This window comes from Rattus norvegicus, chromosome 19 (assembly GCF_036323735.1).
Source record: "Rattus norvegicus strain BN/NHsdMcwi chromosome 19, GRCr8, whole genome shotgun sequence".
Taxonomy (NCBI): Eukaryota; Metazoa; Chordata; class Mammalia; order Rodentia; family Muridae; genus Rattus; species Rattus norvegicus.
In genome coordinates this window covers 14,156,628-14,227,703 of record NC_086037.1, presented here as the reverse complement: position 1 = coordinate 14,227,703, position 71,076 = coordinate 14,156,628, and the positions used below count along the sequence as shown (strand labels likewise).

Below are 71,076 nucleotides of genomic sequence, written 5' to 3'. Positions count from 1 at the left end.
AGGCCTTTCTTGACCCTGCCTGGGAGCTGCATCTCTATGTCTTAACAATTCCTTCTTTTTTCTTTTGTTTTAAAGTAACACTTTCCATAACATAGCCAAATGTCCTTGTAGGGGTTTAATCATGTAAAAATAAAGCAACATAATACATAATGTACATAAGATTATGGCAAAACTAGCTCCTCCCAAGCTATGGAAAATCCTTTGAAGCCAAGCCTTGGGATCTAATCCTGTCAATTGATCAGCCAATAATTTAGCTATTTCCATAGGTGTAGTATCTTCTAGCTGTTTACCAAAAGACATTCGCACATCATATTTCAAGGCATTACTTACTTTTGTAGCACTTTCATTACCTTCTATATAGGCTTGAATTCACTTCCAATCATGTTCTGTATCATTATCCATATATTTATTGACACAAAAGTAGTGGAATTTCAATCATATCTTAAATCCTCATATTTTTCAATAGATAACATCATTCGACCCAGCCATTCTACTGTTTGTTTTGAAGCATCTACTTGATGTGGAAGTCTAGTATCAATTTTAGTTTGCTCTATCCATAACTCATGTGAATCTTTAAGCCAGTCTTCAACAAAACGCTTTGTCTCAATAAGTGTTTTTAATGCTATGCTGGAAATCGCTGCCAAAGTAGCAACAGAAATAAGGCTTAAAATAGTCGCTACAATGACTCCAAGAATTCTTTTACTTCTCTTCAGCAGATTATTAAAAAAAAAAAAATAATCACATGATTAAGAGGCTCTTGAGACCAATGACGTCCCAAATTAACAGGCATCCATAGATATATTTTTGTTGCATATATTAATAGAATTTTGTTTCATGTTAAACTGAACAGATGAATTAATACATGAATACAAATGACAGTTAATATAAGGAAATCCATTATTAAAATTAAATCTACCTATTAAAAACAAATATGGCATAGGAATACAAGTAGTAACCTTTTCTTTCTTAAACATCATAAAATTATACTGAGAGGCAGATTGAGCAGTCCCAGAAAAGCTTCCATTAGCAATCACAACTTCTTTTAATGCAGCGGCAGTCTTCCACAAATGAACTTGAAACGCAGTAGGATCTTCCACAGAGGCCAGTCGGTTATCACCAATGCCTCCATCTCCACATTCCATCAGCAAGCATCCATTTAGGCGTTCATTCTCCTCTCAGTTCATCCTGGTAACATTTGACAAATCACAAGTGGTAACATTCCATTCTGAACATGTATTAATAATTGGCCATAAGGACCCCAATTTATTCATTTATCTTGAATAATTTTTCGAAATATGCCAGGGCAGTATTTCCAATTGCATGGGAGATATTTTAAGCCTACATAAGTAAACCAAGCACAAATAGGATATACTGGCTCGCTAACAAATGTAATGTTATTCCAATTTTGGTTATAGACCAAGCTGTCAATCCTGGAGCCTGTAACAATTATTCCTGGTAATCGCCAATTTTAATAACCCATTTGTAGGCCTGGTCTCTTTCCTAAACACAAAGGCATCTTTAATCCAGCATAAGGAAAATTATACAAAGCTCCATCACGTCTATTCAAAAGGTCAAATTATTCCAAAGAGATGATAAAATGCTTGGGGTGGTGTATAAAACCACATCTGTTTCCCCGCCAAGTAGCAGGTTCAAATAAAGGTGGACAAGGAATATAAGCCTGATAACTCGCATTGGCCGCAACAGAAGAAACCGTGAGTAAAGCACACACTGCTAAGAATACGTGCTCAGCAGTAAAGGACTTTCCTGTAGGAGACAACATAGTTTTCCTTTCAGTACTTAATTGCCTCACCTAGGTAATGGGGTTGTCACTGCATCGATCCTTCTCCGTTGTCGTAGGTCGACACTAAGAGAAACCAGGGCCTCAGTAATGGAGGACACCTCCTTCATCTCCGGAGAACATCCATCAGGAGAAAATGTAGCTGGTTTAACTGGATTCCTCTGAGGGTAGGGAGCGGTTCTTATCATTCTGTGCTTGGATCTGTCTCCCGGGTAACCAGAATAGTCTCCCATCCTGTAAGGAGACAAAACCCTCTCCCCTACATACAGTAATGTCCCTTCCTGTCATTCAGCATCTCGGGCAATTTTTATCCATATTGTCTGTTCCATGCCTTCAGAGAGAAGTCCAATAAAGAGTCTATCTGCTCAGCATATAACTTCACCTTGTGGTAAATTAAGAAGATTAATAAAAAATAATGCTTATGCCAATATTACTCTGGGACTGGTATGCCAACTCCATTCAGGCTGTGTAAGGTCATCTCTTTTCCTCCTTTTTAATTTTATAATTTGTCATTTCAGGGTATGGTGAACTCTTTCAACAAAAGCTTGTCCTTGTGCATGGCGTTCTATGCCAGTAATATGTACAGTATGATATCATTGACAAAATGGTTTTTTTTTTTTTTTGCTCTGATTGGTATTTTATTTCTCCTTTACAAGTTCCACATAATAGACAAAGGCTTTTTGATAACATTGTTATCTTTGCTGGAAATGATCATATAATCATTTTAAAAAGCACAAATGTGCACATACAGGACTGAGGTTTCTACAGCCTGTAAACACCTCTGTGGGTTTAACAAGGAAAAAAAGCAATATACTGACAATTCAACTGTAACTCTTAGAAAAACACCGGTTTCCTTACCAAGCACGAGTGTCCTGTACAGGGACCTATCATCCCAGATGGCAATGAGTTCAAGCCTAGGGCAGCCAGGAGCAGTTCCCCACACCAGCTCAGAAGACCCTCCCCACCCAGCACTTCTTCCAAGTGCTCCTTAACCTCATCACAGGTGACAGCAGTCGCCCCAAGAGAGGACAGAGCAGCAGACACAGTGGTGGTGGTTCCCGAGTGTTGTTTGCGGCATTTCACATCCAGTGTCTCAGGAATGTGTCCATGCAAGCATGCGTACCATTCTTTAGACTGTTCCCCTCATTTCTCGAGTGAGGGGACCAGGCCTTCCTAATTCACTTTAGGTGCCTGGGATAACAAAGTATTTCACCAGAAGGGGTGTAAGCAGTACTATCTGATAAGAATACGAAGAAGGAAAAAGCAGATATCTTAAAGAAAATGTGTGTTCTACTCACACTAAAATATCAGACCAATGCACAATATACTGCAAAACTGTAACACAATACGGCCAAACACAATGTTCAAATATTGAACTGTTCAAGCATGTGAAGATCATCTTCTGAAAGACAAACTGGGTTCTTATTTTGTAGCTACCTTTGTGTAACTTGAACTACTGTCCCTCAACAAGGTCTGACACTCTTGGTACTTGTTAGGAAGTTTGATGAGACAATGTAAGCTCAACAGTCAACTCCCGGGATCTCCCAGCGCTCATTTTCAGCATTCGTCCGAGGACTGGGCATCATCTTCATCCCTCACTTCTCGGTATCTCCCTGAAGACTCCCCTTCTGGATTGTAGCTCTGGATTGTAATATTCAGTCTCTCGGATAGTTTCTGTGCTGCGAGCTTTGCCCGCATCTCCTCATAAATCTGCTTCTGCACTTTCTGCAGAGCCAGCTACTCTTCTACGGAGAGCAGCTGTGCAGGCAGGTGGTGGAGCAGAAGAAGGCTAGCTGCTGTGACATCATCAAGATGCTGCCTACCCCTGTGTCGCTGCTCTTCTGAGGAAGCAGGAGACTGAGCCCTCTGACAATGACTTGGTGAGTCACTCTGTTGTGTGGGTAACACATTGGTCTTAAACTTATGAGGAGGGGGCACTGGGTTTCTAGCTCGCATTTCTAGCACTGTCATGTAATGAGGCTTCTTAGGAGTCTCACTCTGCAGTTCTGGAAAGTTCTCAGTGCTGGTGTTTTCTTCTGAGGGTTCAGTCTGGTCTGCAGTTGTGATCTTTTGCAATTTAGTGATAAACAGACTGTTGACGCTGCTGGAAATCTCTTCCGCTTGACTTGAATGCTGGGGGAGATGTTCATTAACTTCAGATGGGGGAGCCTGGGCTGTGATGCGGACAGATGGGCTGGTACTCACTGTGCAGCTAGTCTCCAAAGTCTCTTCATTGCCTTTGTGAGTGAGCTGTGTAGGTTCCTGTGTTTCTGAGGTTGTTTTAGATGATTCAATGTCTACTGACAAACATTCAGGAACTAATGATGAAGTATCAAGCATCAGGTCAGAATTCTGGGCCTTGTCTATGTCGGTATCAACTCTTGTGGATGCTTTATGCCTTAGCTTACAGTCAACACTGACGGGATGAAGTAGTTCCGTTCTCCCTCTGACCTCTTCACTTTCTGAAATGGCAGCTTTCAGTTTGGCAGTGGTGTCTGAGATCTTTTTACCTTTGTCGGGCAATTTGCAAATGAATTTTTCTTTGCCCAAAAGTCTCTCCTGGCGCCTCAACCTCTCCCACAGCTCCGCCAAACTCTGCCGCCCCACGTCCTCAGGAACTGGGGGCTCAAAGCCACGGGGCAGGGAGCACATTGTGCATGGGCTGAGGCTGGCCCTGCAGGCAGGGTTCCCCAGCAGGGCCCATGGAGGTCGCAGGCTCCATGGAGGCAGCAACTCTGGAGCACCTGCAGGAGTCGCCATTTTCCCGGAAGAGCCGACAAAATTGTTTAAATTGATAAGGAATATATGTTGGTCCATAATCAGTTTTAATTTTAGAAGGCGGTCCCATAACAGCAGAAGTTTCCAATAGATGCTGTATAACATGAGTAGTGCGTACTCCTGGCAATGGTGTAGCCCATACAAATATTGAAAAATTATCTATGCTTACATGTATATATGAAAGGCGACCAAACTCAGAAATATGGGTTCCATCCATCTGCCACGATGTATTAGGTTGCATTCTTCTGGGATTAATTTCAGATGCAATACATTTTATAAGTGAAGGCTTACAAATAAGACAATTAGCAGTAATTTGTTTGGCTTCAGAATAGGGAACCTTATATTTAATATGCAAATATCCTGTATTGGCATGATTATGACTGTTTTCTTCTGGGGTAGCAAATGCCACTAATTGATCTACCATATGATTGCCATGTGTTAAAGATGCTGGCAATCTTGAATGTGATCTAATATGTGTAAAAAATATTCTGGAGTTTCAGAATAACAATAGTCCTTTAATATGTGAGATAACATTTAATATAGGCTTAGATGTAGAAACAACAGCAGTTGCAATATTCTGTACTACTCCTACAACATAAGCTGACTCGGCTATAATATTTTTACATCATGAGTAAAATCCGGCAATACATTACTTACTGCTAATACTTCATTTTGTTGTACTGACCCAAAAGAAGATTCTTGTCCCCAAAATTAATCTTTGGTCCAATAAGCCATCTGTCTTAGATCTTTGGTCTTGGAGCCATCTGTAAACACAGTAAGGGCAGATGGTAATGGGTCAACAGAAATTAGTGTATTTATCACATTTTTTTTTGTTTTCTTAAGCAATCCCAGAATTTACTATGGGGAAAATGAAATTCAGTATTTCTAGTGTAAGAAATCATGGCTAATTGAAAAACTTCAGACGTCTGCATTAAATATTCCACTTTATTTTTGCTTAATGAGAAAACAAAAGCAGCACAATCATATCCCCACAGTGTAACAGGTCTTTGTATGCCTTGCTGAATAATTAAAGAAATTTGTTCCTCATATGTTGTTAATGTTTTGTTAAAGTTAAATTTAATATATATCCATTCTAAAGGCAGCTCATCTTGAGCTAAAGTGCCTATAGGATATTCAAGAGTATTTCAATATATAATTTAATAACTCTATCTGGATCAATACGTGCCAAAAATGCATCTTTCCATTTTCAGAGAAGATATACTTACATGCCTTCATATAAGCATTAATATCCCCAGTCTCCTTTATAGGTAATTATGCTCTCCTATACTCTTTATTAGCATTTTCAAAAGCAAGCATTTTCAGCAGTTGTCCTCTAGCTTCCACTCCTACCACTGTTCTTTCCATTGTTAATTTTAGTATACATAAAAACTTAATATATGGTTCATAGAAAGTTACTGCCTTTTTCAACCAACCACTATCATCCTTTATAATAAGTTGGTTGGGCCACACCTTGAACCGATGATAGACATTGTCCCAGGATAGACATTCTTTATCAGCAGGTCTCAGGGTAGAACTGGATATGTGACCCTGTGCTATAGCACTGTCCAGAGTGGTAAATGCAGCTTCTGAAGAGGAATGCAGGCCTGTCTGGAGAGCCTGATGCCCTGGCAAAAGAGACTCCTTCTCTCCAGAGGAGCATTGCAGTCAAATGACATCTCAGTGATGAAAACTATCAGTCCCCAAAGGCATGCCACTGAGCAGAGATAGCCTCAGTCATGCACCTCGGGCCATCCCCAGTTCCTCATGTCAATAACTCAACCTTTCATGAACTAGATGGCAATGCTTGAGGCAGGATGATCAGTAGTTTACTGGCCAATCTGGTCTCTATGACACACTCTCCCTGAAATCGGAGCCAGTAGGAAATTCAGTATGAAAGCTCTTTGTAGCCAAGCTCAACAACCCGGTTCAGAGCCTGGGACCCCACACGGTAGGATAAAGTGACTCCCATGCTTTTTCCTCTACCTTCAATATTCATGCTTTGGAATGCACACCCCTACAATGAGATCAATACACATGGAATAAAAATTAAACATAAAAATTAATGAAGACAATGCAGACAAGGTTTAAAGGATCCTGGGAGTCCTCACTCTGCACTTCCCTTTCCTTTGCCTTGGGAACAGCACCTGCACCAGAGACTGGAGACTTCCTCCAAGAGAGAGAGGAGAGATGCACTGTTCATTCAGCTGGAGAGCTGTGCAAATACCAGAGCCACCCACCTTTTCCTGACAGTGGGAGCTGGGCCCAAGTGTGGGCTGCTCCTACTAGAGGCACCACAAGAAGAGGACCACCTTCCTCAAACCTTCCTGGAAGTCAGAGCACTGGCTATGGACTTCCCTCAATCCTCAGAGGACTCTCTTTCAGCGATGGCTCAGAGCCTCTTAGGACAGAGAGGGACCAGAGCTTCCCCCCAAAGCAAGATCCCTGTCTTATCTGACAGGTATGAGGGCTTAGGAATGGGACAGAAGATGTGACAAGGTTACATGTAGCACAGGGGCTAGGTTAATAAAGAAATCAAAGAGGAAAGAAACCTGGACGATTCCTCATCTGTTCTTTATTGCTCTATTCATAGGGATGAGGTGGCAGTGTGGGGTAGAGGACTTGGACACAGCACAGCCTTCTCTGCTCATTGTTAGCTTTGTAGGCTGCCTGGTCACTGTGTCAGCATATTTTCAACTGTGCCATTCTACTACCAAGACTGACACAACTGGTGACCATGTAGCAATAGTACTGTACTGACTTAGGGACATTTGGAATCACACAATGATCATGTGTCACAGATGGGTTTCTTTTTTTAGAAAAGGATTAAAACAAAAACTATTTATTTTGTCCATATGAGTGAGTACACTGTCCCTGTTTTCAGACACAACAGTAGAGGGTAGAAGATGAGATTAGAAATGGTTATAAGACACAGGGTTGTTGCTGGGAATTGAACTCAGATCCCCTGGAAGAGCAGTGAGTGGTCTTAACCACTGAGCCATCCCTCCAGCCCCAGTATATTGTATTTTCAATATTGTTTGTTTTTATTTCTTTTCTCACCTATGACTGTATGGCGTTTCTGTGAGTACAGGTACTCATGTGCTTGTGTAAAGGTCAGGGACAACCTGAGCACAAGTCCTCACCTTCTACCTCTCATCCATGGCTGTGTATGCTAGGCTAGCCCTTCCCCCTAACCCTAGAGACTGTCCACTTTAGGCTCCTATCTCCCTGTGGGAAGTGCTGGATGACAGACACTACTGCATCCAGGTTTATGTGGCTTCTAGGGACCTAAACTGTTGTTGGGCTTGTTCAGCATGAAAATAAACATCATTTCACAGCCCTGGCTGGGCCAGGCAGCGCACGGGTCTTTGCTGCTCTTGCAGAAGACTTGAGTTCAGTCTCCAGCACCAGGGTCAGGTGGCTCACAACCACCTGAGACTCCAGGTCCAGGGACTTACAAGCTCTTCTGGATAAAGCTACATGGCAAAAGCAGGGCTGGGAGCTGAAGGCTTCTGGTGTTGGCTTCTCCCTGCAGTAGGGGGCAAATCATGGGCATGTGAGGTAACATGGAACCCTGTAATTCTACAAAGTCCAGAGGCTCCTGATTTCCCTCATGGTGCCCCAGAGCCTGCCCATCACACATGGAGGCTTCAGTAACATGGCCTTGTCCTGACCTGTGTGCACTCTGCATCCTCACTCTCTACCCCCTGCTTTTCGGCGTTGGAAGTCTCAGGAGTAGGAGGTGCCTACCATAGGCCTCTTCTCTCAGCATTTCAGCATTTTACATTTTATGTAGTTTGTGGTGTTCCTGTGCCATGATATGCACATGGAGAGCAGAGGACACAATGTGGACTCAGTTCTCTGCTTTCACCCATGATCAAACTGAGGCCATGAGGCTGGGTGGCAGAGCATCTACCTGCTGATCTGTACCCACTTGACCTTCACCAAGCATCCTTTGCTGTACACAGATATATCAGCCTGTGACCCTCATCATCCAGACTCTTATGAAGCAAACCCCAGAGGTGTGGAGCTCTCACAGTTAGCCAGGGCTAAAGGGGAAGGCAGCAAGCCCTTCAGGAACTCTAGAAAAATGTCTATACTGGGACTAAACTCGTGCTGCCATGTAGGGCTACATTTTTCCTTTAAAACAGAAGGATGTGTGATGGTGGTGGCACAGGCCTTTGATCCTAACACTTGGGAGGCAGAGGCAGACAGATCTCTGTGAATTCTAGGCCAGCTCCCTCTACAGAGCTAGTTCCAGGTCAGCTACACAAAAGAAACCCTGTTTCCAAGAGTAAAACAAAGAAAGATAAAGAAAGAAAGAAGGGAAGAAAGAAAGAAAGAATTTATATTTTGTATACAATGAGATGCCTGCCTGTCTATGCCTGAACCATCATGGTAACTATAACTCTTGTCACATCTTCATTAATTCAAATACTGAAGGCCAAATGGTTAAATCTTAATGACAATACAATGAGGTGGGGGTGCTGAAGAGATGGTTGGTTTAGTGGCTAAGAGCAGAAGACCAGGGTTCAGTTCCCAGTGCCCACATGGTGGCTCCTATTAGCCTGTAATTGCAGTTCAATGGAACGTTCTGGACTTCATGGGCACCAGACATACCACATGGTGCACAAGCATGTATTAGGTGAAACACTCAGGCCCATAAAAATAAGTAAATAAAATATATGGTTAACAGACACTGTGATTCAGGAAATTCTTAGTGACTTTGGTTATCATTTCTCTCTCCTGGAGACCTGTCCTAATCATGGCTCAGCCTCCCTGGCTTCTAGGACATTTCCTAGCTCTGTGGAGCATGAAGTACTCAACACCATAAGCCAAGCATTGCAAATTCACTGCTACACCTTCTCCATGGCTGTGTCTAAAGGGAGAGACTTGGAATCCCACAGATGCAAGGCCAAACCTGTTGGGCTATGTGAGCCCAGCCACCCAATAGTCAGATCTACTCCTGTCCTTGGCTATGGCATGAGGATCTTAAGACAAATTAATCTGAAGGATCTCAACAGCTATGCTGTTACACCTCTCATTGCTCTGCCCAACCTACAAGCTCCTTTACTGGCTCAAATTCACACCCGAACTCCTCTCCTGCCTCAGCCACCATCAGCTCTTCTACTCCTCTCCAGCTGTGCTCTGAATAATCCACACTAAGGTGGACCATAACCTCTTGTGGACTTCCAGACGTATACTTGTGATTACTCTTCATTTGCTGTTTTGTATGGGTAGGCGGGTTCCTCTAGTCTCATGCAGAAGAACACTGCTCACACATTTTGGATCTTACAACACCCTCTTGATTGAGAATCCTGACTAATGATTGACTGAGCCTTCCATGCCTGAAGTCACCCTCTGTCTCCCAGTCCAAGATGAGAATCCCCACCCTAATCCCATTGTGTCCAGTTTCATCTCAGAAGCTAGGCTCTGCACTACCCAATATCATTTGTATCTTTGTCTCTAATTTTCTGTTAAATCGTTCCTCTCTTCTTTAAAACAAGTTCATTTTGTTGTTTATTTTTTGAGACAGGGTTTCTCTGTTTGGCCCTGGCTATTCTGACATACTCTCTGTAGATCAGACTTGTCAGGAAACCATATATCTGCCTGCCTCGGCCTCTTAAGCACTGGGATTACTGGATTGTGCCAGCATGTTTAATTAAAAATTAATTAGTGGCAGTGCATGTTGGCACATGCCTTTAATTCCATCCGTTGGGATGGTAGAGGCATTGTGAGTTCCAGGACAGCCAGGGCTATAAATTAACACCTTGTCTCAAAGAAAACAAGCCAAAAATGAAACAAAAATGTTGCAATATGGTCTTCAGTATGTAACTGAGTCTGTTCTTGAACTCTGAATCCTCCCACTTTCACTCAGGTGCTAATCAGCAGGCTTCTGTCTTGACTTTCACTGCGCACTCAGGGCTGCCAGGACTGTTACCTCTCCCAGTCTAACTCCTGACTCTCTCATCAGCATCATCACAAAACTCCTGCTAAGAATTAAGGAAACCTGAATTCTAAGGAACAGTCGGAGCTCCAGTATTTCCAAAGCTCACTCTAATACGGATGGATCCTATGTTACAGTAAAATGGTCACAGCTGGAGGTCTTAATTCCAGGACTTGGGACAGAGGGGTTGGAGGATCTTGAATTCAAGGTTATTTTTCTGTTACATTGTTGCTCAAAGCGAGTTGGGCTGCTACAAGATAACCTGTCTCAAAACTATACCAAACACACCTAAAATGAAACAGAGGAGTTTGAGTGGGCACAGATGGGAAAGCTCCGCACTTTATGGCTAAGCCACCTGCTGCCAGCACCAAAGTCCATGCACAGCCCCGATTCTGAGCTGCCTCTGGGACCCTGCTCAGGAGAATGCACCAAAGTAGCTCAGATCCAGGGCTTTTGGTCTAAGAGGAATTCAGGCAGTCACTCTTTGGATGCCAGTTCTCCAGCTCAACTGCCTGTCAGCCCAGGATCTGGTCTTAGTCATGGCTTGGCACCCCTAAATTCCTCCCAGCTGTGCTCTGAACTCACCCTGTGCCCCGTTCTGATGAATCTGCCATTCTCCATGGGAGTAGCCTCAAGAAGTCCCTCACATCTGAAGCACCACTCTGAGTGCACTAAATACTGCAGGGGAGGGGTGTGGCCAGCAGAGCACCCAACCCTTTCAGCTGTAGAACATTTAGAGTTCTAGAGTGAGCACTGCTGTGCATTGTGGAACTTAAGCAGTATCCCAGCCTTGGCCTGGGAAGAGCCGCTGACACCCACACTTTCTGGAGTGACATTGTCTCCTGAGGATAGAGTCAGATCAGGAGCAGCAACTGATGTTCACCAGAGACAAACTTTCTTCACCACCTGCCCATGCTGGCCCTAGGATCTGGGCTTTTTGGCTGACATGAGTGCTGAGCCCCCCAGGTAGATGGGTTTTCAGGGGTCAGGTGGTTATTGTCACCAAAGGTATCCACAAGGATAAGTCATACTGTACTAATTCCCATATTAGATCCCTTCTCACGGGTCACAGAGGCTGTGCTGGGTCCTAATTGTGGACCCAGGTTCCTGCGCACTTTTGAGGAGACTGGTCAGGGAGCAGGCTTCATGACATTTTGTTTGAATTATTTTGGGGGATTTTATTTTTACTGTTGGGGACAAACCTAGGGCTGCCATGTGCTGGGAAAAGACTTTGCCACAGCTGTAGATCATCCCTAATTATAAACTCCTAAATTCTCCCAATCCTGGAATTTTCTAGGTCCCTCACATGATGTAACCTTTGGGGGATTCCTCACATAGAATCATGGGGTGGATTGCATCCCAAAGAGAGACAGTGGGAAATGTTCCCCAGTGTCTGCCTGTGGCTGTGGTGATGAGAGTGCTGACCAGTGGATGGCAGGGCCCATGTGAAACCCTTTTGGTTTCCACTTGAGTGGAATTTTCACCATGCTTTTTTTTTTTTCTTGAAACACAGGTTGCCCTGGAACTTACAGTCTTCCATCACTCTGACTCAGTTTCCCATGACTGGGCTCACGGGCTTAAATTACTATGCCCATCTTTGTTTTTTTTTGTTTTTTTTTTTTTTTGTATTTATAAATCTTCTAAAAGCCAGAAGGATCTAGAATTTAAAATTTTGCGGTCCAAGGCATTTCCAACAGGGGATTCTTGACCTAGGAGTATCCAGACCAGTTTTTATTGTGTGGGTACTTCATTCCCAGAACAGCTTATGTTTGACAAAGAGTTCCAAGGTGTGATGTCAGTGGGCATCAGGCGGTGTACCAAAGAGCAGCACCAACTCAGGTTGTAATTTAGGCTGGAGAAACTTACTAGGACCCTGGTAATCCTAGCACCCTGGGGCCTCACATGTCCTTAATCAGATCTGGCTATGAATCAACTGCTCTTGAGGGTGGATTGGAATTCTAGTCACTGTGAGGCAAGAGCATTAGGATCCTACAGCCACTCTAGGCTCCATAGGAAGACCCTGTTTCAATAGTAAAAGGGGTCACCTGCGAGTTCTTACTGTCTTCCCTGAGGCCTTCCTACTGGAGTTAGAATAGCTGTCTCACCAAGTTGAAGTAGAGGGCAGAATGTTGGTGCCTTCTATAATGAGGACTAGTGACAGATAGTCTATGGAAATTCTAGAAAGATCTACAGGTATTTATGTCCTGTGCATGGGAATTGCTGGCTTCCCTGTGTCCTTTGCCTTTACTTTGCAGTCCATGGGGCACCTGGGAATGTCCCAAAACCAGGCTGCACACAGGGCTTGTCCCATGATTCTCACTTGCACCCAGTGCCTGCCTGATTGTCATAAGTCTGACAGAGCCACTGTATGCTCTCCTGACACCTGCAGAGAGCAGTATATGGGACCCTACAATCCCCACACTGCCCATCAGTGTCTACAATGTCCCTATATGGCACTGAGATGGTCTAAGCTCCTTCCCGCCTATATGCTGCATCAGAATCTGACCATTCCTAATTTCCTCCTCTCACACCCACACTAGAAGCCCTGTACCCACACTAGCACCAGCTGGCCTGTTGCCTACTGACATCTCATGGACTCTGTCCCAATCCCCTGCCCAGCCCTGACCTGCCCTGCCCCAGTCCCCTGCCCAGCCCTGCCCTGCCCTCACTCAGCTGACATTGTGGAAATCTCAAGACAGTCACTGGACAATGGCTGACACACTTGTCTGAAGACTGGAAATGTTTCTCGATCTTGGAGAGGAAAGAAGGACCCTCCAACTACACTGAACTCTAAGGAAGTTTATTCAGGTGAGGGATGACAGGGACTGTTTTGTCTCATGTCACACATGACAGTAGAAAATATCCTAGGTATTGGATGCCGCTGTTAGCATTAACAGAACAAAACACATAGTGTTGAGTAGGATAATAAATTATGAGTAGGATTAGAAAACCCCAAGCCTCTTCCAGGTCCTAAGAGGGCAAAAACTACCACCAAACATAGCATTAATGGGATAGGTTGGTTAAATCTAGTTACTAGATTCTAGTGTGATACCTATGACCCTTTTTGTGTCATGCTCAGCTTACAATGACTAGAGGACCTAAGCCTGAGAGTCACCAATGCCTCTCCCTTGCTTCTCCAGCTGCTGAGCATTGAAAAGCCCTAATGGGACAGCATCTGTTTGCAGACATACTGGATTATTCTTCTTCACTTTATCTCTCTGAGTCACCTCCACTCACAGTAAGTATGTTTAATTCCATAAATTGGAAATGAGGCACGTGGAACATATACTTTCTCAATACAATCACAGATTTCCATGTAAAAGGTGAAACTGAACTGTCCCACCTAAGTCCTGGGCTTGCACAGACCTGCTCTGGAAAAGAAACATGTGGTCACAGCTGCAGTCTGCATTCACTATGGATGGTCTTGAGGTCCTCCCTAAGCTGCATAGATTGAGATAATTATCTTGCTTTCTATCAAAAGAATTCATTATGCCAAGTTGGCCTGTAGAAGGATGCTAGTCTCTTCTGTATTTCAAGAGATGTGCTTAATGTATATAATCATCGATAGTAAGTGAAAGATCAGTTTGGAATTGAAACCGAGTGATGCTGGAGGGTGATCCTGAATGCACAATGAGCAGTGGAGGCACCAGAGCCCGGTGTGGATGCCTAGCAGCCTACCACATTGAGCAGGCACCGCTCAACCACCTGTACATACACATCTCCTGAGATCTCTCTCCTTAATTGAAGGTGATCGTGTCCATCTAGTATAGCACATGCCCTGGACGGACAAAAGCTACCTACAGGAGCTGTGGTGATGAATCACAGGTTAGAGCATCTGCTGCTCTCTCAGAAGAACCACATGGTCCCTAACAATCATCTACAATGGGGAATGCTATTCCCTCTTTTGATCATGAGGGAAATGCACTCAGGAGTGGCCCAGATACATTTGAAAAAAAAAAAGATCCATTGAGTTAAATGATAAAAATAAATATAATCAGCAACAATAAAAAACACAGCATATGAATGATCAAGTGAAACAGCACCTATAAAAACCTATTTCCCAAAATGACGTTGATGGTCATTATCTTTGTGGTTTAATACAAATGCTGTATTGTAAGAAAAACTGAGGCACATGGTTCTCCATTAGGATTATTCTATATTCCTTTGTGAAAGTTGTCATTTTTCTGCAGCTCTACAGGCATGAGTGTGTGTTACTCAATATCTGGTGCACACAGTCAATAAGGAATGTGTGTTGTAGACTGATATAGACTAGGATGAGCAGAAGACATGACAGCATGGATGCAGTATGGCAGTGATTACATCATAAAGTGTGTGTCCATAAAAAAAGTCACATTATCCACACAAAAGACACTATCACACTGTGTACCCCTTGGTGGCTTTGAATTCACTGGACCATGTAAAGTTCTATATATATAGCTGTCAGTTCTAAGTCTACAGGAGGGGAAAGGACCCTTGAATAAGATGGTCTTAAGAGTCAAGAGTTACAAATCAATTTTTATTCATAAGGAATACATTTAACAAAAAACAGGCATAAAATGAACAACTAAAATGGTATAAAAATGAAAAACAGTAACAAGAATATATAACTATGAAATAACAAAAAGAAAACTTCAATGAAAATCATAACCAAAAACATTTCTTAACAGCATTTTCTTAATGAACATTTAGAAACACAGTTGTAGTGCTGTTTCTCCTCTAGGACGTGAGATGTCAAGGTAGTCCCCTCAGTTGTCTCTCAAATGGTGTTGTCGGTATGAGAAAGGAGAAAGACCTCAAGGAGATAGGCTGGCATACGGATACATAAATTTAGGGTCTCTATACATTGAGGAAATTATCTGAGAAGAAGAATATTCCCCCAAAAAGTCTTTGACTGTGAGGATTGTCGTCACAGGGAACTCTTGAGAGAGAAACTCATTCCTCAGGGGGCTGTCTTCCTGGGATCCATGCTATGCCATGTCTCCTGCAGTTCCTGAGACCTGGGAGGAGAAGGCAGCTATTAAGACACTGATTTGGTGGGGACATGCATACCAGCTGTCAAGTTGCTGCCTTCTGTCCCCTCAGCTGCATTGGACAGACAGCACTGATCTTTTCACTGAAATCATTGCTGATATCTCTGCAGGCTGAGGAACATCACCAGCAACCCTCACAGCACTGTGGGAGAACAAGCTGCTCCTCAGACTCTACCAGTGCAAACCAAGAATGGGGAAATGGGGAGAGACCTAATTGGGGTGCAGGAAGAAAGGAGATGGCCACATGATACCCAGATCAAAGGCAATGACCAGGACTCATTTGCCATTTGCACTTGGTTCTTATCCCTACAAGGTGCTTCCAACCATCACATGACCCCTGTATGACCTTTGTCACACGACCAAGAACTCGTTCAAAACTCTTCATAGCATCCAATCTGTGATAGGGAGATGCAGTCATGTGATATGTTATTCCTCTGTCACCATTTCTGGACTGCAGTTACAAAAAGGGCAGAGAAGTATAATTGCCAACAATTCAGTTTCTGAAGAGTGGTTAACATCCCAGAATACTTGTGCATAGACAGAGCAATGAATAACTCTATCACATGAGGTGGGTGACTGACTGGGTGTGGGGAGATTAGAAAGGTGATAGGGGAAGCAAAGATGTATCCAATAGGCAAATGGTATCAGACATTGTTAATCTGACTCAGCTGCTTGTTCCTACCACATTTTGCTGGGTCTGGAGGTTGCTGGTCTTCTCCTGTTCGTCTTCATCATTCGGGTTCAACTCAAACAAATATCGCTGTACCTCCTTGCTCTCCTGCTTCAATGTGACCAACTTCTTCTTCATACATGCCTGGTCCATCAGGAGCCGGCTGTGCAGGTTGCTGGAAACACACTCTGCATAGTAAGATCCTGAAGCCTCTTCCTCCCATTCCAACTGCCAAATCCCACAAACTCCACCAGGACCCAGATTCCCATAAAGACTTCATAGAATACATCTCCATACATGTAAGGCTGCTGCACAAACAGCAAACGGCCAATCCAGGGAAGAATAAATTGTTTCTGTGACCCAAGCACGAATAAGAGTCCATGTCTGTCCAAAAGAACAAGGGATCTACAACTACCCATGAGAGCCCAATGCATCGGGACAGCATCAATTAGTAGGCAGTAAACAACCACAAGAGGACAGTAGAACCAAGGGAGGTCATGCTAACCATGTGGTCCACACATTGAGCTTTGTTAAACCTGGTATGACCCCAGAGGCCCAGGTTGGCCAAATAACACTCTGATGCCTGAATCTGTGTAGTTCTATCCAGAGCCTTCTAAAGATGCATAGACACTGTGCTGAGAAGTCACAGTCTCTTATGGAACTGAAACTGAGTCCAAAAGACCCACGGCACAGTGATATTTAAACAGCAGAAGACAAGGGCCCAGAGCTGCAGACCCCCCGGTCCAGAACAAAGAGAGGCAGACATGGCCATTCCACAAGTGATGGGCCCTTCTGACCAGTACTTACCGATAGAAGTTAATCTCCTTCTTGAGCTCCTGAAATTTCTCACGATGTTCAATATTCTTTGTGTCTAAGTTGTGCAGTAATGACATGACCTCTTTCTCCTTTATCTTCAAGTTTTCATAAAATGGATTTGGCCTGAAGTAGGGGCTGGCCCCAGGAAGATAGAACCCAATGAACATCGAGGTTTAGGATTATATGAACTCAGGCTGTGTCCTGTACTACCCCAGCCCTGGAAGGACACTTTCTGAATTCTACATATTTGAATCTTCTTCAGCTTCAGAAACTTGGAATTGTGTGCCCAGGACAACAGAAGCTAAGCACCCAGATAAAGGGTTCCCTGGCTCACTTTTTTCAATCAGGAGGGCTGGATCTGCATTCAAACCTGTTATGCGGTCAAGAGCCTAGGCCACAGAGCTTACCCAACCACACACACACACACATACATCCAGAAACCTCTGATTTCATTTTTCCTGTTTTGACAAGTGGAATGCTACAAGCCGAATAACTAATATTCTAGAGGCAGACAGTAATCATAATTCTGGAGATGAGACCAGATATTGCCACAAACTTATAATCTGCTCAAGGCATACAAATGTATAGACAAATGTGACCACACAGGCAAAGAACTGTACTGTTGAAAGTGGGGCTTCCAAAATAACGCACTTACACCTCCATGAAACTATTATAAAGGTAAATCCTGAGGTCAAAAAACAGACCCCTAAATTCCAAGTGTGCAGGGACATAGAAACATATAAAAGTTGTACATAGGCATGCAGACCTGTGCACACACAGACACACAAACTGGGACACACCCACAAGAAAAGAAAATTAAACAGACTCAGAGAATGAGAAAGAGAGACAAATATGGAAAGAGCACAATGAGAATCATTAGAAATGTATGCACCATTACTGTCTCAGTGTTTAAGGCACACAGACAAGAAGGAACAGGCCAGAGCCTCAGGCCTTCTAGTTAAGCATGGAGATGAACAATGTGGGACCTGTTACCTAAGGGTGCTGCCATGAGATGATAGCGTTCAGTCACCTTCCTAGCAAGTACAAACACTCTCCACAAACTCACAGCACCTAGAACCTTGCAAAGCTACCACCTGTCAAGGGCTATCAAATTGTACACTGGGAACTCATGCTCCAGTGACTTTATCCCTGAAATCTTCACTCAGATCACAAGTTCAGATTTTCAACAGGCGGAATCAGAGAGTCCATTTTCAATCTCACTCCTCAGTAAGGGTCAGGTTCTGAATCTCCTCTCTATGGGAGATGAGGTTTAGAACAAGGTCTTTGTTTGGAGCAATGCATACCTCTTACTCATGGATCCCCCTGTCACATAAAGGAGGCGATCTGTCAGCTCATTTCTCTCCTTGGTAGTTAGCTCCAGTTCTCTATTCAGCCTCTCCTCTTCCTCGTTGGCCTGCACCTTGTTTAGGACATTTTCAGGGGATGACGTCTGTCTGCGGGCCTCTGTAGGTAGAAGAACACAAGTGAACCCGCATGGGGCGAATGCATAGAGCATACACAGACCACAGTGAGGTCCAAACAGGAGAACATGCTTGGAAGCCAGTGTCACTGCAAGGAGTTTGGTCTATGTGTAAGAGGCATCCTAAGTGGATCACAGTTCCCCCACTACTATATAGAGACCAAGAGATGTAAGCAGCCAGGTGTTCCCCATGCCTGTCCACACAGGCTTACAAGTACCAGAGAGATGCCTTCTCCAGGATTATTATCAGGTAAGCAGGCTACAACCTGGTTTCAGGACCCTCACCCCTCTGGTTTCAGAAGTCAGATCATCAATTCAGCATCCACAATGACTTGATTGATCAGGGATACTCAGATATCCTACACTGTTACTCTAGTCCAATAACTTTGCATTAAAAAGTCATGTAGGGGGAGGACATGGTCAACAGACTTATTAATTCCCCCTACTGAAATGACAAATGCCCCAGAAGTGCCAATAGGTTACAGGCTCTTTCTCTACCTGCTCCATATAGTTTGGCTACTGTAGAAAAATATCTGCCACACAGAACCTCTATTATATGAAGGTAAGATTGGCCCCGTCACCCGGAGGTATTCAGAGGAGTTCTAAGAATATAAGGTCATGCCAGGAGCACAGTTCTCTCCCTCTTACGACTGTCAGATATTCACTGAATTTAAAGAAGCAATGAAAGTGAAGTACATTGATGCCCTGTTTAATTCAGAAAAGTTATACCCTCCATGCCTCCTGATGGTGTTATTATATCAATTTAACATACCAAATGCACTGTAAAAGTAAAGACTAGAAGTTCACCCAATAATAGCATAGGCATTGCCATATCCTCCATGTGGTTATGGAGAAACTAATGATGTGAAAACCTTGACTTTCAGGAATTGTGATAATCATGGAATTCAATATCTGTGGAGATGTTCCAGTGGTTGTGGCCCATTACTAAGAAGGCCAGCAGAAGACCCCCACACACACCCCTGACAGGAAGCTCAACATACACTGCCCAGAACTTACTCCACATTCCCCATGTCCTGTGTCCATCATTACCTTTAGGTTTCGTTTGCTTCACTCTAGACTCTTCTCTATCAACATCAACTCTCCCAAAGTGCCTACAAAGACGGGCAAACATGTCTGTGGATATATCCTTTGGACACTAAGAGAAAAAGTAGGGAATTGGTTGTCACAACAATACTGGTGACATCACAGGGATTCCAAGAAGTCTCTAGGAGACAATAGAATGTCCACGAAGGGACGGCTGATGTCATGGATAAGAGACTTTGCCTTCTTGCTAATGTTCTCCCTGTACTGAGCAAAAGCTGATGTGCCCTTTTCAGGGGACTTCCCTGTGGCATAGCCACTGAGCACCACATGATTCCAAAGCCAAATTTGGCTCTAGGCTTGATTGGAAAAACCTAAGTCATTGCTATGTATCTAAATGAGTGCTTCCTCCCCAATCCCTGCACAGAAATGTTTCATCCTACCTCAAATTCTCCTCAGTCAGCAATATTACCCATTAATGATTACTGAGAAATCACACCAGTTCCTATAAGTAGTCAAAGAGGTCTCCTGTCTCATCATGTGCAGGTGCATGAAATCAAACCCAGAAATAGCCTGTAGGGTAGGTTGTAATGTGGGTGTGTGTTATAGGTACAACCTGAAGCCTTGTGCTTAACATTTGACAGTTGCCACCAGATTCTTCAGGAGAAAGAATTGCATTCATTATGGTCCTGGCAACAATGTGGTGATCTGTTAGGAGAGGAAACTGAAATATTGGATCCACCAGTGAATGCACCCTCAGGCTGAGTGTGGGGCTCTCCTCTTTGCACTTAAGTTACCAAAGTAGGATTGCTTACAGGCCTCTCTAAGCTATAACGTGTGATTTCATCTGAAAAATAAAAAGGTCAGCAGATGTGTGGGGGGGGATGCAGCCAAAGGAGTAGGACAAGCCTAGAGACATAACTCAGTGGACAGAGTAAGAAACAAGCATCTTCACTCCTGTTTCATGGATCACCCCACAAAACACAAAAGCATCTATCGTACTAAAAAAAAAAACCAGTTATTTTATTGAATGCATACACTAATACTGTTTACAGTATTAGTAGCAAAGCTCAGATTTTGGGGGCAGATCCATGACTTGAACTATCTTCCGGAAAACATATAAAGCAATAAATAAATAAATAAATAAATAAGAAAAAAACAGAAAAATAAAAAAACACAAAAAGCACAAGCCTCTCATGTGAAGTTACAGAAGAGTGATCCAGTGGTCGCTTCTGACCAGGCCATTTTAGCTATGACAGTGCATAGTGACCCTTAATTTGATGGGTCTTATATAAAGCTTTGTGCAATATTGTCATTTTAACAAACCTCATCCAGAGCATACATAACGACACAGGATATGATTGCCATGTCCTTGCTGTGTATCAAGTTATTTTTCTGTGTCCTTGATTGTCAGGCATATTACAGCAACAATCTGAGATGGCTGGTAGACTTGGAAGAAAGTGGATATGAAAGATCCCCGTTTGATATCAGTACAGCCATTTCTTAAGAATGAGAATCCTTTAAGCTGGCCCTCACTTAGCCCCGTGACATTAGACAATAGACCAGAAAGTACAGAAAGCACATTCCCACCCACTCTCTAGGAAGCTGCCCGACCATAAGAACAGAGGGTATAGAACATATTTACTGCAGGGCAATTACAAGACAGGAAACATCTCTGGGAAGCTGACTGACCACTATAGAAGTAAGATGTCCTTGGTACTGAATGCAGCTGTGCTATAGGCTGACATCGCTATAACCTTGTCCTGGGAACTCCAGAAGAGAAACACCTGCCAAGACAGATATCCTTGATCCTTGTCCTGGGAACCCCAGGATAAGAAAACATATATCAAGTCAGACGTCCTTCCTACAGAAATAGCTACATTGATGTGGTTAAGGCCTTATCCCAGGAATTCCAGTATGAGAAACATCTGCCTAGTTATCCTTGGCACCGAAATAGCTGAGCTAATGAAACTGTGTGATCGTAAATGACTGTTTAAGCTGTACATTTCTGTTGTTCGAGGCTCCTCACATCCCTCCTGCGTGTGGACCGTGTCGAGCCCCAGTGCATTGGTATCCCAAAGTAAACCTCTTGTTTTTACATCAAGACTGAGTCCTGTGTGTTCATGGGGTGGTGATTGTCCTCAGGACTGGAGCGAGAGTCTCCTCTGTCTGAGGGTCTTTCAGATAAAGCTATAGTTGTGGGTTACACACCTCAATTCTCATTGGCTAATGCTGTCCTCACAGTCCTTGGAGGCCCCTTTGTAAGACTACCTGTTGGAAAGTGGAAGCAGCTTTATTTGAGCTCAAAGTGAACCTGAAGAGCAACGTAGAGAACAAGATGGGGTAATTGAGAACCTGTCTAAAACCAGCACAGAAACCCACCCTTCATTCAAAGCATCATCTACCAATTCTTGAATATTTACCATTCTCTGCCAACCAGTCTTTCATTCAGGAAAGGTAGAAAAGAACTGGAAATGATCTTTGTATTCTAAGGACCTCGATCTGTCTTTCCTTAGGTCCACGTTAAGAACAAATGAAATGGGAATCACCATCTGAACAACTAATTATCACCTACTCAGCATTTGTAGCCTAATACTGTGCCTATGGCAATCTCAAGCTTCCCTGAGTGTTGCTGCCCCAGCAAGAAGAATGAAGAACTGAGGTCAAACCCCAGTGAACCTTTCAAGGGGTTAGAAGAAAGCCATCAGAGATACTGCACTTCTTTGTCCTTAGATTAAATCAAGATGATACAACGTGAATCTATTGGGCTATTCAACCATACATCTTCCTCACAACCCCACCTATCTGAGTTCATTGCTTGGCAGAATTCATGCCCCACCATCCTAGATATTTCTTGATTCATTGCTGCCAAGGGCCAGGTTTCCTGAGTTTTGTTTTTTATAGAATTGGGTGTAGGCAATCATAGTTGCCCTCTGTAAGAAATGACAAATATCTATAATAACTGACCACACTGGACTTGTGTATACAAGTACAGTAGTGGAAAATTCAGCATAACTGAGGAGTGGGAAATCACCACTGTGTCCTGGCCTTTCTCTGCCCATATCACAGCTCACAGGCAGCTGGGGCAAACCTTGAGTTCCTCTGTAGAAACAGAGTGATGTTGAATGGACACTGAGCAGGCAGAGCAACACAGCTGAGGCAACTCAATTCCAGCAACAAATGCATTATTTGTTTCCCATCTTAACAGCTCCCTTTGAGGACTTGTCCCCACACCTAGCTTAAACACAGCAATTTTCATACATGCCCGCCTGCTATTTCATATTGTTGCTGTAATACGCCTCCACATCATAGATTCCAAAAAAGAAAGAAAATAAACCTGACACTGAGAAGGGTGATGCGTGTCAACATCTAGTGTGTTGGGGGCCCAGGTACGGTCACAAATAACCAGGACACAGGGGATGCAGAGCAAAGGCAGATGCAACTGCATGCAGCTGCAAGCTTATTAACCCTTATATAGGCATGAATATGCATTACCTCACTTTCCCTTTTGGCAAGATATAATAAGATCGTTATTCCCATGATACCAGGAACGACTGAGGCAAGACTAGGCAAAGAAGTGAGACTAAGCAAAGGCTTCTCCTTAAAATATCTGTATAGCAAATCACCCCTCTTCCTAGTATCACAATATACTTGTCATAACCCAGAGAGCATGAGAGCCGCTTCCACAAAAAACGGACACAGTACAGCATAGAGTAAGGTAAAGTGAGAAAAACATTTCCTTCTCAAGGGCAGCATTGCAGCCCCTGCTTGCATCTCTCAGCCGTCTTTCCTTGATCCTGTCTGGGAAGTGTCTCTCAGTGACTCCTCAATTTCACTCTTTGTCCTTTTGTTTTAAAAGTAACACTTTCTATAACATAGCTAAATGTCCTTGAAGGGGTTTAATCATGCAAAAAGAAAGCAATATAATATATAATGTATGCAACCTTTAATGAGTGTATCTATTTTCTTAGGGGTATTTTTCAGATACCTTCCCAGATCTGGATTTAAATTTGGTAATTGTTATCTGGAATATATATTGGTTATATATTCCAGTTTTCTGGCGTAAAGTCCTCGGGAGTAAGAACTAATGATTTTGGAATTTGCTCGGTGTCTATTGTTATGGCCCTCATTTCATTTCTGATTTTTAAGTCATGTATTGTCTCTCTTGTGCATTGTTAGTTTGAGGAAGGGGTTGTCTCTCTTGTGGATCTTCTCAAAAAAAAAAGAGGAAGAAAAGAAAAAGACAGCTCTTGCTTTCCTTGACTTTGTATTTTTCTCTTTGTTTCTAAAGGCTTGATTTCAACCCTGAGTTTATTGCCCTTCATCAGATCCTACCAGACTGTCTATGGGATGAGGCTTTGCCTCCTCTTGGTAACAGCAGCATGGAATAAATGAAGCTTCTGCTGATCTCTGTTGTGGTGTTGCACATCACAATCTCACCGAAAACCATGCATAGCCTGGTTTTAGGCTCTATTAAAGCAGCCAACTAATTCAGTGTTCCCTGCAAGGTGCCATGGAACAGTAGTAACATAATTCTGCATGCACATCGACAGGTTTCTCCACGGTCTTCTGGGTCATCTGATAATAATTTATAGTGAGTTCATGGATGAACACACACACAAACATACACACACACTTTAATGACATGGTGCATATTCTTTGCACACCAAAAATAAAGTGAGCGTTACTGAAAATGCACCAATAATGGAATCGATGGAGGGAGCTGTGGGGAAGCTGGGGCTTAGAGTTACTTAAAAGACCAGATGCAGATTCGCAGATTCTCCTTCTATTGGAGGAGAAACTTGATAGACAATGTGGTTCTTTATTTTCTTTCTCTAGAGCACACAGGACTAGGGTGGCAGCTAGGGCTTTGAGCATGTTTGGCAAGTACTGTAGCACTGAATTAAATCCTAGGGCTGGAACCCTATTAATCGTCTACAACAATTACAGGGCAGGCTAGATGACGACACTCAGCTGACAATGTGGACATCTCAAGACAGTTACTGGACAATGGCTGACACACTTGTCTGAAGACTGGAAATGTTTCTCGATCTTGGAGAGGAAAGAAGGACCCTCCAACTACACTGTCCTCTAAGGAAGTTTATTCAGGTGAGGGATGACAGGGACTGTTTTGTCTCACGTCACACATGTCAGTAGAAAATATCCTAGGTATTGGATGCCGCTGTTAGCATTAACAGAACAAAGCCCATAGTGTTGGGAAGATTAATAAATTATGAGTAGGATTAGAAAACCCCAAGCCTCTTCCAGGTTCTAGGAGAGCAAAAAAAAAAAAAAAATACCACGAAATACGGCATTAATGTGATAGTTTGGTTAAATCTAGTTACTAGTTTCTATTGTGATACCTATTGTCAGTGCCTGCGCCGACAGTGTGTGAATATCGGGTGTAGGTTTGTGGGGTTGAAAGAAAACACGTACACGGGTCACCCCTTTTTAGCGAGTGCCACCAAGGCTTTACTGAGATCTCCTTATATACCAGAGGCAAAAGCCGTGGAAAAACAACAAGGCAGGTGAAAATCCCCAACCAGGAAATTAGGACAAGTCTGTGAGGTGAAAGTTCCAGCCCAATCAGGGGCATAAACAGCTTCTTAAAAACAAGAAGCAAGAAAGCTCAGTGGGGAGGAAGGGTGCCATGGAAAATCCCAGCCCCAAATCAGGGGCTAAAAGCAGCTGTCAAAGGTGTAAACAATTTCTTGCTATAGCAGGCTGAAAGGCTCAGCGAGGGGGGAGGGAAACACCAAGGTAGAGCCCAACAGGAGCCTTCACTGGTGGCTCTAATGTTTCACTTTCCTCTGCCAACTGGCCTCCACACTGTTTCTAGGACCATAATGATTGCAAGTCTTCCTCCTAAGGAATTTTGTGGCAACCATTGAATGCTAAGCACAAGGCTTCATGGGTGTTCCCCTAACACACACCCATGTTGCAATCTTCCATGCAGGCTATTTCTTGATGTGATTTCAAGCACCTGTACATAATAAGACAGGAGAACATTTTGACTGCATATTCAAACTCGTATTATTTCTCAGGAATTTTTAATGGCTAATATTGGTGAAGAAGGATAATTTGAGTTAGGATGAGACATTTTTTGGGCAGGATTTGGAAGGAAACATTCATTTAGATGCATAGGAATTACTAAGGTTTTTATAATCAACCCTTGAGGAAAATTTGGCTTCGGAAGCAGGAGGTGCTCAGTGGCTCTGCCCCGGGAAAGTCTCCTGGTATGGCCACCTCAGCTTATGCTCAGTACAGGGAGAACATTAGCAGGGAGGCAAAGTCTGCTCCCCACGACATCAGCTGTCCCTTCTTGGACATTCTATTGTCTCCTAGAGAGTTCTTGGCGTCCTGTGCTATGTCACCAATGTTGTAGTGACAACCAGTGCCCTAGATTGTCTCAGTCCGAGTCTGGCAGATACATCCTAAGACATATTTTCCAGTCTTAGAAGTGTTTTGGGAGGGGGGATGTCGATTGTGGAGAGACTAGGGTGAAGGAGTCTGACCTTTCATCTCAAAGAAATGATGGACATAGAAAGTGGTTCTGGGGAATGTGGAGTAAGTTCTGGGCAGTGTCTTTTGAGCATCTGTGGAGGCGGGGGGGAGGGATGGTTGGGGTCCTGCAAGCTTAAGCTGACCTTTCTAGCAATTGGCCATAACAACTGGAGCATCTGCAAAGGAATTGAATTTCCATGAATATCACAATTCCTGAAAGTCATGGATTTCAGAACATTAATTTTCCCATCCCCAAAGAAAGGATATGGTAAGGCCAATGCTACTATTCTGTGAACTTCTGGCCTTTACTTTTAAAGTGGATTGGTGGCTTGCTTTTTGTTTGTTTATTTATTTATTTAGTTGGTAATATTATTTATTGCCAAAGTCAAACATCTGGGTTACATCCTGGGACCCACATGACAGAAGGAGAGAAATGGCTCCTGAAAGTTGTTTGGTCATGTGCTGCACACACACACACACACACACACACAGACACACACACACACACACACACTCACACACACACACTCACACACACAGACACTCACACTCATCACACACAAACTTTTACGCAATAGTAATTTTTCTTAGAGTCTGATATAATTGGTTCTAATACAAAGACAGCCTGAGTGTAGTTACTATATAATTAAATTGTACTCATGCTCTCAGGCAAAGAGTTTAAAGTTTATAGGTACCTAATAAACTCGCATTGGGACATATAAAGAACATTTAAATGTTCAGCAGAAATACAAAGAACAACTAATTTAATTTGTTAAAAGTGAAAGCTTATACAATTCTGAAGGTTTTTATGCTGGTTTTATTATACATGTAATTATGAAAAGAAAACATACATACTTGATCAATGAAATGAGGAAGATTGATTTAATGAACAGAAAAATGGATGGTACTTCAAAATTTCCATGATTACATATTAACTATTTAATTCCCTCCACAATAGCAAGAAACGGACATTATTATTTATGCGACATTACAGATACATAAACCGAGAAAATATTGTTTGGCCTGATTTTCTGAGTTTTTTAAAGGTTTAGTTAATTGACAGAGCTGTGCTTTAAAATTAGGGTCCATATTCTTCTGTTTTAAATGTGTGACACTTTTCTCTTTTTTTCTCCATCTTTATTAAATGGGTATTTCTTATTTACATTTCAATTGTTATTACCTTTCTGGGTTTCCAGGCAAACATCCCCCTAAAACCTCCCCCTCCCCTTCTCTATTGGTGTTCCCTCCCCATCCTCCTCCCATTACCGTCCTCCCCCCAACAATCCCTTTCACTGGGGGTTCACTCTTGGCAAGACCAAGGGCTTCCCTTTTATTTCTAGTGGGTGCTGCTCTCCCTGCTCCGTGGGAAGTGGATGGGGGGAAGGCCCGGGCCTGAGGTGAGTTGGAACTGGGGTAGAAAGGCATAGGGCCTCCTAGGTGAGAATGCCAAACCACCACTGCTGCTGCAGCCACCATGGAGAAGCCCTTGTTCCTGCTGCAGGGAGGAGAGTCTGGTGGCCACAAGATGGCTGAAGGGGAGCTGAGAGTGGACAGTTTCATCACCCGCCTGCTGGAGGTATGAGGATATCGTCCGGGAAAAATTGTGCAGATGACTGGAGCAGAAGTCCGAGGGCTGTGTATCACGTCTCGTGAAATCTTTCTTAGCCAGCCAACAGCTGTGAACACAGGTTTCTTTTGGAGAGCAGGCCTGTGCAGGCCCAGAACCTAGGTGGGACAGTTCAAGCTACCCTTTTTCCATGGCCAATCTCAGATCATATTCAGAAAGTATTTCTTGGGCTAAAGAGATGGCTTAGTGGTTAAGAGCACTGACAGCTCTTCCAGAGGTCCTGAGTTCAAATCCCAGCAACCACATGGTGGCTCACAACCATCTGTAATGAGATCTGATGCCCTCTTCTGGTGTGTCTGAAGACAGTCACGGTGTACTTGTATATAATAAATGAATAAATAAATCTTTAAAAAAAAAAGAGTATTTCTTCCAGGTTTTGGATTTCCAATTTATGGAATTGAACTAACTTAGTGATGGTGGAAGTGACACAGAGAGTTAAAGTACAGAAGGAATAATCCAGAATGTCCACCAACAGTTGCTGTCACACCAGGGCTTTTAAAAGCTCAGTTGCTAGAGAAGCAATGTAGTCTTTGGTTATTCTCAAGCTTAGGTCTTCTAGTCATTATAAGCTGACCATGACACAAAAAGAGTCATCTATATCAAAATAGAGAATAGTAACTAGATTCACACCACACTATCACATTACTACTGTATTTGAGGTTCTCTTTTAATATCTAAGAACCCGGAAGAGGCCTGGGTCTTGCTACACATACTTATAATTTATGTCCCCACTGTCAGCTGAGATTCTTCATGCAGCCTGGGGTCAAGGAGGTCATCCCAAAAAGCACAAAACACCCATCTCAGATAAACATGTATGGTTTATTGAATCCAAAACATCCAAGAATTTCAGGACACAATTAAATGTTGAAACCTAAGGATAATAGATAGAGAAGAGAATTAAGATTTCTAGTTCATAGATCCAGTAAACATCTTCAACAAATCATAGCAGCAAACTTCCATAAGGTAAAGAAAGAAAAGGCCATAAAGGTACAACAAGCCTACAGAACATCAAACTAATTGTACCAGAAAAATTCCTCCATTCACGTAATAATTAAAACGCTAAAAGCACAGATCAAGAAAGAACATTAAAAGGGGTAAGGTATAAATATCTAGTAACAAATAAATTCAGACGTATCTGAATTACACCAGACTTCTCAACAGAGATTCTAAAAGTCAGAAAATCTTGGGCAGATGTAATGCAGACACAGGCCCCTATATCCAGCATAATCCTCCATCACCATAAAATGAAGAACCAGGATATTTCATGAGAAAACCAAATTTAAACAATTCTTTTCTGTAAGAAAGCACAACAGAGGCTAATAGGAGGAAAACTCCAAGACAATGAACTAAACTATAACCAAGAAAAACCAAGACATTAATCTTCTCTCAATAATTTATAAAAAGATAAGCACACAAACATAATTTCACCTATAACCAGAAAAAGAAGAGAAAGCAGCAATCGTTGGATTTAATATCTGACCAGATCTTCTTTCCCTAATCCCAAAGCTCCCAGGGGCCAAACTGCCAGCCAAAGTGTATGCAAGGATGCTCTATGGTTCAAGGTGAGGCCTATTGCCCCACCAAATGCAGATCCTAGAGGTGTGAGGTGGGGATGGATATGTGTGGGTGCAGGAGCACTGTCACATAGGCAAAGCTGAGCAGAAATGGGATGTAAGGTTTGATGAGGGGAGTGTGGAAAGCAGGACAACCGTTGAAACGTAAATAAATAAAATAACCGATTAATAAAAAATAGCGAAAAATAAAATTTCAAGTAAAAAGGTAAATGAAAATTAAACCAAACCAAACAAACAAACAAACAAAAACCCCTGTAGTGTATTGGCCTAATGCTGCTTGTATTTTAATGCTAATTTGTTGAACTCAACACTGGTTAACCCTGAAAAACTGACCCTGCTCCCAGTTAACTGTGATTATAAAGAAGCCAACAGCCAACAGCTGCACAGCAGAGAGATGGGGGAGGGGAGCTTTGAGGGCTTTGCTAGAGAGGATCATGAGGAGGGAAGAAGGAGGAAGAAGCTGCCAGAGAATAAAGGAAGAACATGTGTGATGGAGAGGAGAGAGGAAGAGGACAGCAGCCATGGTTAACGGAGAGGAGCGCCTGGTCCTGAGGGCTGTCCAAGGGGAACAAAGAGCAGCCAAGATGCTACACAGTCAGTAAGAGCAGCTCTCAGGCGAGCAGAGATCAGCAGAGACCCCAGACCAACAAGCTACGCAAGCATAACTCCATCCAAACTCCCTCTCAATATCCCGTGTCCTCCGTGGGCCTGGCCTCAGCGTGTGTCCTGTGTCAGCACATGTGTCTGTCTCAGCTGACATCACTCTGTCCATCAGCACGAGTCCAAGGAAACAGTGAGAAACTACACAGCCCACCAGAAGGGTTTTTGCTGTGGTTCTATGAAGTCCCAACAAATGCAGCTCAACTACAGAATGCAAGGCAGACCAATGCATGTGTGTTCTTAGTGCAGAACCCTTCATCACGTGTCCTTTCACATGTGTGCTTTAGCAGAACATCCTTTTACCTGCGTCTGCCTCAGTGAAACGTTCCTTCACACATCTGCCTTAGCCTTTCACCTGTGTCCACTTCAGAGAACCAATCCTTCAGGTGTAGAATTTCTCTAGATTAGCAAACCGCATACAGAACATTCAGAACAAAACAAGGTGTGTGGTCAGCATGTCCTTGAGCCAAGTCCCTTCTCCTCGTCAGTGACAGCAGGCGTGTTACAGCAACAATATGAAATGGCTGGCAGGCATGGAACAAAATGGCAAAGGTATTCTGGGGGATGTCACACCGTACCAGCCAGCAGCTCAACTGAATTTTTAAGTTTTGATGGTACAAGTGAATATACTTGACCTTCAAACGCTGATAGAGCCCATCATAATATGAACTATATAATCTGGGCCAAGACCGCCTCTAGGGCAAAGGCCCTCAGCCTGGGGGTCGTGACCCACACAGGGTCTCCTATCAAATAGTTTACACTACAATAAAGATTCATTACAGTAGCAAATTTACAGTTGTGAAGTAGCGACAAAATAATTTGTAGTTGGGGGTCACCACAGCTTGAGGAACTGTTCTAAAGGGTTGAGGCCATAGGAAGGTTGAGAAACACTGCTCTAGGAATTTATGTTTTCTTTCTCTTTCATATTTTTCAGACAGAATCTCAAACTGTAGCTGAGATTGGCTTGGCTTGGAACACGTGTGTAGTTCATGCTGGCATCAGACTTATGGCAATTCTCCTGCTTCAGCCTCCTACTCAGGAGCCTACCAGGGTGAGATCACAACCACGTAATGGGATTGCTGTTCTTGGTTGTCAACTTGAGTGTACCTGGAATTAACTAATGCCAAATGGCTTGACGCCCTGTGAGGGGGATCTCTCTCTCTCTCTCTCTCTCTCTCTCTCTCTCTCTCTCTCCCCTCTCTCTCTCTCCTTCCTTCTTTCTGTTTTCCTCTCTTCAACCCCCTCCTCTTGGTCCTCCTCCTCTTCTTTGGTTTTTTTGAGACAGGGTTTCCCTGTGTAGCTCTGGCTGTCCTAGAATTCATATTGTAGACCAGGCTGGCCTTGAACTCAGAGATCCACCTGCCTCTACCTCCTGGATGCTGAGGCTAAAGGCATTAGCACCATTGGATTTTTTTTTCTTAATTAAATTTTCTGAAGCAAGAAGACCTACTTGTAATCCAAATCTTGGAGATCAGAAGATAAATCTTTAATTCAGATCTTTTGAGATGGAAAGGCCCACCTCTAATCTGGACCACACCTTCTTTTTTCTTTTTATTTTTTTTTCATCTTTATTAACTTGAGTATTTCTTATTTACATTTCGATTGTTATTCCCCTTCCCGATTTCCAGGCCAAAATCCCTCAACCCTTTCCCCTCCCCTTCTATTTGGGTGATCCCCTCCTCATCCTTCCCCGATAAGCGCCCTCCCCCCAACAATCATGATCACTGGGGGTTCAGTCTTGGCAGGACCAAGGGTTTCCCTTTCCGCTGGTGTTCTTACTAGGCTATTCATTGCTACGTATGCAGTTGGAGTCCACCGTCAGTCCATGTATAGTCTTTGGGTAGTGGCTTAGTCCCTGGAAGCTCTGGTTGGTTGGAATTCTTGTTCATATGGGGTCTCAACCCCCTTCAAGCTCTTCCAGTCCTTTCTCTGATTACATCAACGGGGGCCCAGTTCTCAGTTCAGTGGTTTAATGATGGCATTCGGCTACGTATTTGCTGTATTCTGGCTGTGTCTCTCAGGAGAGATCTACATCCAGTTCCTGTCGGCTTGCACTTCTTTGCTTCATCCATCTTATCTAATATCTGTATAGGTATGGACCACATGTGGGGCAGGCTCTGAATCGGTGTTCCTTCTGCCTCTGTTCTAAACTTTGCCTCCCTATTCCCTGCCAAGGGTATTCTTGTTCCCCTTTTAAAGAAGGAGTGAAGCATCTGCATTTTGGTCATCCTTCTTGATTTTCATGTGTTCTGTGCATCTAGGGTAATTCGAGCATTTGGGCTAATATCCACTTATCAATGAGTACATACCATGTGTGTTTTCCTGTGATTGGGTTACCTCACACAGGATGATATTTTCTAGTTCCATCCATTTGCCTATGAATTTCATAAAGTCATTGTTTTTGATAGCTGATTAATATACATTGTGTAGACGTACCACATTTTCTGTATCCATTCCTCTCTTTAAGGGCATCTGGGTTCTTTCCAGCTTCTGGCTATTATAAATAAGGCTGCTATGAACATAGTGGAGCATGTGTCTTTGTTATATGTTGGGGCATCTTTTGGGTATATGCCCAAGAGAGGTATAGCTGGATCCTCAGGTAGTTCAATGTCCAATTTTCTGAGGAATCTCCAGACTGATTTCCAGAATGGTTGTACCAGTCTGCAATCCCACCAACAATGGAGGAGTGTTCCTCTTTCTCTACATCCTCTCCAGCATTTGCTGTCACCTGAGTTTTTGATCTTAGCCATTCTGACTGGTGTGAGGTGAAATCTAAGGGTTGTTTTGATTTGCATTTCCCTTGTGACTAAAGATGTTGAGCATTTCTTTTGGTGTTTCTCAGCCATTCGGCATTCCTCAGCTGTGAATTCTTTGTTTACCTCTGAGCCCCATTTTTTAAATAGGGTTATTTGTCTCCCTGCGGTCTAACTTCTTGAGTTCGGTGTATATTTTGGATATAAGCCCTCTATCTGTTGTAGGATTGATAAAGATCTTTACCCAATCCATTGGTTGTTGTTTAGACCACACCTTCTGCTGGCAGCTCATATCAAGAACATGGAAGAAGGAAGTTTGCTTTATTAATTTGCCTACTTCTTCAGGATTCCTGCATGTACTGAAGAGCAGCTGAAATATCCAGCCTTATGGACAAAACCGTTGGGGTCCAGGAGTTGCCCCATAAACCACACAAACTCTGACCTCACTTAGAGAGGGATGGTTTTTTGAATGCCCACCCTAAGACTGATCATCAGAGACGTAGCTGAGAATTTGTCAGGCTAGGACCCTGGACATTTTTCTATGTCAGTTTATAAAGCCTAAAACTGTGAGCTCATAGGCAGGTGCTGGAAGGGCTGTCTGTTTGTCAGCCCTGACTCAAGCCATTTTAGACAACAAAGGTTCATACTGACTTTTTATCTGTTTAAAGATTTATTTATTTATATATAAGTACACTGTAGCTGTCTGCAGACACACCAGAAGAGGGCATCAGGTCTCATTACAGATGGTTGTGAGCCACCACGTGGTTGCTGGGATTTGAACTCAGGACCTCTGGAAGAGCAGTCAGTGCTCTTAACCATGGAGCCATCTCTGCAGCCCTCATATTGACCTTTAATTTTTTGGTCGTACATGAAGCTTATAATTATGAAATTTAAGATTAAGAAACCTGACAACATAAAGTATTTCCTTCCAGTATTTCGGGAATGGGTGGGTGGGGGAGCACCCTCGAGGAGGCTGGGGAAGGGGGTGGAATGCAGGGTTATTGTAGGGGAAACTGGAAAGGGGTTAACATTTGAAATATAAATAAACAAAATAACCGATAAAAAAAAAACATACACAAGTTATGTGATCATTCCTGACCCTGCTGTGTTAAATTATTTTCAGACAACAATGATATGTGACATATTACAGCAAGAATATGAAGTATCTAGCCGGCATGGAACAAAATGGCTACAGCTATGCTAGGGGGATTGGCTTCAACAGGGGTAACTACTGCGTTTTAGACCTTCCATTCCTTGTTGAATTAGCTGTACCACAGCCTATAAGCCATTCTAATAAATTTTCTTTCTCTATATACAGAATCATTCTAGGAGGGATGATTGGTTATGCATTGTTAAATGCAATGCTGATCACGAAACCCCATCACTTCCACAGCAATATGCAAGTGTATGTAAGTTACTGAACAATTGAACAGAAATTAAAATTTACTGCATTTATTGCGTGTGTCAGCAGGCATAGGGAACACCTGGCTGCTTACATCTCTGGGTCTCTATAGAGTAGAGGGAGAACTGAGACCCACTGAGGAGGTCTCTTAAGCGAAGACCAAACTCCTTGCAGTGACACTGGATTCCAGGCTTGTTGTCCACTTTAGGCCTCACTGTGGTCTATGTACACTCTATGCATTCTCCGCATGCAGGTTCACATGGACTGAATTCAGAAAGGTGGGGTTGGCAGAAAGATGCATGGTTAAATAGCCCACCAGGTTCACATTGTATCAGCTTGATTTAATCTAAGGACAAAGAAGTGGAGTTTCTCTGATGGCTTTCTTCTAAACCCTTGAAAGGATCACTGGGGTTTGACCTCAGTACTTCATACTTCTTGCTGGGTCAGCAAAACTCAAGGAAGCTTGAGATTGCCATAGGCACAGTATTATGCTGGATATACTGAGTAGATGATACTAAGATGTTCAGATGGTCATACCCATTTGCATGAGTTCTTAATGTGCACCTAAGGAAAGAGAGATCAAGGTCTTCAGAATAGGAAGATCATTTCCAGTTCTTTTCTACAATTCCAGTCTGAAAGACTGGTAGGGAGAGAATGGTAGATAATCAAGAATTCATAGATGATGCTTTGAAGGAAGTGTGGGTTTCTGTGCTGGTTTAGACAGGGTCTCAAGTATCCCATGTTGCCCTCTTCCTACCTGGCCAGGTTCACTTTGAGCTCAGATAAACCTGCTTCTACTTTCCAGTAGACAGTCTTACAAGAGGGGCCTCCAGGGACTGTGAGGACAGCATTAGCCTTTGACAGTTGAGGTGTGTAACCCACAACTATAGTTTTAGCCACGTTTTCCCATGTCTACCAGCTATTTCAGATTGTTGCTGTCTATGGCTGACAATCACGGACACAGAAAAATAACCTGATAGAGAGCAAGGACATGGTGATCACATCCTTTCCTGTTCTGTATGTTCTGGATGAGGCTTGTTAAAATTCCAATATTGCAGAAAGCTTTATATAGGACCCATCACATTAAGCATCACTGTGCACTGTTCTATCTAAAATGGCCTAATCAGAACTGACCACCAGATCACACTTCCTGCAATCCTCATATGAGAAGCTTGAGCTTTTTGTTTTGACTTTTTCTTTCTTTCTTATTTTTTGCTGTATAAGTTGAGAGGAAGATATTTGGGGCCATGGATCTGCCCCCAAAATCTGGGGTATGGATCTGATCAATCAGTGTTAGTGTGTGCACTCAATACAGTATCCATTTTTTAGTGTGACAGATGCTTTTGTGTTTGTGGGGAAGCCCATGACCCAGAGCACAAGTGCTGGGTCCTTGCTCTATCCACGTAGTGATATGTATAGCCTCGTCCTACACCTTTATCTGCACCCCCTATATCTCTTGACTATTTTATTTTTCTGATAGAAGCTCAGCTTCTGATAGAAGGCCTGTCAGCAGTGCTCCTTTGGCGACATTGGCGCAGAGATGAGAACCCCACAAGCAGCATGAGGTTCCCTTCATTGGTGGGTCCAATATTGCACTTTCCTCTGCCAACTGGTCTCCACACTGTTCCTAGCACCGTAAAGACTTCAACTCTTTCAACTAAGGAATTTTCTGGCAATTGTCAATTGCTAAGCACATGACTTCATGAGTGTTCCCCTAACACACGCCCATGTTGTAACCTACCATGCAGACTATTTCTTGATGTGATATAAAGCACCCGTACATAATGAGACAAGAGAACTTTTGACTGCATATTCAAACTGGTGTGAAATCTCAGGAAGGTTTAATGGCTAACATTGGTGAATGAAGACAATTTGAGTTAGGATGAGACATTTTGGGGCAAGATATGGAAGGAACCATTCATTTAGATGCATAAGAATTACTAAGGTTTTATAATCAAGCCTTGAGGAAAATTTGGCTTTGGAAGCAGGAGATGCTCAGTGGCTCTGCCCCAGGAAAGTCTCCTGGAAAGGGCACCTCTGCTTATGCTCAGTACAGGGAGAACATTAGCAGGGAGGCAAAGTCTGCTCTCCATGACATCAGCTGTCCCTTCTTGGACATTCTATTGTCTCCTAGAGAGTTCTGGCATCTTCTGTGATGTCACCAGTGTTGTAGTGACAACCAGTGCCCTAGTTTCTCTCAGTCTGAGTCTGGCGGTTACAAGCTAAGACATGTTTTCCCGTCTTCGCAAGCATTTTGGGAAGGGGAACGTCGATTCTGGAGAGACTAAAGTGAAGGAGTCTAGCCTTTCGTCTCAAAGTAATGATGGACAAAGACAGCACTTCTGGGGAATGTTGAGTAAGTTCTGGGTAGTGTATTTTGAGCTTCCTGCCAGGGGGGCTGCAGGCTTAAGCTGACCTTTCTAGCAATGGGCCACAACAACTGGAGCATCTGAAAAGAAATTGAATTTCCATGAATATCACAATTCCTGAAAGTCAGGATTTCAGAACTTTAGTTTCCCCATCCCCACTGGGAGGATATGGTAAGGCCAATGCTATTATTCTGTGAACTTCTGGTCCTTACTTTTACAGTGCATTTGTTATGTTACATTGTATAATAACACCATCAGGAGTCATGGAGGGTCCACCTTTTCTGAGTTTAGACAGGGCAGCAATGTATTTCACTATCATTGCTTCTTTAAATACAGTGGATATCTGACAGTAGGAACAGGGGGAGAATTGTGCTCCAGGCAATAACCTTATGTTCTTCGACCTCCTCTGATTTCTTCTAACTGGCAGGGTCATCGTTAGCTTTATATATTAGAGGTTGTGTGTTACAAACATGTTTCTAAAATACCAAAAGTATTTGGAACATGTGGACCAAGATTCATCCTGTAACCTATTGGAACTTCTCGGGCATTTGGTATTTCAAATAGGGGAACTGATAAGTCTGTTGAACATGTCCTCCATGGAAATGTGTTTTTAATCCAAAGTTGTTGGCCTAGAGTATCAGGGTAGGACATCTGAGTGTCTCCAATCACTCAAGTCTTGTGGATGGTGAATTTATCATCTGAGTTCGAACCCACAGGGGTGAGGGTCCTGAAACCAAGCTGTACCCTGTTCAGCTGATGATAATCCTGGAGAAGCCATCTCCGTGGTCCATGTAAGCACCTGATGTCCGGAATAGGGAACACCTGGATGCTTACATCTCTTGGTCTCTATAGAGTAGTGGGAGAACTGAGATCCACTGAGGAGGCCTCTTAAGCATAGACCAATCGCCTAGCAGTGACACTGGGTCCAGGCTTGTTCTCCTGTTTAGGCCTAACTGTGGTCTATGTACACTCTATGCATTCTCTCCATGCAGGTTCACTTGTGTTCTTCTACCTACAGACGCTGGGAGAGAAACATCATCCCCTGGCACTGAACTAAGCGAGAATCAGGCCAAGAAGGAAAAGGAGAAGCTGATTAAAGAGCTGCAGCTCATTACCGAGGAGAGAAATGACCTGAGAGATCGCCTGAGGTTTCTGACAGAGAGATCCATGAAGAACAGGTATGAATCGCTCCAAATGCTCTTGTTTCATTCCTGGGTCTGCAAGGTCACCTTCTTCTTATCCTATTAAGGTTTTGGGTTCTAGAAAGCTGTGCCTCCCTAACCACCCTGTGCTAAACCTCACCTCCCATATAGAGGAGATTCAGAACCTTGACCCTTCCTGAGGAGCAAGATGGAAAATGGACTCATCTGCTTAATTTATTGAAAAGCAGATCTTGTGGTCTGAATGAAGAATTCGGGGATAAAGTCAGGGAGAGTGAGTGTCTAGTGTGCATTTGCAAAGTCCTTGACAGATGGTGGCTTTGCAAGATTGTAATTGCAGTGAGTTTATGGTGAGTCTCTGTACTTGCTAGGCAGGGGACTGAGTGCTGGAAGATCCAGGCAGCAGCCTGAGGGGCCTGTTCCCAAACTGTTCATCTCAATGCTTGACTAGAAGGTCTCAGGCTCAGGCCTGTTTGTTATTGTCTGTGTGTCTTGCACTCTGAGACAGCAATGGTGCATGCATTTCTCCTGGTTCTCACAGTACTCTCTGTTTCCATATTTGTTTTTCTCTTTCTCTGATTCTGTTAACTTTTCTCTTTTTTTTGTGGGTGTGTCTCAGTCTGTGAGTCTGTGTGTGCATACATCCAAATGCATATGCACAACTTTTATATGTTTATATTTCCCTCCACACATGGAATATAGGGGTCTATGTCTTGGCCTGAGTATTTACCTGTAACACTTTCATGGTCATGTGAATGCTTTGTTCTGGGAGCCCCACTGTCAACAGTACAGTTCTTTGACTATGTGGCCACGTTTGTCTGTATATTTGTATTCCTTGTGCAGATTATAATTTTGTGTTGATATGTGGTCTCTTGTCAAAACAGGAGAAAAGAAATCACAGGTTTCTGGCTGTGTTGGGTGGGGGAGCATGGAGATGTGTGGCCTAGGCTCTTGATAGCTCAACTGGCTTGACTGCAGATTTCCTCTTGATTGAACAAAGGGAGCCAGGGAAGCCTCCATCTGGATGCAGAGATTCTGGTGTCCTGGACGCAGAAAAACACGTTTCTGAAGCTGAAGAAGATCCAATATGTAGAATTCAGAAGGTGTCCTTCCAGGACTGGGGTAGTACAGGACCCACCCTGAGCTCATATATTCCTAAATGCTGATGTTCATTGTATTCTATCATTTGGGGCCAGGCCACACTTCAGGCCAAATCCATATTATGAAGACCTGGAGAGAATGGAGGAGGCAGTCATGTCAATTCTGCACAACTTAGAGATGGAGAACACTGAGATCCATGAGAACAGCCATAAGCTGAAGAAGGAGATTACCTTCTCTAGGTAAGTCCTGGTCAGAAATGCTATCACCTGTGGAATGGCCATTTCTGACTTTCTTTGTTCTGGATTGGACGGTCTTCAGCTCTGGTTCTATCTCTTGTGCTGTTTACACATCAGTGTGCCAGGGTCATTAGGACTCAGTTTTCAGTTCCACAAAAGACTGTTACTCATCCCAGGATTGTCTAGGCATCTTCAGAAGGCTCTAGATAGAACAGCACTGATTGAAGTCAGCAGGTTATTAGGCTGACCTGGACCTATGGTGTCATACCAGGTTTTACAAAACTCAGTGTGTGGACCACATGGTTAGCATGACCTTCTCTTGGTTCTACTGACCTCCTTTGAGGGTGTTTGCCCACTACTAATTGATGTTGCCCCCATGCATTGGGCTTTCATGGATAGTTGTAGATCCATGTTCTTTTTGAGAGATGTGGACACTAATTGGTGCTCGGGCCAAACAAACAATTTATTCTTCCCGGAATTTACTCTTTGTGGTTTGTGCAGCAGCCTTATATGTATCGAAATGAATTCTGTTAAGTCTTCATGGGTATCTGGGTCCTGGTGGAGTTAGTGGCACTCGGGAGTGGGAATGGGAGAAAGGGGCAGCATGATCTTACTATGCAGACTGTATTTCCAGAAACCTGCTCAGCCAGCTCCTGATGGAGAACATATGTATGAAGAAGTTGTTCCCACTGAAGCAGGAGAGCAAGGAGGTACATCTTGATTGTGCACTGAACCAGAAAAATTTGGTTGACTTCAACAAGAAAGATAAAGACCAGCAACGTCCAGACCCAGCATCATCTGGTAGGGTTGAGCAGCTGTGTTAGCTTAAAAATATCTGATAAAGTTTGCCAATTTGATACATCTTTGCTCTCTCCTACCACCTTTCTAATTTACACTCACAACCAGCCAACCACCTCATGTAATGGAATTGTTCATTGCTCTGCCTATGCACAAGTATTCTGGGAAGCCAACCACTTTTCAGAAACTGAATTATTGTGCAAGCATATTTTGCTGCTCTTTTTGAAGCTGCAGTATAGAAATGGTGACAGATTAATAACATACCTCATTATTGCATATCCACGTGATAGATTGGATGCTCTGTAGAGTTTTGAACAAGTTCTTGGTTCTTTGACAAATGACACTCTGTGGTCATGTGACTTCTTGTGTGGGAAGCACCTTTGCGGGATAAGAACAAAGTGCAAATGTCAAATTAGAACTTGTCATTGGTTTTAACCTTGGTGACATATGGACATCTACTTTCTTCCTGCAACCCAATGAGGTTCCTTCCATTGCCCTGTTCTTGGTTTGCACTGGTATAAGTCTGGGTCCCATATTGGCAGCCCATATTACTTTGAGGCTCTCTGGAGATTTTGCCCTTCCCAAAGAGTAGCAACAATGATATCAGTTAAAAGGTCCATGTTGACTGTCCAATAGAACTGAGATGGTAGAAGGCAGCCTTCCGACAGCTGCCTTGCATTTCACCACCAAATCAGTGTCTGAAAAACTGCCTTCCTCTCCCAGGTCTCAGAAAGTGCAAGAGAGCTGGAATTGGACACACAGCAGTAAGAGAGCTTCCTGAAGAATAAGTTGCTTTCTCAGGAGTCCCTGATGACAAACATCCTGAATGGTAACAAATTTTTTGGATGAGTATTCTTCCTCAGAGTTAATTTGTCATTGCTTAGAGACCCTAAATTTATATAACACTAAGCCAGCCAAACTGATTGAGGTCTTACTTTCTTCTCAGAAAAAAGCACCTGAGAGACAACTTGGGGGACCGCCTTTCATTATGTGTGCAAGAGGAGAAACAGCAATCCATCTGTGCTTCCAAATGTTCATTAAGATTGTGGTGTTTAGAAATATTTTTGTTATGATTTTAATTGAAATTTTCTTTTTGTTGTTTCATATTTATATGTTCTTGTTACTGTTTTTATCTTTTCAAATATTTTTAAATATTTTAATTTATTTGTTTTAATCCTGTTTTGTTGTAAAAATGAATTCCTTATGAATAAAAATTGAATTCTATCTCTTGACTCTTAAGACCATCATTCTTATTCAAGGGTTCTGTCCCCTCCTGTGGACTTAGAACTGACAGGTGGAGATGGATCTCTGCATGTTCCATGGATCCTGGGCTAATAAGTGAATTCAAAGTCACCAAGGGGTACCCAGTGTGACAGTGTCTTTTGTGTGGAAAATGTGGCTGTTTCTCGGACACACACTTTATGAAGTAATCACTGACATGCTTTACCCAATTGTTAGGGTCCATGTGGTTCTTCTGAGAGAGTAGCAGATGCTCTATCCTGTGAGTCATCACCACAGCTCCTGCAGGTGCTTTTGTCCTTCCACATCATGTACTGTATTAGGTGGACAGGATCACCTCCAATCAAATAGAGAGATCTCAGGAGATGAGTATTCACAGGAAATTTACTGAGCTGTGCATGCTCAATGTGTTAGCTTGCCAGCCATCCCTACAGGGCTCTGGTGTTCCCACTCCTCATTGTGGGTCAGGATCATCCTCCAGTACCACTTAGTGTCCATATTAGAGCAGATCTTTCACCTATTATCAATGATGACCATATGTATTCTGCACATCTGACAAAATACAGAATAGAAATTAGCTTCCTGTTGGCCAGATTGGCATAATGAGTTTTTTGATTGTTAGCATGAAAATTATTTTAATCTAGGCAGTTTAGGGAAGAACCTCAAGGACACCCATAGTGAATGCAGCCTGCAGCTGTGAACACAGGTTTCTGTTGGAGAGCAGGCCTGTGCAGGCCCAGAACCTAGGTGGGACAGTTCAAGCTACCCTTTTTCCATGGCCAATCTGGGATCATATTGAGAATGTATTTTTTCCAGGTGACTGATTTCCAATTTATGGAATTGAACTAACTTACTGAGAGTGGAGGTGACTCAGAGAGTTAAAGTACACAAGGACCAATCCAGTATGTCCACAAAAGCTTGCTGTCACCCCAGGGCTTTTAAAAGCTCAGCAGCTAGAGAAGCAATGTAGTATTTGGTTATTCTCATGCTTAGGTCTAGTCATTCATTATAAGCTGACCATGACACAAAAAGAGTCATCTGTGTCACAATAGAAGCTAGTTGTAACTAGATTCACCCCCACACTATCACATCACTACCGTATTTGAGGTTCTCAGTTACTATCTAAGAACCTGGAAGAGGCCTGGGTCTTGCTACACAAACTCATAATTTATGTCTTCATGACACTGTGTGCTTTGTTCTGTTGATGCTACCATTGGCATACAATACCTTGGATACTTTGTGCTGACATCTGTCACATGAGACAATAGTTCATGCCATGCCTAACCTGCATAAACTGTCCTTAGAGTACGGTGTAGTCAGAGGGTCCTTTTTTTTCTCTCTGAATTTTCAAAATATTTCCAGTCTTCAGACAAGTCTTCAGCCATTGTCCAGTGCCTGTCTTGAGATGTCCACCTTTTCAGCTGAGTGTCTTCATCCAGGCTGCTCTGTAATTCTGTAGAAGATTAATAGGGTTCCAGCCCTAGGATTTAATTCAGTGTGATTGTACTTTCCAAACATGCTCAAAGCCCTACATTCCACCATAGCCTGTGTGCTTTAGAGATAGAAAATAAAGAACCACATTGCACTTGCAATTTCTCCTCCAACAGAAGGAGAGCCTGCATAGGGCCTTTAAGTAACTCTAAGTCCCAGCTTCCGCATAACTCCCTTCATCGACTCCATTATTGGTGTATTTTCATTACTGCTCACTTTATTTTTGGTGTGCAAAGAATGTGTACCATGTCAGTAAAGTGTGTGTGTGTGTGTGTGAGAGAGAGAGAGAGAGAGTGAGAGAGAGAGAGAGAGAGAGAGAGAGAGAGAGAGAGAGAGAGTTTGTGTTTGTTTGTGTTTCTGTGCAGGTGTTTGTGTATGTTCATCCATGAACTCACTATCAATTTTCATAAAATGACTTAGAAGACTGTAATGAAAACTGTCGAGGTGCATGCAGACGTGTGTTACTAGTGTCCCACGGCACCTGGCAGGTAACACTGAAATGGTGGTCTACTATAATACAGCCTAAAAACAGGCTGTGGATGGTTTACACAGAGATTGTGACGTCATCACCACTAGAGAGAGCAGCAAAAGCTTCATTTATCACATGCTGCTGTTACCAAGATGAGGCAAAGCCTTATCCTACAGAGAGTCTGGTATGATTTGATGGCAGGAAATAAACTTAGTACTAAAATCATTCAATTACAAACAAAGAGGATAATACAAAGAGTCATAAGATTATTCTCATAAGAAAATAGATAGTATTTAGACGATGCCACTACAAAAATTAAAAAATATATATGAGGGCCACTAGGCTTTAATGCAGCCTTTCTACCAGAAGTTTAATGACGACCTAATAACAATAGTGCTTCAATTATTCCTCTGATTTGAAAGAGAAGGAACATTGCCAAACCCCTTCTCTGAGTTTCTCTTTTTACCTAGAATTCCTGAGTCTGTTGCTTCTTCCATTGTCACCCCATCAATAGAGCTGCAGGGCGAGTCTGTCCCACCCCAGAGCGTATCCACCAGCTGACAGGGCTGGGTTTTGCTCTGCTTGCCCCTGCTCCTGCCCCCGCCCCTGCTCTTGCCCCTGCCCACGCCCCCGCCTCACACTCGCACTCGACATCGCCTCCGACCCATCCCCCCCTCCCAGTCCCACCACCGCCCTCGACTCAGACCCGTCCCAACCCCCGCCCCCAGCCTGCCCTCGCCCCTACCCTGCCCCCGCCCCGACCCCCCCACACCCGTCCTCTCCTTCGCCCCCCCCCTCCGCCTGTGCCCTCACCGCTGCTGCTTGCGTTGCTAGCATTCTGTCTTCGACTCCCCTGTCGACCCCACCGCCACTGCTGCTACCTTCTCCCACTTCTTCAGCCCAAGACTTTGAGATCAGGGCTTGCAGCACTCTGCACTAGGAGGCTAATGGAGGTGAGGAGAGCCTAAGGGACAGACCCCAGGCCTGGCCCCAGAGACTTGTGTCTCCCCCTCCCTGGAAGTGCTTTCCCGCAGTTCTCCATTCTGGGTTCAGTTTGTGGGGACCCCAGCAGGTGGCAGGCTTTGCTGATCCTCAGGTGTGAGTCTGGGACAGTGGTGGGACTTATGGTTGAGGGAAGTCTTTCAGGCAAATGCAGGCTTTTCTCAAACTCTTGGACCATCTGGTGCCCTCCCTGGGGTCACAGGACCTGTGGACATTGGGAAGCCACTTTTCCCTGTCCTGTGTGACTTTCCCTGCAGAGTGAGCTCTCCTGCAGGAGATACTCTCACATGCTTCTTTAAAAGCACCTGCTCCTCAGATCCAGATCAGTTGTGAAAACAGGCTTCTCCCTGTCAGTGTGCCAGCTCCCCCTCCCAGCTCAGAGCTGCCACACCTAAGGATCCTCCAGCCCCAGTACTGGTTGGGTCTCATGGAGGAGTTAGAGCAAAGTGCCCCTTCTGAGAAGTGACTCAGAACAGAAGGTTCCTACAACCCAATGAGGTCTCTTCCAGTTGCCCTGTTCTTGGATTGCACTGGTATAATTCTGAGTCCCAGATTGGCAGCCCACATTGCTGTGAGGGTTGCTGGAGATTTTGCCATGCCCACAGAACAGAAGGTTCAGAAGAAAGGCCAGTTTGGCATAATGAATTCTTTTGATAGATGGCAACAAAATTATCTTAATCTAAGCAGTTTAGGGAGGAACCTCAAGAGCATCCATAGTGAATGCAGCCTGCAGCTGTGAACACACGTTTCTTTTGGAGAGCAGGCCTGTGCAAGCCCAGGACCTAGGTGGGACAGTTCAAGCTGCCCTTTTTCCATGGCCAATCTGTGTTTGTATTGAGAAAGTATTTTTTTCCAGTTGACTGATTTCCAACTTATGGAATGGAACTGACTTACTCAGAGTGGGGTTGACTTAGAGAGTTAAAGTACAGAAGGAATAATCCAGATGTCCACAAAAGCTTGCTGTCATACCAGGGCTTTTAAAAGCTCAGCAGCTAGAGAAGCAATGTAGTATTTGGTTATTCTCATGCTTAGGTCTAGTCATTCATTATAAGCTGACCATGACACAAAAAGAGTCATCTGTGTCACAATAGAAACTAGTTGTAACTAGACTTATACCACATTATCACATTATTACTATATTTGAGGTTCTCAGGTATGATCTTAGAAACTAGAAGAGGCCTGGTTCTTGCTACATATAGTCATATTCTATATCTTCACAGCACTGTGTGATTTGTTCTGTTAATGCTACCATTGGCATACAATACCTAGGATATTTTGTGCTGACATCTGTGACATGAGACAATAGTTCATGTCATCCCTTACCTGAATAAACTGTCCTTAGAGTACAGTGTAGTCGGAGGGGCCTTCTTTTCCTCTGAGATAGCAAAACATTTCCAGTCTTCATACAAGTCTGTCAGCCATTGTCCAGTGCCTGTCTTGAGATGTCCACATTGTCAGCTGAGAGTCTTCATCCAGCCTGCCCTGTAATTCTGTAGAACATTAATAGGGTTCCAGCCCTAGGAATTAATTCAGTGTTCTAGTACTTGCCAAATATGCTCAAAAACTAGTTTCCACCCTAGCTCTGTGTGCTATACAGAAAGAAAATAAAGAACCCCATTGCACTTGAAGTTTAGCCTCCAACAGAAGGAGAGCCTGCACAGGGCCTTTAAATAACTCTAAGCCCCAGCTTCCCCACAACCCCGTCCATCGATTCCTTTATTGGTGTGTTTTCATTAATACTCACTTTCTTCTTTGTGTGGAAAGAATGTGCACCATGCCAGTAAAGTGTGTGTGTGCGTTTGTGTTTGTGCATGTTCATCCATGAACTCACTATAAATTTTCATAAAATCACTTAGAAGTCCCTAGTGAAAACTGTCGAGGTGCAGGCAGACTCATGTTACTACTGTCTCATGGCACCTTGCAGGGAGCACTGAAATCGTGGGCTACTTTAATACAGTCTAAAACGAGGCTGTGCATGGTTTTCAGTGAAATTGTGACGTCGTCCCCACTACAGAGAGCAGCAAAAGCTTCATGTATCACATGCTGCTGTTACCAAGGTGAGGCAAAGCCTCATCCCATAGAGAGTCTGGTAGGATTTGATGGCAGGAAATAAACTCAGAACTAAAATCAATCAATTACAAACAAAGAGAATGATACAAAGAGCCAAGCAAAGCAAGAGCTGGCTTTTTTTTTTTTTTTTTGAGAAGATCCACAAGACAGACAAACCACAGAGCCTATATCTAAAGTACCAAATCAGAAATGAAAAGGGGGATATAACAAAGGACACTGAGTGAATTCAACAATCATTAGGGCTTACTTCAGAGGCCTTTACTACAGAAAAGTGAAAAATCTATTTGATACTGGTGATTTTTCTAACAGATAACAAATACCAAGTTAAATACAGATCTGGGAAGGTAATGAATAATTCCCATAAGAAAATAGATACAGTCATTAAAGGCTGCCACTCCAAAAATTAAAAATAATAATAATCAGGGCCACATGGCTTTAATGCATCCTTTCTACCAGACTTTTAATGAAGACCCAATAACAATAGTGCTTCAATTATTCCACTGAATTGAAAGAGAAGGAACATTGCCAAACTCCTTCCCTGAGTTTCTACCTTTACCTAGAATTCCTGAGTCTGTTGCTTCTTCCATTGTCACCCCATCAATAGAACCATTTAAAATGGGATGTAATCGATGTCTGGAGCCTCATTCTTTCCCTTGACCTCCATGCGGTGTCCAGAAGGCATGCCTGTTCTCATGGACATGGACTCATCTCTTTTTGCTGCAGCAAGAAGAAAGCCAGCAGAGAGGGCAGGAGCTTACAAAGAATCAGTAGGATTTCTAGAAAAGAAGCCATCCAGATGTCCATTCTCAGAAAACCCCTGGCTTGCTCTCATGTGACTGGGTCCTCAGACACCAGCAGCCTTAGATGAGACCAAGGAAAGCTGTGCAGAGTCCTGGGTCCCCAGGTTCTTGACCTCCTGAGTGACAGCTGTAGACACGTCCTCCAGGGAATCCTTACAGCTGGTGACATCTGGACAAGGTGAACCAGATGCCAAAATGAGACATGGGAGAGAAATCCTAGGCTGTTTGGAAGGAATCAGTCTCTGCTATTGCTTCTGTCTCTGTGTGCCCTGCTGCTATGATGTTCATGAGGAGCTCTCATGCCAGTGGGTCTCCTCCTAATGTGTTTGTTGTTGCAGATGTCCTGGATGTTCTGGACCCCATCAGAACTCAGCCCGTGCTCAGTCACGGAGGTCAGCACCTTCCTGTCCATCAGGTCATGAGACCTGAGACAGTTGAGGTAACGGCAGTTGGCCTGGGTGAAGTGCTCACAGACTTGGACTCTCTTGCATGGCTGTGGCTTCAAGCAGATCTGTTTGTGGCTGTCTCCTTTGTAGTAACTTTTGCAGGAGAAAAGCATCCCCCTGTACCAGGAAGAAGGCCGGCTCCTCTTGGTTAAGCCCAGAAAGCTCATGATTCTTCAGGACCTGGAAGCTCTGTTCCTAAAAACTTGGTGTGGATATTTGCAGAGGTTTCTCTGGGATTTTGCATAATGACTCTGTCCCAGAAGTTTGAGCTTGCAGAGGCTTGGGCAATCTGTAGCATGGTCCCTGGATGCACTTGAGATTGAAGCCACAGGCTTCAGTAGTAGCCGCCACCTACAGCGTGATCCCTGCCTGATCTCCAGTCTCCAATAGGAATAAGCAGTCTTGCCCAGCAGCTCATAGAGCTCTGCCTCTGGAGCCTGCTCCTACTCTGCAGTTCCTTTAAGGTCATGCATCCCCTGTGGGTCCACAGGATCTTGGTGATGAAACAGTCTGCCCCAGGATCCCCCATGGTGCACTATGGCTGCAGCTGCTCAGGCTTGTGAGCTGGACTCTGCTTCGTGGAGAAAGGAAACTGGAAAAGGGGATAACACATGAAATGGAAATGAAGAAAATAACCAGTAAAAATTAAAAGAATTAAAGTCATCATCTCAGGAGAATGAGTGGGAAGCCAGGTCCTTAAGCAGGCAGGTTCTCCACAACAATGCATGCTGGGTTCAAGACTGGACATGAGGTGCCCTGAGCTTGGGACTGCCAGGCTCCTACTGGGAAGAGAGCTTTCTTCTTCATTTCCGTAAGTCTCTCTAGTTTTCTTTTAAGGCTTTCATCTCATCATTGACTTTCCCAATGACCTTTTATGACAAGCCATTATGGTTAACAAGAATTAAGTAAGGGCTCATTGAGCTGTTGGTAGTTGGAGGTCTGGGGGAAGCCCTGGACAGAGAGATCTTGCCTGCCAGGGGTGGGATGTGCATGGTGGGAGGGACTAGTGGAGTGTCATTGGCCTCAGTATGCACAGGCTTGGGGCTGGTGCCTGGCTGCCTGGTGCGCCTCTGTGGCTACTTGGCCTGGGTCCCACCGCAGATGCCCATGGTGGTTGCTGGCCAGTTGTGCTTGCTCTCCCTGTCCTCGGGGCTTCTGGCGGGGCTGACCACAGCCTTGAACATGGACAACCATGGACAAAGTGGGCCGGAAATCGGAGGATCATGGGAGCATCTTCAACTTCCCCCTCCCCAAGCACTGGCAGTTGCAGCTGGAGGACAAGCCACTGTGAGTTTCCCCACATCCAGGCAGGTGTTCTGCACCACCAGGAGAGCAAGGGCAAGCACTGCTGCCACCAGTCCCACATGCGCAAGGCCTATTTGCTGACTGGCAGGGCTTCACTTTGCTCTGCCTGGCTCTGCTTTGCCTTGCTCTGCCCTGTGGGCTCTCACTTCTTTGGCCAAAGACTGTTGAGATCCCGGCTTGCCTCACCTTTCAATAGGCACCTCTGTGAAGTGAGGAGAACCAAAGGGACAGAAGGCTGACCTGGCCCTGGAGACTTGTGTCTCCCCCTCCACCAAAGTGCTTTCCTCAGTTCTCCACTGTGGTTTTAATTTGCAGGGATCCCAGCAGGTGGCAGGCTTTGCTGAGCCTCCCCTGTGAGAAGGGGACAGTGGTGGGACTTATGGTTGTGGGAAGTCTTTCAGGGAGATGCAGGCTTTCTCAAACTCTCTGACCATCCATCCAGTGCCCTCCCTGGTTCCCATTCCCTGTGTTTGTTGCGAAGTCACTTTTCACTGTCCTGTGTGACTTTCCCTGCAGACTGGGCTCTCCTGCAGGAGATACTCTCACATGCTTCTTTAAAAGCCCCTGTTCCTCAGATCTAGATCAGCTGTGAAAACAGGCTTCTCCATGCCAGGGTGAGAGCTACCCCTCCCAGCTCAGAGCTGCAACACCATAGGATCCTCAGGCCCCAGTGCTGGGTGGGTCCCATGGAAGAGTTAGAGGAAAGCTTCCCTTCTGAGAAGTGACTTAACACAGAAGGTTCACAAGTGACAGTCAACCCCCAAGTATTTCTTCCAGGAGAAAGCACTCAGCTCTCCCCTTTAAACAGTTTAGGCTCCCACATGGCCCAGTTTTGTGATTGGGGAAGATTTTCTGGAGCTTAGTTGGCCAGTCAGAGTGGGGCTACATTCTTTTTTTTTTTTCTTTATTAACTTGAGTATTTCTTATTTACATTTTGATTGTATGCTCTTTCCCGGTTTCCGGGCCAACATCCTCCTAACCCCTCCTCTTCTATATGGCTGTTCCCCTCCCCATCCTCCCTCCATTACCACCCTCCCCCTAACAATCACGTTCACTGGGGGTTCAGTCTTGGCAGGACCAAGGGCTTCCCCTTCCACTGGTGCTCTGACTAGGCTATTCATTGCTACGTATGCAGTTGGAGCCCAGGGTCAGTCTTTGGGTAGTGGCTTAGTCCCTGGAAGCTCTGGTTGGTTGGAATTGTTTTTCATATGCGGTCTTAACCCCCTTGAGCTCTTTCAGTCCTTTCTAAGATTCCTTCAACGGGGGTACCATTCTCAGTTCAGTGGTTTAATGATGGCATTCGCCTCTGTATTTGCTGTATTCTGGCTGTGTCTCTCAGGAGCAATCTACATCCGGCTCCTGTCAGCCTGCACTTCTTTGCTTCATCCATCTTATCTAATTGGGTGGCTGTATATGTATGGGCCACATGTGGGGCAGGCTCTGAATGGGTGTTCCTTCTGCCTCTGTTTTAATCTTTGCCTCTCTATTCCCTGCCAAGGGTATTCTTGTTCCTCTTTTAAAGAAGGAGTGAAGCATCTGCATTTTGGTCATCCTTCTTGATTTTCATGTGTTCTGTGCATCTAGGGTAATTCAAGCATTTGGGCTAATAGCCACTTATCAATGAATGCATACCATGTGTGTTTTTCTGTGATTGGGTTACCTCACTCTGGATGATATTTTCCAGTTCCATCCATTTGCCTATGAATTTCATAAAATCATTGTTTTTGATAGCTGAGTAATATTCCATTGTGTAGATGTACCACATTTTCTGTATCCATTCCTCTGTTGGGTTCTTTCCAGCTTCTGGCTATTATAAGTAAGGCTGCTATGAACATAGTGGAGCACGTGTCTTTTTTATATGTTGGGGCATCTTTTGGGTATATGCCCAAGAGAGGTATAGCTCAGTCCTCAGGTAGTTCAATATCCAATTTTCTGAGAAACCTCCAACTGATTTCCAGAATGGTTGTACCAGTCTGCCTCCCACCAACATTGGAGGAGTGTTCCTCTTTCTCCACATCCTGGCCAGCATTTGCTGTCACCTGAGTTCTTGATCTTAGCCATTCTCACTGGTGTGAGTTGAAATATCAGGGTTGTTTTGATTTGCATTTCCCTTATGACTAAAGATGTTGAACATTTCTTTCGGTGTTTCTCAGCCATTCGGCATTCCTCAGCTGTGAATTCTTTGTTTACCTCTGAACTCCATTTTTTAATAGGGTTATTTGACTCCCTGCGGTCTAACTTCTTGAGTTCTTTGTATATTTTGGATATAAGCCCTCTATCTGTTGTAGAATTGGTAAAGATCTTTTCCCAATCTGTTGGTGGGGCTACATTCTTAATCCATACTCATTCACACAACAGAACATCTTCCTCCCCACCCACGAGGCCTTGACTTGAACCCAGGTCCTTCCAGGATCAACAGACCTGAGAGAACAGATTGCAGCACAAGAGAGAAAAGAAGCCAGAATAGTTTAAACTGGAGAAAACCCCCATATAGGCCGTTTACCAACTTTAGGGGTTTGCATATTGTGGACTTCAGAATCTTACGGTCAGATTTTTCTGATTACACCTTATAGGTGAAGCTGAAGTCTACTGAGGGTGGGATCATCCCAGGCAGGGAGGGGATCTGACTCTGCAGGCCTGGCCACCCTCTGCATTCTCCCAAAAATAATTTTTAGTCAGCTGTAAATCTGAAGTGAAATTTGTTTTTTGTCAACTCAAACGGTTGACATTTCAAGTCTCACACACCATGTGAGAGACACACATTTATCCACAGGGGATTTGAACTTACTTCTATAGAAATGACTGTGGGCCAACAGAGGGAAAGCATTCTTGCCTTTAGCATTCTGTCTGTATCAGAGACTACCTGGACTGGCTTCCTGGACAGACATGTCCAAGCAGACAGACATTGTAATGAGGGAAAACTTAGGCAAGAAATGACCTGGGGACAGTGATTTCAGATTGTGCCTTTAGCCAGGAATCTCTGTTGTCATTAAGGCAAGCAGTCTTGGGCCTGCCAAAACATGTCAGTATTTCAGGGCTCTTACAACTGCTCCAGGTACTTCTGAGGTGAAAGCCTTTCATTAAAAAAAAAAAGTTTATAGAGCAATATTTCTCAACCTGTGGGTGGCAACTGCTTCACAGAGATTGCATATCAGATACCTTGTACATATGACTCATAAGAGTAGCAATATTATTTATGAAGTAGCAATGAAATAATTTTATGGAGGGGATCATCACAGTATGAAGAGCTGTATTAAAGGGTTGCAGCAGTAGGACTGTTGAGAACCACTGCCATAGAAGCTGACACATGGGAGCAGACTCCTCAGCTGAGTAGAGACCCACGACAAGGGATACTGTGTCCCACCCTAGAACCCAGAGATAGAATCTATCCCAGGAGTCTGTGGGTCACCTTGTCTTAAATTCTCCCAGGGTCAAGAATAGCATTGATCATCTCAGCAGAGTCAGCTTGCACAGCCCACATCAGGCCCATGGCTTCGCTTTACAGAGAAGGATGTGGGTCTAAGTGACAGCCAGTGAGACTGAGGGGGCCCTGATACTCATTTGCTTTGAGCTGTGGTTTCTTCACCTGTAAAACGGAGGTGTTTCTGCTGAATTGGGTTGTTGTGGAGATTAACAGAACATACAACCTGCTCAGTGTCTGCCTGGCATGGACACAGGTTAAATGGAAGCTGTCGATGATGACGAGATCAAAAGTAGAATTTCTAGCCAGATAGTGTTAGTTGTGGGGCGCCATACAAGTGTTCTAAGCATTTTCTGATTCTAAGACCGCCTCACCTTACAACCTAAGGCTCTTGATTTAAATTTTAAAAAAAGAATAAATATAAAATACCAATATGAAAAAATCATAATCAGAAATGAGCTAATTCCTGCGAAGTCATTTAGCTTTACATTTTCTGCTTCTATTTCCAAGGCATCTAGAGTAGCACTATCCGAGATCCTAAAGCCTTCTATTATGGTGCTACCCATTCATTCCTCTCTCCTTGAGGACTTCTCAGGTGACTTACCAGAATCAGATGGCTTTTAAGATTGTTCCCATCAGGTGCGATCTCTCTGTCCATGGGCCTTGCCCAAAGCTGCAGGGCCAACCTGTTGTTTTACAATCCAAAATTCCAGACATTAATTTTACCAATGAAGTTTCAGGAGTCAGATGCTGAAGTCAAGTAAAGCTCCCAACTGTCTTTCCTGATTCACTGACCTCCCAGAAGAAGAGCAGTCCTGTTCCCTCTGAACACTTTCTTAAAAATCCTTTAACTCAAAAACTTTCCATTGGTTTAGTTATCTAGATTTCCTTTCACGTTGTGTCTTGATCTGCTGGACCTAAGTGCACTTTTTACCTTTGCCATAAATGTGTGTGGTAGGTGAGCCATACCGTAATTAAGTCCATGTTTACATGAATAAACAACTCTTGCTTTAAATGTCTGTGCCATGGCCCTGCTATACCACACACTACTTTTTCAGTAAATAATACATTCTTGGAGATCACAGTGTGATCAAATATTTTGTAACATGACTTAGTAACGTTCCCTCGATTTTATAAATCGATTTCTTTGACGAGGATTCTGGGTGTTGTCTGTCAGGTCTGAGTGCATCATCTTGGGAATCCCAAGGAACATCAAACTTGGGCTTTTGAAACTGTTGCATATGGCCAACCCGGAGCAAAAACCACCCAGGAATCTACTGATACTTGACACACATTCATTCACCTGCCTTTTTCATATAGTTTATGGCAAGAGGTCACCATTCTTGACCTTGTTTCACTATAAAACGTGGTGCTAAGTGTAAGAGTTGGGGTCAAGGAGATCACCCCACAAATCACAAAATACCCATCTCAGATAACCATGTATGGTTTATTGAATACAAAACATCCATGAATTTCAGGACAGAATTAAAAGTCCAAACCTAAGGATAATAGAATAGAAGAGAATTTAGATTTCCAGTTCACAGGTCCAGTAAGCATATTCAGTAAATCATAGCAGAAAACATCCATAAGGTAAGGGAAGAAAAGGCCATGAAGGTACACCAAGCCTACAGAACGCCAATTTAATCATACCAGAAAAAATTCCTCCATTAACATAATAATTAAAACACTGAATGCACAGATCAAAGAAAGATCATTAAAAGGGGTAAGGTACAAATAACCAGTAACAAATAAGTTCAGACTCATCTGAATTATACCAGACTTCTCAACAGAGACTCCAAAAGCCAGAAAATCTTGGGCAGATGTAATGCGGACCAAGGATCCTATACCCAGCATAATTCTCAATCACCATAAATGGAGAAACCAAAATATTTCATGACAAAACCAAATTTAAACAATATTTTTCTCTAAGAAAGCACAACAGAGGATTGTAGTAGGGAAACTCCAAGACAATGAGCTAAACTATACCCAAGAAAAACCAAGAAATAAATCATCTCTCAATAATTTCAAAAAATGAAGCACACAATCACCATTTCACCCATAACCAGAAAAAGAAGAGAAAGCAGCAACTATTGGTCTTTAATATCTAACCAGACCCTCTGTCACCAATCCCCCAGCTCCTAAGGAATAAACTGCCAGCCAAAGTATATACAGGGTCTATGGTTCTAGGTAACTGTGTAGAAGGGAACTAATTTAAGTGGCACCCATGTGGCGGGAGGCCATTGTCTACGCTGAGGCCTGATGCCCAACAAAAGTAGATGCTGGAGTTGTGAGGTAGGAATGGATATGTGTAGGTGGGGGAACACTGTCATATAGGCAAAGCTGAGCAGAAATGGGATGTAAGATATGATGATGGGAGTGTGGAAAGCAGGACAACAGTTGAAATGTAAATAAATAAAATAACCAATTAATAAAAAAATAGCCAAAAATAAAATAAAAAGTGAAAAGGTAAAAGAAAACTTACACCAAAACAAAACAAAAGAAATCCTTGTAGTGGATTGGCCTAATTCTGCTTGTATTTTAATGCTAATATGTAGAACTCAAGACTGGTTAACCTCCAAAAACTGACCCTGCTCCCAGTTAACTGTGATTATAAAGAAGCCAACAGCCAACAGCTGCACAGCAGAGAGATGGGGGAGGTGAGCTTTGAGGGCTTTGCTAGAGAGGATCATGAGGAGGGAAGAAGGAGGAAGAAGCTGCCAGAGAATAAAGGAAGAACATGTGTGATGGAGAGGAGAGAGGAAGAGGACAGCAGCCATGGTTAAGGGAGAGGAGAGCCTGGTCCTGAGGGCTGTCCAAGTGCAACAAAGAGCAGCCAAGATGCTACACAGTCAGTAAGAGTTGAGCGTTAGTGTTTGGAAAGTAGATCTGATGCCATGGAGGGCAGGCAGCTGCCCAGCTACTGTGCTGACTAATGCACACTAAAAATAAATTTAACACAATATGTATAACCAGTAAGACAGCTCTGTAGAGGATCCTAAAAGGAATACTTTAGCTTGACGGGAAGCATAAACTATTAGAGAAAACAGGAAATGATTTAATAAAACTACGACAGTCAATCAAAAGAATCCAATAAAAACCACAAAAATTAACAAAATGACAACATTTAATACATAGGTTTAAATAATATTTGCACGTCACTAAACTCATTTCCCCAGTAAACACACATACATTTAGCCAGAAACATGATCACCATCATGATAGATATAGAGGATATACTAGGGAAACAGACCTAAGACACAGGTCCCTATGGCGATTCTATGCAATTTCTCTATCAATAAAAACCACCAAGCTCTAGAGGTAAATGTCTGTGTTAGTGCTGACCTACACCACCAGACGTACATTTTTTTAAGTAAATAACAAATCTTGGGGCTTACAATGTAATCAAATATCCTGAAACATGAGTTTGCAGTGTTCCCTACATTTTTTAAATCAAGCACTTTGACTACCATTTTGGTTGTTTCCAATCCTGACTGAGTGCATCATCACGGGAATCCCAAGGGAAATCAGAAATGGGTTATTGAAGCTGTTGCACAGGACCAGTATAGACCTAAGTACCACAGAGGAAACCTTGATTCTTGTCACAAGGGATCATTTCACCATCCCTCTTGTCACATAACTTATGGCAAGATGTCACCTCTCCTGACCTTAGCTTCTTCTCCTAAATGCTGCCAAAGGGAAGATTTGGTGTCAAGGGGTCTGGATTCAAACCACACCAACACTGAATTCATTTAAATAGGTGTAGTTCATTGAATGCACACACCAATACAGTTCAACCAGAACAACAGCTCACAACTGTGTCCTGGACATTGAGGGCCAGCTCATTGCAAGATCCACGTGGGCTCACGCCCAAGTGCTGGATGCTGCTGTCTATGTCCCTGACTCAGGCCATTTTCCTCATAATTGTTCCTATTTTCCTTGAATCTCATGGGTCCTATGTGAAGCTTATAGTTGGGGAATTTGTTAATAATAACAAACCTCAAAACATAGAGAACAAAACAGGGTATGTGACCAGCACCACACAGTTCAGTGTCAGGTTTTTTTTGTTTTTCTTTTGTTAGTTTGTTTCTTGGCATCCATGATGTGGAGGCATATTACAGCACAATAGGAAAGAGTGGCTGCTGTGTAACAAATTTGCTGCTGTTAAGGTAGCTATGGGGGCAAGACCTCAGCAGTAGCCCTTAAGATGGGAAGGAGATGATGTGTTTGATAACTGAAAGGAGCTGCCTCAACTGTGTTGCTCTGCCTGCTCAGAGCCCTTTCAACATCACTCTGTCCCTGAAGAGGAACTCAAGGTCTGCCCCCTGCTGCCTGTGAGCCAGGACTAGGCACAGAAAGGCAAGGCCAAAGCGCTGGTTTCCAATTCCTCAATAATGCTGGATTGCCAATAACGTACTTGTATACACAAATACAGTGTGGTAAGTTACAATAGATACTAATCATTTCTTACATGCGGCAGCAGTTGATTGACTACAACTAATTCCAATTAAAAAAAAAAAAAAAGAAACCTGGCTCTAGTGGAAATATACCAAGAAATATCTAGGATGGTGGGGAACGAATTCTGCCATGGACTGAACTCAGAAAAGAGGGATTGGGAGAAAGATGCATGGTTAAATAGCCCACCAGGTTCACATTGTGTCAACTTGATTTAATCTAAGGACAAAGAAGTGGAGTATCTCTGATGGCTTTCTTCTAATCCCTCGAAAGGATCCCTGAGGATTGGCCTCAGTTCTTCACACTTCTTGATGGGGCAACAACACTCAAGGAATCTTGAGACTGTCATAGGCACAGTATTATGCTACATATACAGAGTAGATAATACTAAGATGTTCAGATGGTGATATCCATTTGTATGCACTCTTAATGTGGACCTAAGGAAATAGAGATCAATGTCCTTAGAATAGAAAGATCAGTTCCAGTTTTTTTCTACCATTCAAAACTGAAAAACTGGTAGGGAGAGAATGGTAAATAATCGAGAATTCGTAGATGATGCTTGGAAAGAAGTGTGGGTTTCTGTGCTGGTTTTAGACGGGTCTCAAGTATCACAAGTTGCCCTCTACCTAGCTGGCCAGATGCACTTTAAGCTCAGATAAACCTCCTTCCACTTTTCAATACATAGGCTTACAAGAGTAGCCTCCAAGGACTGTGAGTACAGCATTGGCCTTTGACAGTTGAGGTGTGTAACCCACAACTATAGTTTCACCCACGATTCTCAGTGTCTACCAGCTATTTCAGATTGTTGCTGTTATATGCTTGACAATCAAGGACGCAGAAAAATACCCTGATAGAGAGCAAGGACATGGTGATCACATCCTTGCCTCTTCTGTATGTTCTGGATGAGGTTTGTTAAAATTCCAATATTGCAAAAATCTTTATATAGGGCCCAGCACATTAAGGGTCACTATGCACTGTTCTATCTAAAATGGTCTAATCAAAACTGACTCCCATATAACACTTCCTGCAATCCTCATATGAGAAGCTTGAGCTTTTTGTTTTGACTTTTTCTTTTCTCTTTCTTAATTATTTTTTGCTATATAAGTTGAGAGAAAGATAGTTAGGGCCATGAATTTGCCCCCAAAATTTGAACTAAGGAGGAGATCAATCAGTGTTAGTGTGTGCATTCTATAAAGTATTCATTTTTTACTATGATAGATGCTTTTGTGTTTGGTGGGGTGGCCATTTCCCAGTGTACAGGTGCTGGGACCTTGCTCTATCCACTTAATCATGTTTATAGCCTCATTTTAGACGTTTATGTGCACCCCCTATATCTCTTGACTATTTTATTTTTCTGATAGAAGCTCATGGTGTATCTTACTCAGGCCTGTGAGCAGTGCTCCTTTGGCGACATTGGTGCAGAGACAAGAACCCCACAAGCAGCATGAGCCCTATCTCTTTCTCTCAACTTATATAGCAAAACATAAGAAAGAAAAAGAAAAAGTCAGTCAAAAATCTCAAGCTTCTCATATGAAGATTGTAGGAAGTGTTATATGGCAGTCAGTTCTGATTAGCATGAGGTTCCCTTCACTGGTGGCTCCAATATTGCACTTTCCTCTGCCAACTGGTCTCCACACTTTTCCTAGCACCATAAAGATTTCAAATCTTTCTCCTAAGGAATATTCTGGCAATTGTGGATTGTTAAGCACATGACTTCATGAGTGTTCCCCTAACACACACGCATGTTGTAACCTACCATGCAGACTATTTCTGATGTGATATAAAGCACCTGTACATAATGAGACAGGAGAACTTTTGACTGCATATTCAAGCTGGTGTGAAATCTCAGGACGTTTTAATGGCTAACATTGGTGAATGTGGACAATTTGAGTTAGTGAGACATTTTTTGGGAAAGATTTGAAAGGAAACATTCATTTAGATGCATAGGAATTACTAAGGTTTTTATAATCAAGCCTTGAGGAAAATTTGGCTTTGGAAGCAGGAGATGCTCAGTGGCTCTGCCCCAGGAAAGTCTCCTGGAAAGGGCACCTCTGCTTATGCTCAGTACAGGGAGAACATTAGCAGGGAGGCAAAGTCTGCTCCCCATGACATCAGCTGTCCCTTCTTGGACATTCTATTGTCTCCTAGAGAGTTCTGGCATCCTCTGTGATGTCACCAGTGTTGTAGTGACAACCAGTGCCCTAGTTTCTCTCAGTCAGAGTCTGGCGGTTACAAGCTAAGACATGTTTTCCCGTCTTCGCAAGCGTTTTGGGAGGGGGAATGTCGATTCTGGAGAGACTAAAGTGAAGGAGTCTAGCCTTTCGTCTCAAAGTAATGATGGACAAAGACAGCACTTCTGGGGAATGTTGAGTAAGTTCTGGGCAGTGTATTTTGAGCTTCCTGCCAGGGGGGCTGCAGGCTTATGCTGACCTTTCTAGCAATGGGCCACAACAACTGGAGCATCTGAAAAGGAATTGAATTTCCATGAATATCACAATTCCTGAAAGTCAGGATTTCAGACCTTTAGTTTCCCCATCTCCACTGGGAGGCTATGGTAAGGCCAATGCTATTATACTGTGAACTACTGGTCTTTACTTTTACACTGCATTTGTTATGTTACATTGTATAATAACACCATCAGGAGTCATGGAGGGTCCACCTTTTCTGAGTTTAGACAGGGCAGCAATGTATTTCACTATCATTGCTTCTTTAAATACAGTGGATATCTGACAGTAGGAACAGGGGGAGAATTGTGCTCCAGGCAATAACCTTATGTTCTTAGACCTCCTCTGATTTCTTCTAACTGGAAGGGTCATCGTTAGCTTTATATATTAGAGGTTGTGTGTTACAAACATGTTTCTAAAATACCAAAACTGTTTGGAACATGTGGACCAAGATTCAGCCTGTAACCTACTGGAACTTCTCGGGCATTTGGTATTTCAAATAGGGGAACTGATAAGTCTGTTGACCATGTCCTCCATGGAAATGTGTTTTTATCCAAAGTTGTTGGCCTAGACTATCAGGGTAGGACATCTGAGTGTCTCCAATCACTCAAGTCTTGTGGGTGGTGAATTTATCATCTGAGTTCTGAAACCACAGGGGTGAGGAAACCAAGCTGTACCCTGTTCAGCTGATGATAATCCTGGAGTAGCCATCTCCGTGGTACATGTGAGCACGTGATGTCCGGCATAGGGAACACCTGGCTGCTTACATCTCTTGGTCTCTATAGAGTAGTGGGAGAACTGAGATCCACTGAGGAGGCCTCTTAAGCATAGACCAATCGCCTAGCAGTGACACTGGGTTCCAGGCTTGTTCTCCTGTTTAGGCCTCACTGTGGTCTATGTACACTCTATGCATTCTCCCCATGCAGGTTCACTTGTGTTCTTCTACCTACAGACGCTGGGAGAGAAACATCATCCCCTGGCACTGAACTAAGCGAGAATCAGGCCAAGACGGAAAAGGAGAGGCTGATTGGAGAGCTGCAGCTCATTACCGAGGAGAGAAATGACCTGAGAGATCGCCTGAGGTTTCTGACAGAGAGATCCATGAAGAACAGGTATGAATCGCTCCAAATGCTCTTGTTTCATTCCTGGGTCTGCAAGGTCACCTTCATCTTATCCTATTAAGGTTTTGGGTTCTAGAAAGCTGTGCCTCCCTAACCACCCTGTGCTAAACCTCACCTCCCATATAGAGGAGATTCAGAACCTTGACCCTTCCTGAGGAGCGAGATGGAAAATGGACTCATCTGCTTCCATTTATTGAAAAGCAGATCTTGTGGTCTGAATGAAGAATTCGGGGATAAAGTCAGGGAGAGTGAGTGTCTAGTGTGCATTTGCAAAGCCCTTGACAGATGGTGGCTTTGCAAGATTGTAATTGCAGTGAGTTTACGGTGAGTCTCTGTACTTGCTAGGCAGGGGACTGAGTGCTGGAAGATCCACGCAGCAGCCTGAGGGGCCTGGTACCAAACTGTTCATCTCAATGCTTGACTAGAAGGTCTCAGGCTCAGGCCTGTTTGTTATTGTCTGTGTGTCTTGCCCTCTGAGACAGCAATGGTGGATGCATTTCTCCTGGTTTTCACAGTACTCTCTGTTTCCATATTTCTCTTTCTCTTTCTCTGACTCTGTTTTTACATTTCTCTTTTTTGTGGGTATTTCTCAGTCTGTGAGTCTGTATGTGCATACATCCAAATGCATATGTACAACATTTATATGTTTATATTTCCCTCCACACCTGGAATCTAGGGGTCTATGTCTTGGCCTGAGTATTTACCTGTATCACATTCATGGTGATGTGAATGCTTTGTTCTGGGAGCCCCACTGTCAACAGCACAGTTCTTTGACTATGTGGCCACGATTGTCTGTTTATTTGTATTCCTTGTGCAGAGTATAATTTTGTGTTGATATAAGGTCTGTTATCAAAACAGGAGAAAAGAAATCACAGGTTTCTGGCTGTGTTGGGGTGGGGAGCATGGAGAGGTGTGGCCTAGGCTCTTGATAGCTTAACTGGCTTCACTGCAGATTTCCTCTTGATTGAACAAAGGGAGCCAGGGAAGCCTCCATCTGGATGCTGAGATTCTGGTGTCCTGGACGCAGAAAAACACGTTTCTGAAGCTGAAGAAGATCCAATATGTAGAATTCAGAAGGTGTCCTTCCAGGGCTGGGGTAGTACAGGACCCACCCTGAGTTCATATATTCCTAAATGCCGATGTTCATTGGATTCTATTATTTGGGGCCAGGCCACACTTCAGGCCAAATCCATATTATGAAGACCTGGAGAGAATGGAGGAGGCGGTCATGTCAATTCTGCACAACTTAGAGATGGAGAACACTGAAATCCATGAGAACAACCATAAGCTGAAGAAGGAGATTACCTTCTCTAGGTAAGTCCTGGTCAGAAAGGCTATCACCTGTGGAATGGCCATTTCTGACTTTCTTTGTTCTGGATTGGACGGTCTTCAGCTCTGGTTCTATCTCTTGTGCTGTTTACACAGCAGTGTGCCAGGGTCATTAGGACTCAGTTTTCAGTTCCATAAAAGACTGTTACTCATCCCAGGATTGTCTAGGCATCTTCAGAAGGCTCTAGATAGAAAAGCACTGATTGAAGTCAGCAGAAGGTTATTAGGCTGACCTGGACCTATGGTGTCATACCAGGTTTTACAAAACTCAGTGTGTAGACCACATGGTTAGCATGACCTTCTCTTGGTTCTACTGACCTCCTTTGAGGGTGTTGGCCCACTACTAATTGATGTTGCCCCCATGCATTGGGCTTTCATGGATAGTTGTAGATCCATGTTCTTTTTGAGAGATGTGGACACTAATTGGTGCTCGGGCCAAGCAAACAATTTATTCTTCCCGGAATTTATTCTTTGTGGTTTGTGCAGCAGCCTTATATGTATCGAAATGAATTCTATTAAGTCTTCATGGGTATCTGGGACTGGTAGACTTAGTGGGACTTACAAGTAGGAATGGGAGAAAGGGGCAGCATGATCTTACTATGCAGACTGTATTTCCAGAAACCTGCTCAGCCAGCTCCTGATGGAGAACACATGTAGGAAGAAGTTGGTCCCACTGAAGCAGGAGAGCAAGGAGGTACATCTTGATTGTGCACTGAACCAGAAATATTTGGTTGACTTCAACAAGAAAGATAAAGACCAGCAACGTCCAGACCCAGCATCATCTGGTAGGGATGAGCAGCTGTGTTAGCTTAAAAATATCTGATAAAGTTTGCCAATTTGATACATCTTTGCTCTCTCCTACCACCTTTCTAATTTACACTCACAACCAGCCAACCACCTCATGTAGTGGAATTGTTCATTGCTCTGCCTATGCACAAGTATTCTGGGAAGCCAACCACTTTTCAGAAACTGAATTATTTTGCAAGTATATTTGTCTGCTCTTTTTGAAGCTGCAGTATAGAAATGGTGACAGATTAATAACATACCTCATTATTGCATATCCATGTGATAGATTGGATGCTCTGTAGAGTTTTGAACAAGTTCTTGGTTCTTTGACAAATGACACTCTGTGGTCATGTGACTTCTTGTGTAGGAAGCACCTTTGCGGGATAAGAACAAAGTGCAAATGTCAAATTAGAACTTGTCATTGGTTTTAACCTTGGTGACATATGGACATCTCCTTTCTTCCTGCAACCCAATGAGGTTCCTTCCATTGCCCTGTCCTTGGTTTGCACTGGTATAAGTCTGGGTCCCATATTGGCAGCTCACATTACTTTGAGGCTCTCTGGAGATTTTGCCCTTCCCAAAGAGTTAGCAACAATGATATCAGTTAAAAGGTCCATGTTGACTGTCCAATAGAACTGAGGTGGTAGAAGGCAGCCTTCCGACATCTGCCTTGCATTTCACCACCAAATCAGTGTCTGAAAAACTGCCTTCCTCTCCCAGGTCTCAGAAAGTGCAAGAGAGCTGGAATTGGACACACCCCAGTAAGAGAGCTTCCTGAAGAATAAGTTGCTTTCTCAGGAGTCCCTGATGACAAACATCCTGAATGGTAACAAATTTTTTGGATGAGTATTCTTCCTCAGAGTTAATTTGTCATTGCTTAGAGACCCTAAATTTATATATCACTAAGCCAGCCTGACTGATTGAGGTCTTACTTTCTTCTCAGAAAACAGCACCTGAGAGACAACTTGGGGGACAGCCTTTCATTATGTGTGCAAGAGGAGAAACAGCAATACATCTGTGCTTCTAAATGTTCCTTAAGAATGTGCTGTTTAGAAATATTTTTGTTATGATTTTAATTGAAATTTTCTTTTTGTTGTTTCATATTTATATGTTCTTGTTACTGTTTTTATCTTTTCACATACTTTTAAATATTTTAATTTATTTGTTTTAATCTTGTTTTGTTGTAAAAATGAATTCCTTATGAATAAATATTGAATTCTATCTCTTGACTCTTAAGACCATCATTCTTATTAAAGGGTTCTGTCCCCTCCTGTGGACTTAGAACTGACAGCTGGAGATGGATCTCTGCATGTTCCATGGATACTGGGCTAATAAGTGAATTCAAAGTCACCAAGGGGTACCCAGTGTGACAGTGTCTTTTGTGTGGATAATGTGGCTGTTTCTCAGACACACACTCTATGATGTAATCATTGACATGCTTTACTCAATTGTTAGGGTCCATATGGTTCTTCTGAGAGAGCAGCAGATGCTCTATCCTGTGAGTCATCGCCACAGCTCCTGCAGGTGGCTTTTGTTATTCCACATCATGTACTGTATTAGGTGGACAGGATCACCTCCAATCAAATAGACAGATCTCAGGAGATGTGTGTTCACAGGGAACTTACTGAGCTGTGCGTGCTCAATGTGTTAGCTTGCCAGGCATCCCTACAGGGCTCTGGTGTTCCCACTGCTCATTGTGGGTCAGGATCATCCTCCAGCACCACTTAGTGTCCATATTAGAGCAGATCTTTCACCTGTTATCAATGATGACCATATGTATTATGCACATCTGACAAAATACAGAATAGAAATTAGCTTCCTGTTGGCCAGATTGGCATAATGAGTGTTTTGATTGTTAGCATGAAAATTATTTTAATCCAAGCAGTTTAGGGAGGAACCTCAAGAGCATACATAGTGAATGCTGCCTACAGCTGTGAACACAGGTTTCTTTTGGAGAGCAGGCCTGTGCAGGCCCAGAACCTAGGTTGGGCAGTTCAAGCTACCCTTTTTCCATGGCCAATCTGGGATCGTATTGAGAATGTATTTTTTCCAGGTGACAGATTTCCAATTTATGGAATTGAATTAACTTACTGAGAGTGCAGGTGACTCAGAGAGTTAAAGTACAGAAGGAATAATCCAGAATGTCCACAAAAGCTTGCTGTCTCCCCAGGGCTTTTTAAAGCTCAGCAGCTAGGGAAGCAATGTAGTATTTGGTTATTCTCATGCTTAGGTCTAGTCATTCATTATAAGCTGCCCATGACACAAAAAGAGTCATCTGTGTCACAATAGAAACAAGTTGTAACTAGATTCACCCCCACACTATCACATCACTACTGTGTTTGAGGTTCTCAGTTACTAAGAACCTGGATGAGGCCTGGGTCTTTCTACACAAACTCATAATTTATGTCTTCATGACACTGTGTGCTTTGTTCTGTTGATGCTACCATTGGCATACAATACCTTGGATACTTTGTACTGACATCTGTGACCTGAGACAATAGTTCATGTCATCCTAACCTGAATAAACTGTCCTTAGAGTACAGTGTTGTAGGAGGGGCCTTCTTTTCCTGTGAGATAGCAAAACATTTCCAGTCTTCAGTCAAGTCTGTCAGCCATTGTCAGTGCCTGTCTTGAGATGTCCACCTTTTCAGCTATGAGTCTTCATCCAGGCTGCTCTGTAATTTTGTAGAAGATTAATAGGTTCCAGCCCTAGGATTTAATTCATTGTGACTGTACTTGCCAAACATGCTCAAAGCCCTATGTTTCACCCTAGCCCTCTGTGCTTTAGAGAAAGAAAATAAAGAACCACATTGCAGTTGAAGTTTCTCCTCCAACAAAAGGAGAGCCTGCATAGGGCCTTTAAGTACCTCTAAGCCCCAGCTTCCCCACAGCTCCCTCCATCAATTCCATGATTGGTGTGTTTTCATTACTGCTCACTTTCTTCCTTGTGTGCAAAGAATGTGCACCATGTCAGTAAAGTGTGTGTGTGTGTAGTCCCTAGTGAAAACTGTCGAGGTGCATGCAGACTCATGCTACTGCTGTCTCATGGCACCTTGCAGGGAGCACTGAAATCGTGGGCTACTTTAATACAACCTAAACCGGGTGTGCATGGTTTTCAGTAAGATTTTGACGTCATCACCGCTACAGAGAGCAGAAAAAGCTTCAGTAGTTACATGGATGTGATCAATCAGTGTTAGTGTGTGCATTCAATAAAATATCCATTTTTGACTAAGGTAGATGCTTCTGTGTTTTGTGGGGTGACCCACTGTCAATGTCTAGTGAATTGGGGGCCCTGGGTATGGTTGCATACCCCCAGGACACAGGGGGTGCAGAGCAAAGGCAGAAGCAACTGCACACAGTTGCAAGCTTTATTAATCCCTATGTAGCTGGGAATATGAATAACTACAATTTTCATTTTGTCAAGATACCATAAGATCATTATTCCCAGGATACCAGGAACAAATGAGGGAAGACTAAACAAAGAAATACGAATAAACAAAGGCTTCTTCTCAAAATATTCATATAACAAATCACCTATCTTATTATAATCAAAATATACTCACCATTACCGAGAGAGCGTTAGAACCACTTCCACAGAAACAGGACACAGAAGAAGATAGCTTAAGGCCAAGTGAGGAAAACATTTTCTTCTCCAGGGTGGAATTCCAGCCCCTACTTGTATCTGTCACCAGGCCTTTCTTGACCCTGCCTGGGAGCTGCATCTCTATGTCTTAACAATTCCTCCTTTTTTCTTTTGTTTTAAAAGAAACACTTTCCATAACATAGCAAAAGTCTTTGTAGGGGTTTAATCATGTATAAAAATAAAGCAACATAATACATAATGTACATAAGATTATGGCAAAACTAGCTCCACCCAAGCTATGGAAAATCCTTTGAAGCCAAGCCTTGGGATCTAATCCTGTCAATTGATCATCCAATAATTTAGCTATTTACATAGGGGTAGTATCTTCTAGCTGTTTACCAAAAGACATTCGAGCATCGTATTTCAAGGCATTAATTACTTTTGTAGCACTTTCATTACCTTCCAAATGGGCTTGAATTAACTTCCAATCATGTTCTGTATCATTATCCATATATTTATTAACACAAAAGTAGTAGGATTTCAATCATATCTTAAATCCTCATATTTTTCAATAAATAACTTCTTTCGACCCAACCATTCTACTGTTTGTTTTGAAACATCTACTTGATGTTGAAGTCTAGTATCAGTTTTAGTTTGCTCTATCCATAACTCATGTGAATCTTTATGCCAGTCTTCAACAAAATGCTTTGTCTCAATAGATGTTTTTAATGCTATGCTGGAAATGGCTGCCAAAGTAGCAACAGAAATAAGACTTAAAATAGTAGGTACAAACTCCAATAATTCTTTTACTGTTCCTCAGCAGATTATTAAAAAAATCAATAATCATATAATTAAGAGGATCTTGAGACCAATGATGTCTCAAATTAACAGGCATCCATACATATATTTTTTGCTGAATATCATAATAGAATATTGATTTATATTAAACTAAATAGATGAATTAATACATGAATACTAATGACAATTAGTACAAGCAAATCCATTAGCAAAATTAAATCTACCTATTAAAAAGAAATATGGCATAGGAATACAAGTAGTAACCTTTTCTTTCTTAAATGTTGTAAAATTATACTGAGAGGCAGATTGAGCAGTCCCAGAAAAGCTTCCATTAGCAAGCACAGCTTCTTTTAATGCAGTGACAGTCTTCCACAAATGAGCTTGAAACACAGTAGGATCTTCCACAGAGGCCAGTCGAACATCAGCAATGCCTCCATCTCCACACTCCATCAGCAAGCATCCATTAAGGCGTTCATTCTCCTCTCAGTTCATCCTGGTAACATTTGACAAATCACAAGTGGTAACATTCTATTCTGAACATGTATTAATAATTGGCCATAAGGACCCCAATTTATTCATTTATCTTGAATAATTTTTCGAAACATGCCAGGGCAGTATTTCCAATTGCATGGGAGATATTTTAAGCCTACATAAGTAAACCAAGCACAAATAGGATATACTGGCTCGCTAACAAATGTAATGTTATTCCAATTTTGGTTATAGACCAAGCTGTCAATCCTGGAGACTGTAACAATTTTTCCTGGTAATCGCCAGTTTTAATAACCCATTTGTAGGCCTGGTCTCTTTCCTAAACACAAAGGCATCTTTAATCCAGCATAAGGAAAATTATACAAAGCTCCATCACGTCTATTCAAAAGGTCAAATTATTCCAAAGAGATGACAAAATGCTTGGGGTGGTGTATAAAACCACATCTGTTTCCCCGCCAAGTAGCAGGTTCAAATAAAGGTGGACAAGGAATATAAGCCTGATAACTCGCATTGGCCACAACAGAAGAAACCGTGAGTAAAGCACACACTGCTAACAATACGTGCTCAGCAGTAAAGGACTTTCCTGTAGGAGACAACATAGTTTTCCTTTCAGTGCTTAATCGCCTCACCTAGGTAATGGGGTTGTCACTGCATCGATCCTTCTCCGTTGTCGTTTGGCGACACTAAGAGAAGCCAGGGCCTCAGTAATGGAGGACACCTCCTTCATCTCCGGAGAACATCCATCAGGAGAGAATGTAGCTGGTTTAACTGGATTCTTCTGAGGGTAGGGAGCAGTTCTTATCATTCTGTGCTTGGATCCGTCTCCTGGGTAACCAGAATTGTCCCCCATCCTGTAAGGAGACAAAATCCTCTCCCCTACATACAGTAAAGTCCCTTCCTGTCATTCAGCATCTCGGGCAATTTTTATCCATATTGTCTGTTCCATGCCTTCAGGGAGAAGTCCAATAAAGTGTCTATCTGCTCTGCATATAACTTCACCTTGTGGTAAATTAAGAAGAGTAATAAAAAATAATGCTTATGCCAATATTACTCTGGGACTGGTATGCCAACTCCATTCAGGCTGTGTAAGGTCATCTCTTTTCCTCCTTTTTAATTTTATAATTTGTCATTTCAGGGTATGGTGAACTCTTTCAACAAAAGCTTGTCCTTGTGGATGGCATTCTATACCAGTAATATGTACAATATGATATCATTGACAAAATGGTTTTTTTTTTTGCTCTGATTGGTATTTTATTTCTCCTTTACAAGTTCCACATAATAGACAAAGGCTTTTTGATAACATTGTTATCTTTGCTGGAAATGATCATATAATCATTTTAAAAAGCACAAATGTGCACATACAGGACTGAGGTTTCTGCAGCCTGTAAACACCTCTGTGGGTTTAACAAGGAAAAAAAGCAATATACTGACAATTCAACTGTAACTCTTAGAAAAACACCGGTTTCCTTACCAATCACGAGTGTCCTGTACAGGGACCTATCATCCCAGATGGCAATGAGTTCAAGCCTAGGGCAGCCAGGAGCAGCTCCCCATACCGGGTCAGAAGACCCTCCCCACCCAGCACTTCTTCCAAGTGCTCCTTAACCTCATCACAGGTGACAGCAGTCACCCCAAGAGAGGACAGAGCAGCAGACACAGTGGTGGTGGTTCCCAAGTGTTGTATGCGGCATTTCACATCCAGCGTCTCAGGAACGTGTCCATGCAAGCATGCGTACCATTCTTTAGACTGCTCCCCTCATTTCTTGAGTGAGGGGACCAGGCCTTCCTAATTCACTTTTGGTGCCTGGAATAACAAAATATTTCACCAGAAGGGGTGCAAGCAGTGCTATCTGATAAGAATACGAAGAAGGAAAAAGCAGATATCTTAAAGAAAACGTGTGTTCTACTCACACTAAAATGTCAGACCAATGCATAATATACTGCAAAGCTGTAACACAATATGGCCAAACACAATGTTCAAATATTGAACTGTTCAAGCATGTGAAGATCATCTTCTGAAAGACAAACTGGGTTCTTATTTTGTAGCTACCTTTGTGTAACTTCAACTGCTGTCCCTCAACAAGGTCTGACACTGTCTTGGTACTTGTTTGGAAGTTGGATGAGACAATGTAAGCTCAACAGTCAACTCCCGGGATCTCCCAGCGCTCATTTTCAGCATTCATCCGAGGACTGGGCATCATCTTCATCCCTCACTTCTCGGTATCTCCCTGAAGACTCCCCTTCTGGATTGTAGCTCTGCATTGTAATATTCAGTCTCTCAGCTAGTTTCTGTGCTGCGAGCTTTGCCCGCATCTTCTCATAATTCTGCTTCTGCTCTTTCTGCAAAGCCAGTGACTCTTCTATGGAGAGCAGCTGTGCAGGCAGGGGGTGGAGCAGAAGAAGGTGAGCTGCTGTGACATCATCAAGATGCTGCCTAGCCCTGCATAGCTGCTCTTCTGAGGAAGCAGGAGACTGAACCCTCTGACAATGACTTGGTGAGTCACTCTGTTGTGTGGGTAACACATTGGTCTTAAACTTATGAGGAGGGGGCACTGGGTTTCTAGCTCGCATTTCTATCACTGTCATGTAATGAGGCTTCTTAGGAGTCTCACTCTGCAGTTCTGGAAAGTTCTCAGTGCTGGTGTTTTCTTCTGAGGGTTCAGTCTGGTCTGCAGTTGTGATCTTTTGCAATTTAGTGATAAACAGACTGTCGACGCTGCTGGAAACCTCTTCCACTTGACTTGAATGCTGGGGGAGTTGTTCATTAACTTAAGATGGGGGAGCCTGGGCTGTGATGCGGACAGACGGGCTGGTACTCACTGTGCAGCCAGTCTCCAAAGTCTCTTCATTGCCTTTGTGAGTGAGCTGTGTAGGTCCCTGAGTTTCTGAGGTTGTTTTAGATGATTCAATGTCTACTGACGAACATTCAGGAACTAATGATGAAGTATCAAGCATCAGGTCAGAATTCTGGGCCTTGTCTATGTCGGTATCAACTCTTGTGGTTGCTTTATGCCTTAGCTTACAGTCAACACTAACAGGATGAAGTAGTTCAGTTCTCCCTCTGACCTCTTCACTTTCTGAAATGGCAGCTTTCAGTTTGGCAGTGGTGTCTGAGATCTTTTTACCTTTGTCGGGCAATTTGCAAATGAATTTTTCTTTGCTCAAAAGTCTCTCCTGGCGCCTCAACCTCTCCCGCAGCTCCGCCAAACTCTGCCGCCCCACGTCCTCAGGAACTGGGGGCTCGAAGCCTCAGGGCAGGGAGCACATTGTGCATGGGCTGAGGCTGGCCCCGCAGGCAGGGTTCCCCAGCAGGGCCCATGGTGGTCGCAGGCTTCGTGGGGGCCGCAACTCTGGAGCACGTGCAGGAGTCGCCATTTTCCTGGAAGAGCCGACAAAATTGTTTAAATTGATAAGAAATATATGTTGGTCCATAATCAGTTTTAATTTTAGAAGGCGGTCCCATAACAGCAGAAGTTTCCAATAGATGCTGTATAACATGAGCAGTGCGTACTCCTGGCAATGGTGTAGCCCATACAAATTTTGAAAAATTATCTATGCTTACATGTATCTAGGAAAGGCGACCAAACTCAGAAATATGGGTTCCATCCATCTGCCACGATGTATTAGGTTGCATTCTTCTGGGATTAATTTCAGATGCAATACATTTTATAAGTGAAGGCTTACAAATACGACAATTAGCAATAATTTGTTGGCTTCAGAATAGGGAACCTTATATTTAATATGGAAATATCCAATATTGGCATGATTATGACTGTTTTCTTCTGGGGTAGCAAATGCCACTAATTGATCTACCATAGGATTGCCATGTGTTAAAGATCCTGGCAATCTTGAATGTAATCTAATATGTGTAATAAATATTCTAGAGTTTCAGAATAACAATAGTCCTTTAATATGTGAGAATAACATTTAATATCGGCTTAGATGTAGAAACAACAGCAGTTGCAATATTCTGTACTACTACAACATAAGCTGACTCGGCTTTAATATTTTTACATCATGAGTAAAATCCGGCAATACATTAATTACTTCTAATACTTCATTTTGTTGAACTGACCCAAAAGAAGATTCT

General features: G+C 43.1%; 4 protein-coding genes, 2 long non-coding RNA genes and 1 pseudogene across 8 annotated transcripts in view; 3 read left to right on the top strand and 4 right to left on the bottom strand.

Moving 5' to 3' along the window:
* Positions 1-2,992: 2,992 nt before the first annotated feature.
* LOC134483117 (DNA-directed RNA polymerase II subunit GRINL1A-like) lies at positions 2,993-4,450 on the bottom strand. Its single transcript, XM_063278357.1, is given in 1 exon segment — positions 2,993-4,450. A coding segment is annotated over 1 exon segment (1,095 nt). The 3' UTR covers positions 2,993-3,355.
* Positions 4,451-13,585: 9,135 nt separating this feature from the next.
* On the top strand, positions 13,586-22,316 carry LOC134483121 (uncharacterized). The gene is made up of 2 exons (XR_010060050.1): positions 13,586-13,758; positions 22,074-22,316. It is a non-coding gene; the product is annotated as an uncharacterized LOC134483121 (long non-coding RNA).
* On the bottom strand, positions 14,678-42,555 carry LOC134483118 (disks large homolog 5-like). Of its 3 annotated transcripts, none has more exons than XM_063278359.1 (6): positions 41,189-42,555; positions 40,006-40,119; positions 18,341-18,500; positions 17,028-17,171; positions 16,233-16,395; positions 14,678-15,517 (listed from the first exon to the last, which is right to left on the bottom strand). In XM_063278359.1, the coding sequence occupies exons 3-6, from the start codon at positions 18,349-18,351 to the stop codon at positions 15,488-15,490; spliced, it is 348 nt and encodes a 115-aa protein (XP_063134429.1). In that variant the 5' UTR covers positions 18,352-18,500; positions 40,006-40,119; positions 41,189-42,555; the 3' UTR covers positions 14,678-15,487. The 3 variants fall into 3 exon arrangements, with proteins under 3 accessions (XP_063134429.1, XP_063134430.1, XP_063134428.1); XM_063278360.1 differs by having other exon boundaries at positions 42,266-42,555; XM_063278358.1 differs by lacking the exons at positions 40,006-40,119; positions 41,189-42,555 and adding an exon at positions 19,567-19,761.
* Positions 39,572-40,965, top strand: LOC134483120 (uncharacterized). Its single transcript, XR_010060049.1, has 3 exons — positions 39,572-39,744; positions 40,465-40,570; positions 40,688-40,965. It is a non-coding gene; the product is annotated as an uncharacterized LOC134483120 (long non-coding RNA).
* A 2,414-nt stretch (positions 42,556-44,969) lies between the features above and the next one.
* Positions 44,970-51,470, bottom strand: LOC134483530 (zinc finger CCCH-type antiviral protein 1-like; annotated as a pseudogene).
* A 7,153-nt stretch (positions 51,471-58,623) lies between these two features.
* Positions 58,624-63,337, top strand: LOC134478848 (uncharacterized). Its single transcript, XM_063278353.1, has 6 exons — positions 58,624-58,806; positions 59,833-59,992; positions 61,172-61,315; positions 61,949-62,115; positions 62,837-62,942; positions 63,060-63,337. The coding sequence occupies exons 1-5, from the start codon at positions 58,680-58,682 to the stop codon at positions 62,899-62,901; spliced, it is 663 nt and encodes a 220-aa protein (XP_063134423.1). The 5' UTR covers positions 58,624-58,679; the 3' UTR covers positions 62,902-62,942; positions 63,060-63,337.
* Positions 63,338-68,211: 4,874 nt separating this feature from the next.
* LOC134483116 (uncharacterized) overlaps positions 68,212-71,076 on the bottom strand; it is a 7,630-nt gene continuing 4,765 nt past the window's right edge. The window contains exons 3-4 of the mRNA XM_063278356.1: positions 71,062-71,076; positions 68,212-70,365 (exon numbers count right to left, since the gene is read on the bottom strand). The exon at positions 71,062-71,076 is cut by the window's right edge and continues 64 nt beyond it. Coding sequence (XP_063134426.1) covers positions 70,236-70,365; positions 71,062-71,076 — 145 coding nt within the window. The 3' untranslated portion in view covers positions 68,212-70,235. The remainder of the gene's footprint in view (positions 70,366-71,061) is intronic.

Bases quoted from the DNA above. Each gene is read 5' to 3' on its own strand.
- LOC134483118 (XM_063278358.1), bottom strand. From the start codon at position 19,648: ATGTTTGCCCGTCTTTGTAGGCACTTTGGGAGAGTTGATGTTGATAGA. The intron at 16,396-17,027 runs GTAAGTACTGGT...GTGTGTTTCCAG, and splicing joins AAGGAGATTAACTTCTATCG to CAACCTGCACAGCCGGCTCC. The intron at 15,518-16,232 runs GTAGGAACAAGC...TTCTCCTCCCAG, and splicing joins TCCAGACCCAGCAAAATGTG to GTCTCAGGAACTGCAGGAGA.
- LOC134478848 (XM_063278353.1), top strand. From the start codon at position 58,680: ATGTTTTCCCGTCTTCGCAAGCGTTTTGGGAGGGGGAATGTCGATTCT. The intron at 59,993-61,171 runs GTATGAATCGCT...ATTTGGGGCCAG, and splicing joins GAGAGATCCATGAAGAACAG to GCCACACTTCAGGCCAAATC. The intron at 61,316-61,948 runs GTAAGTCCTGGT...CTGTATTTCCAG, and splicing joins AAGGAGATTACCTTCTCTAG to AAACCTGCTCAGCCAGCTCC.